Below are 62,857 nucleotides of genomic sequence, written 5' to 3'. Positions count from 1 at the left end.
CTGCCTCCAACATTCAGCTCTCACCGCCATTTGGGAGCTGTTCATTCACTTTAATGACGTCCCTTTGGCTTTCGTGTGTCGATTTTTGTGAGAATTCGCATGTGTCTTTTCGTTCACTGAATGATACAACCAGATGCTTTCCTTTCCTTCTTGTCTCGAGATCTGACAAACCAGCAGGGAGCAAATCCATGACATTTTCACCGCCCCCAGCACTGCGAGCAGACGTACATTTAAGTAGATAGTTAACATGTGTGAACACTGCAAAAAAGGGATCTGATCAAGTGCAATGATCTTAAACCTAGTCAATAAATCACTGCTGTCAGCAGGAAATCTCGTATCTCCATTTTTGTTGCCTTTCAGTTTTTCACATCATTTAAAAACGCCTAGTGCCCTTTACGTTGGGTGTACGTTTCAGGATGAAACAGGACAAAATGACTTGGAAAAACGTCTGGTTCCATTGACTTACATTAAAAGTGAAGTGGAGTTTTTCCTTCTCCTGTAAAATGAACTTTCTGGAGATGCGAGGTTTTCTTCCGACAACAGCGATATCCAGTGTGTCCCATTTTGAGATGGCTGTGCAGTTTTTAGGTCATCTATCTGATTTCAGGACATTATTTGCTTGTTTTAATTGTTTTTTTTTTTTTTCAGTTAAATGATCCCACTATGGGGTGGCACGGTGGCGTGGTGGGTAGCGCTGTCGCCTCACAGCGAGGAGGGTCTGGGTTCGATTCCCCGGCCGGGTGACCGGAGTCCTCTCTGTGTGGAGTTTGCATGTTCTCCCCATGTCTGCGTGGGTTTCCTCCGGGTTCTCCGGTTTCCTCCCACAGTCCAAAGACATGCAGTCAGGTCGATTGGACATGCTAAATTGCCCCTAGGTGTGAGGGACTGTCTCTCTCTGTCTGCCCTCCGATGGACTGGCGACCTGTCCAGGGTGTATCCTGCCTTCCGCCCGAAGACTGCTGGGATAGGCTCCAGCATCCCCCCGCGACCCTGACGGAGAAGCGGCTTGGAAAATGGATGGATGGATGATCCCACTATACTGGCAGATAATTCTGCTGGTTTCAAGCACATTTCTTAAAACAAGTCAAATTATTTGCCAATGCAAAAATTTTACTTAAAATTACTTTATATTACTTAAAACCAGTGAAAAACAATCTGGGAAAAAGGTAAACATTCTTAAATTAAGCTTACAACAGTCTTCGATCCACGGGAGAAATATTAGATTTACTTGACACCAACGTTTGCAACGTAGTTCTGCTCATAGATTGGAGCTTAAATCTCGCGGTGGCTCGTGACTCGACTTGGACTCACCATTAACTGACCCAAGACTCGCCTCAGCCTTGAGACTTATGACTTAAGCAATTTCATCTTAAGAAAATACATTTAGGAGCTCCAACCACAATGTGCTAAAGGCATAAAGCCTTTTGTTTCCAACCTCATACATGCCAGTTTGGGTTTGAGTCGCTTTATTATAGAAGAACCTTTAAAGGAAAGAGGCCGCTTGAAACGGTTGGCTAGCGGACACTTTGCATAGCCGATATGCCAGCTAGCTCAACTGCTATTTCAGGTAAAGCCGCCTGTTAATCTGGCGGACGTCTCAGTAATTACGGATCACGTTCCTTCATGAAACTGCAGCTTCGTTAGCATACATGCTCTATAAGACTAACCAACTGATTGTGTTGCCAACTACTTATAATGGAAAGAAGCTAAAGTCACTAAATATCGCTACCCTGATCGCAAGAGGACAGTGGGCCACTGTTGGCCCGCTCATGGCAAAGCTGGTGGTCCGCTGGCCTTTCGCTCACCGTTTTGTTTAAGCAGAGTAATAAACAAAATTCCACTTTTCATCACCCTTTTTTCCTCACAGTCCACTTTACGGATTTTTCTTCCTTCCTTTGATTTAGTTACACGCTGTAAATTGGTAAATAATTAGTAAAGTAGGGCGGCACGGTGGCTTGGTGGGTAGCGCTGTCGCCTCACAGCGAGGAGGGCCTGGGTTCGATTCCCCGGCCGGGTGACCAGGGTCCTCTCTGTGTGGAGTTTGCATGTTCTCCCCGTGTCTGCGTGGGTTTCCTCCCAAAGACATGCAGTCTGGCCAATTGGAAATGCTCTTTTCTAGTTTATGGTCTAAGGTGTTTTTCCACACATTCATTGAGATCTTACGCATCTCCTTCAGCTTTACAGACGTGCTGCTGCTTATTGTGAACTTTTTCAAATGTATCCCAGGCATAGTTTCAGTTATAAAGCTATGAAGAACCAACTGGTTGAACCAGTTTGCTGCAGCTCCACCCCGAGGCAGACCAGAGCTGCATCTCTACCTAGCTAAGAACACCAAAGACAGAAGCTCCCTGACTGTGGGTGAAGCAGCTAAACATTTATTTAGTTTATTTTCCCCCCAGAACTTTGAGACATTCAAGCGATCCAACAGATTAGGACCCCCTGGACACCCCCAGAACCCCATATATTTGGCACCTTGAGTGAAAGTAGCAATAAACATGAGCCTCAAGCTGACTTTTAACACCATTTAGTGGATTTAGGACATTTGGAATCGGCAAACTAACTGTTTACAAACACCTCAAAGTCAGAAGAAAGTAAGTCCTTCACCATTAAAAGATTTGAAGGAGACCCCCCCCCAGAAAAATGAGCAAATATGATGTTTTGTGGATGCTGGCATGCTGGTCATCCAGGATAACCATGCTGGGTGACCAGCTAAATCAGCATAAACCAGTTTAGACTAGCATGGAATTCATGCTGATCTGTGTTGGTGTTTCAGAAGGGAAGCTGGTGAATATGAAGCAAATCTCATCTTGGTGGTGATTGATTAAGTTTAAGATTAAGATCTTAAATCTCATCTTGGTGATGAGATATGCATTGATTAAGATTAAGATTAAGCGATTTTAAGATTAAGATCTTAAATCTCAGCTTGGTGGTAAGATATGCATTGATTAAGATTAAGATTAAGTGACTTTAAGATTAAGATTAAGATCTTAAATCTCAGCTTGGTGGTGAGATATGCATTGATTAAGATTAAGATTAAGTGACTTTAAGATTAAGATTAAGATCATAAATCTCATCTTGGTGGTGAGATATGCATTGATTAAGATTAAGATTAAGTGACTTTAATATTAAGATTAAGATCTTAAATCTCATCTTGGTGATGAGATATGCATTGATTAAGATTAAGATTAAGCGATTTTAAGATTAAGATCTTAAATCTCAGCTTGGTGGTAAGATATGCATTGATTAAGATTAAGATTAAGTGACTTTAAGATTAAGATTAAGATCTTAAATCTCAGCTTGGTGGTGAGATATGCATTGATTAAGATTAAGATTAAGTGACTTTAAGATTAAGATTAAGATCTTAAATCTCAGCTTGGTGGTGAGATATGCATTGATTAAGATTAAGATTAAGTGACTTTAAGATTAATATTAAGATCTTAAATCTCATCTTGGTGGTGAGATATGCATTGATTAAGATTAAGATTAAGTGACTTTAATATTAAGATTAAGATCTTAAATCTCATCTTGGTGATGAGATATGCATTGATTAAGATTAAGATTAAGATTAAGCGATTTTAAGATTAAGATCTTAAATCTCAGCTTGGTGGTAAGATATGCATTGATTAAGATTAAGATTAAGTGACTTTAAGATTAAGATTAAGATCTTAAATCTCAGCTTGGTGGTGAGATATGCATTGATTAAGATTAAGATTAAGTGACTTTAAGATTAAGATTAAGATCTTAAATCTCAGCTTGGTGGTGAGATATGCATTGATTAAGATTAAGATTAAGTGACTTTAAGATTAAGATTAAGATCTTAAATCTCAGCTTGGTGGTGAGATATGCATTGATTAAGATTAAGATTAAGATTAAGCGACTTTAAGATTAAGATCTTAAATCTCAGCTTGGTGGTAAGATATGCATTGATTAAGATTAAGATAAAGTGACTTTAAGATTAAGATCAAGATCTTAAATCTCAGCTTGGTGGTGAGATATGCATTGATACTGCCATGATCAACAAACCTAATGGTTTTCCTTGGAAACACTGTTTCCCTGGGGTTTGAGATGAAGGAAGGTATAGTAGAGGGTCAGAATATTAGTATTTATGCATCTGTTTCTTTTAAAGACATTAAATTGACTGCCTCTTCAGTGTAAACGTGAGCCTTACATGATCTAATATGGAGTTTTATGGGGTTTAATGTAGTACAGTACAGTAAGAATATCATTGATTTGCTAACTAGCTAGGAAAGCAACACTTGCCAAAAGGCCAGCTGCGGTAGAGTAGTCCAGCCGCTGAGAGAAACAAGGCCCTGAGTTAAATCTGTCAGGGGCTGAGCGGAATGACCAGCTGGAAACTGTACAGGGGATCTGAATGACCTGCAAAACTCTGAATTGGTGAAAAGAATAGGCACAGCTAGGAAGGCTAGATCTAGATCACTACTCCACACCATTGTTTGGGATTTTGTACAGATACATGATTTTATCACCATATAATTGGTATTTAAAATATGTTATATGTTTTATATACAATAAAACAGCGATGTCTTTAAGCTCTGACAGTGTTAGTGAGCATTTGCAGCATGTAAACAAAGGACAAACCCTGCCAATATGGCGGAACAATCCTGTAATGCAGCAAGACTTAACAAAGATTCTCTGCTAAAGACTCGGGACTCGATTCAGCCGCACACCCCAGAGATTCAACCCGAATGAGAAGACTTGCATTAACATCTCTGGTATTGTTTTTGGTATCTTAGTGATGTGCAGAGGTGGCATGTCCACTGGGGATGAGGGGAACATGAGCATGAACTTTCCACTTTTCAGACTCCAGTTTTCGTCACCCCTGCTTTCAAAGTCAGATTAGGAAATCGCTAAATTTGGCAGTTCTACTCATAATCCAGATGATGCATATATAATTAATAGAACTGCAGCATGCACTGACTCTCAAAGGGATCAGAAGTAGACTAAATCACTGATGTAGGGATATATGGATGCACCCATTCCATGGTTTTGGCGATTATGCTAGTAACAAGTTCTGAGAAGACACAGCCTTACAGGTTGAATGATACTATGGTGGAGCTCAAGGAGCAAAGAAATAAGGTTTCAAATCTTCAAAAGTGTCAAGCAGACAAATATCAAACTTCACAAAGGCCCGTCGTTTCTCGGAAAACCAAAACTCCACCCTTGGTGCAATGTGTAGAGAGGACATGTGCTTAGAGGATACACAGGGATGAGGAAGAACCTTTACAAGCTGAGCTCCATGTCCTGCTCATGAGGTCTGCCATCTGAGCTATTATGTACATTTAAAAACAGAACTGGGAACTGGACTTTTTCCCCCTCTCCAATGTGGCCACTTGGCCTCTGAATATGCTTGGAGAAGTGTAGCTATGTGGAGTCTTTGGCAGTGTTCGTGATTCAGTCAATGGGCCTGATCATCATGCGCACAGTCTTCATGGAGTAGAAGCCTCCACCGTAGTCGGCCCAGAAAATTCCATCCTGGAACTTGCTGCGATAGACTCCTCCGGAATACCACACTCCGTTCAGATTGGTCTGCCCACACGCGTTGTACCACCAGCCGCCTTTGTGGAAGTGAGCACAGTTACCTGCCAGAGTGTTGAGAGGAGATGGTTTGATGGACGGAGAGGGAGAGAGATTCAGAAGTCATATGAAAACCTTGACTTGAGAGGAGAAACACTGGGCCTCATTCTCCAACCGTTCTTAAGAAGATATTTCTTCTTAGAAACCCACTTATGCAGTTTTTCCTTATTTGGGATTTGTTCTTAGGTAAGAACAGGATCTACACACACTCAAGAGCACAAAGGTGGGAACAGTTCTGAGATTTAAGAACATGTTTTCCTTAGGAACCTTCTCAAGAACACATTGGTGAATGAGACCCATTGTTAACAGCTGTTAAAATTATTTAACATTTTTAAATTTTGGACAATTTTTATTGGGCTTAGGTTTACAGCATTTGGTAGACACACTTATCTAGAACGATGGTGATTTTTTACAGAGGTAGATGAAAGCAATGTTAGGAGTCTTGCCCAAGGACTCTTAATGGTATAGTGTAGGGTGTTTGCACAGGGAGGGGGTTGAACCTCCGTCTATAGAATAGAAGGAAGAGGTGTTACCCACTATACTACACTATACCAACCACAACAGATAGATGAAGGGATGCTTTTAAAAGGAGAATGTGTCAACCTGGATGTACACTCTAGTAAGTATCATACTGGCAGCTTAACTGATGTTCATTACCATCAGCAGGAGTACGGAGGGCTTTGGTGGCCCCCCACTGGCTTACCTTAGCTTTCTCAGTTCTGTGGTTAACCACCAAACATTACACTCGGTGTGAAAGGACCAATAAAAAAGCATTTCCACACCACGTTTTTAGGTCTTCCCTCTTTCTTGATGACATTCTTTAAAATAAATGTTCCAAAAATTGGATGCCATTGTAGAACTACGTCAGGTTCCCTAAAGAACCTTCCAGTGAATGGTTCTTTAAAGAGTCATATTTGTAAAAAGACTCTGAAGAATCTTGAAACAATCTGCAAATAATGTAAGGTTTCTAGGAACAGCCCTTAAATTAAAAAAAAAAAAAACATAATATCAAGGTTCTTGATATGATCTGGAAAGATCATATCTCCTTTTCAAATATAGTTTATTAGTGAACCAAAACTAGTTCTTCTACTGTATTAGTCAGAGAACCTTTTAAGGCTGACAAACCATGTCCATTTCTCCTGTTTAATCTGCTTTTCTCTGTTAATAACTCGATATCTCAGTGCAGTTGCCACAATTTAGAACATCTAAATTGAAAATTCTCACGTATTAATTTTGTGTCTTAAACTACTTTGTAAACACGAATAGGCAAATTTATATTCATATTCAATAGGCAAGTCATACATCAGTCACATTTTGGTCACTGCTTTGATGAAACAAACCAATAATCAGTGATTACTGGTCTGAACCGTGCTCTGAGTGCTCTGAGTGCTCTGAGTGCTCTGAGTTTGTGTGTTCAGTTAGGAAAAGTCACATTAGAACCAACAACGGAGGAAACCTCATCCATCTTTCCTAAAGTCAGAGGAACCCAGTAGTGCGTAGAAAACTCTGGTGTCGTTGTTTTTTCTTTTTTTTCCATTTTTCATGTTTCACAGTTGAAGACATCAGCTGCCATTTACACTGTGGGAATGTTTCATGGAGAACGGATCGATAGAAATGATCAAAAATGGATTTCTACTGGGAGCTTGTCTGTGCCAAACTTCAACTTGTTCAACTTGTAAAAAACACTTTCTTTTTTTTTGTATTTTTTCCAGTGTTAAATTTAAAATCCTTTTGATGTCATTTAGATTTAGAAGTATCATGAGTTTAATTTAAACTTTATAAAAGAAAATACTGTCTCAGGTTTTCATGTCGCTACTGAAACACAGGGTTTTAGTCTTATTTTAGCCACACCTCTGCATTTTTACATGGCCACCTGGTGAGCAGTTAGATCCCATTGTTTTAAGGCAACTGTGTCACAAAGTTTGAAAGTCAGCATTGTATCATTAAATATTATCACTACCGAAACACAGACTTTCTTCAAATAAGTCAACTTTTTTGTGTTTTAATTAAAGAGGATGTGTGTACAACTGTTCAGAACTATGTTTTTAAGTCATGTACTGGCTAGAATGTTTGAGTTCTGCTCAAATGATCTAAAATTGTCATTACCGAAACACACCTTTTCTGCAATTAAGTAAACTTTTTTGTGTTTTAATTCAAATAAGACGATTTTGTGTGTGTCCAACTGTTCAAAGCTCTGTTTGTGACTCTTGTACTGCCCTGTGTTTTGAGTTCTGCTCGAATGATCTAAAATTGTCATGACCTAAACACATATTTTCTGCATTTCATTCAACGTTTTTTGTGTTTTGATTAAACTATGATACTTTGCTGTGTGTACAGCTATTGAAAGCTGCATTTGATGGTCGTCTACTATTGGGTTCTGCTCAAATGACCGAAATGTGTCACTACCGAAACCGTCACTACTGAAACATTTGGTAGTACGATTGTTTTGTTAGTGACAAAATGGAATGTTCACTCATTTGTTTTAGTTAAATAAACATAATTTGGTAATTAGTCACTCAAAGCAAAAGAAGTCAGTTAAAAATCTGAAATGTGTTTTCAACTCATGAACCAGTTTGGTAGAATGGGTGGATGGTCACCTGAAAAGGTGTCCTTGTCACGGTCCAGGGTGGTGAACTGTTTGCCATTATGGCTGGTTAACGAATCCCCGGCGTTGCCCTGGTAGATGCCCAGACGCAGCCGGTACGATTCACTCTCGGGCTCCAGGTGGAAGCTGCTGTAGGCCGCGTAGACCTTCTTCTCCATCCAGTCCTGCATCTCCACCAGCAGCTTGTAGTCGCCCTGCTTGGCCAGATTGTAAATATTGTCCAGCCCCAACCAGTGCTCGCTGTCTATGTTGCCAAAGCCTTTCTGGAACAGGATGAAAAGGAGGGAGAATTTGTTTTGAGTAGTGCTGTGTTACACAGGCTCGGAAACGGGGGCTCGTTGCTGTTAGTAGGTCTTACTGACTATTTATTAGCCTCCTTTTGATGCCTGCTGAATTCGAAGAGTTCTACTGGCATGCGAACAATGAGATTGGTGAAAGCTTGAGTTACACAGAAATCGCACATATAATGAAACAGCAGGAGCTCTTTGATTAACTGCTGCAGAGCTGCTTCGAAATGTTCCGTCTTTAAAGCAAATTCCTGATTTGAAAACTGCTGAGGTCTCAGTCTACTCAACTTGTCCTCCAACCACACGTTTGGAATCGCGATGATACCGTTCACGTCCGTTTTGCGCAAGCGAGCGCAATTTGTGGCCGACATCCTTCCCAGAAAATATAGAAGTAACTTAAATCTATTGATTCAGAATGAGGTTTTCCTTTCGCGATCTGAATAATGACAAATGACTTGAGGTTTCTAGAGGCCTCTTTCGCTGCTGGGGGAGCTAGAAGAGCTAGCGGAGTGCTGAGCGTCAGGGTTTGGGAGAAAAATGGGGCGCCAGTTTTCTGGCAGAGCTGAACGGAACACTCAGTCAGGCATGTAAGCTTAGATAACGTCCATCTTTACCTCATAGTCTGATGCGCCGGGTGAAAATGAACCCGCAGTCTGGAAAATAAACACACACGGAGTGCTGTCCTCCTTTGTTGCCTACAGTTAGAGCCGTGAATCTCAGCTGCACGGCTTTATGACACAAGGATGTTGAAATGTATGGGAGTCAAAACAACAGGCCATTACATAAGCATATTTTTATGGCTGACTCATTCACGGTGCTGGGAAAACTAAAACGTCTGGTTTCAATGATTATTAGACTGTGGCAAAAAGCTGGTGAGCTCCCGAATGGAAAACTAGGACACTCCAGCAACTGACAATCAAGCCAGCCTCAAATCTCTCAGCAAACGGACCATCACGTCAGATGTATATTGTTAGTCAGAGAGGAATTCCACTCATTTCTCTAAATGTCAGCATAATTGTCCCATTAGGATGTTAATCTGAGTCATTCGGAGTGGTTTGATGTGTAATATTACACTCAAGAGAACCTTACCAAGCCAGATGTCTGAAGACTTTAATGCCTCTAAAAGCTCCTTCACTGAAAGTTATTACATGAAATGGCTGGGAACTCATTGCCTGATGCCTGAGACAATGTTTAGGATAGTCCTGAGAAACAAAAGCACATTTTAAAAACCCATTCATTTTAAATCTAAAACCTATGGAGAGGCACATGCAGGGCATCGTAAGCAGTGGTGCAGCACAAGTCATTCAGTTGCACGTGATAAGTAGGTCTCAAGTCTTGACACTCAAGTCCCGAGTCAAGATAGTCGAGTCTCGATTCAAGGCCCGGGTCAGTACAGGCGAGTCTCAAGGCGAGTCTCAAGTCAATAATCCTAAACAAGTTATTGAATGAAGGTAACAGTACTATAGCCTTTTAATGACAGCATGTAATCAGTGTATGGCTGTATATATCTTTATATAATAAATAAATATATATATATATATTATAATATGGGAATATTAGGCACGCAGGATTAAAATAAAGACAAGCTCAGCACTAAAATTAGCTCAGCCAACTGGAAGCAACAGCAAGTTTCAGTTGAATTCAGAGGACAACAGACACCAGAGTGACTGAGCTGAACACAGTTTACAGAAAAGAGCATTAAATAACGGTGAATGCTGAAACAGCTCCTTGTTAGAATTTTCCGTTCCACCTTAAATGGTGCAGCAGTTACGTTTTGGTGACTAACTGCTGCACCATTTAAGGTGGAATGACAAATTCCAATATGAAGCTGGTAAATAAAAAGGCAGCCTCAGCCTCGTGGTGAACGTTTTGCTTGTTTTACCTGCAGAAGGTGTTAAATTCAGTCAGAGAAGTTGTGCTTCTTTTGTTTTGCCGTCATGCTTTTTTTGTTTCTTGCTCACATTGGGTCTCCAGTCTTTCTGAGACAGAAGGCTGAAGTCTGAGTCAAAGTCTGAGTCGTTGGTGTCCGAGTCAGAGTCAAGTCACAAGTCTTTCTCGATTTTCTCTACAGTCATCAAATGCATGACTCAAGTCGGGCTCGAGTCCAAGTCGAACCCGACTTATTTTTTTCACCTTTAATATTATTTTAATATTTTATTATTACTTATTTCATACCTCCAAAATGACAGCTGCACCGTTGAAGGATAAAACCCTCTGAACTTTGAATGAAAATGACTCTTTTTACCACCTAATTCTGTAGCATTTCTACATCTTTTCAGAATAAAATGTGAACATGCTGTAAAGGACAGCTGGTATTTCCTTCCGCCCGAAGACTGCTGGGATAGGCTCCAGCATCCACCCGCGACCCTGACGGAGAAGCGGCTTAGAAAATGGATGGATGGATGGATGGATGGAACAAAAAACAACAAAAATGAAGATACAAAGTTGTGTTCCAACAGTGAGGACATTCAGAAGACCCGTTTAGGTTCACTGGTGGTTTTGGAGAGTAAACAAATTGGCTATATTTGTGCTGTGATCCCTGGTTCCCATCAGCACCGCTGGAAAGAAATCAGAGCTTGTTTCTCTACAATGAACCATTTAACTTCAAACCACTCTGAATGACTTTGTTTATGTTTCTGAATGACAGAATTCCTCTGAGGGATAAAAACAGTGGCTTTCCAGTCTAGCGACTGAGTATCTGTTGTTACCAGACATGCCATGGCAATCTGTCAAGCTCTCAGAGCTCCGTGTCAAAAGATGGAGTGGTAAAAAGAGTCTGGTCAAATCTCAGATCAATGCAGTATGTGGTCTGGAGAACTGAATGCAATGTAGTATAAACACCACAAACAGATTCCCATAGAAAACAAAAAAAGAAGAGAAAAATCACATGTCAAGCAGGAGGAAACCCTACTCTCATGTGGGAATCTTCAAAATCTGATAGCTTTGTTTTTAATTCCTGCTTTCTAACTGTGGCGCACCAGTTGAAACACAGTGCCTATTGGCAAGAGATTCCGGGTTCGATCACCAGTGATGCCACAGCCATACGTGGCTGAGAATCAAAGCGAGGTGGGTGGGATTTCCCCACAGAACCGCTCTGAATGGCCTTGTTTATGTCTCACTGTGCAGACACTTTGAAAAGTAGTTCCATCAGTTCTCAAGCTGTTTGGACAAGTAAGTGAAAGCTTAGCGCTGCTGTCGGAGGAAAACCTTGCATCTAAATTTCATGAAGAATGGACCAAAAGAAACGGCCCAGAAAGAATTGCCAAGATGTCTGGTTCCACTGACTTGCATTAAAAGCAAAGTCATTTTTTTCCTTCGCCTGCAAAGTTTCCATTTTGGAGATCAGAGGTTTTCTTCCGACAGCAATGTTATAGGAATAAGCCAAACGCATTGATCGATCAATGGAGCTCCATTTCACCTTATAACTCTCCCAGTTCCTGAAAAAGTTGACAGATCCATCCTTCCTCCTCTGAATGATGGTCCAGCCTCCGTTGTCCAGGTCATGCTCGCACCAGGCCTGGAACGGCCTCTCGGTCCCATCCGGTTTCAGGAGGTACATCCCGCTGGTATCGTGGCCAGCCTGTATCGCGTGGAGGCAGTCACGGAAAGGACCTCGAAAACCAAGGAGAGGAGAATAATGAGAACGGGCACAATTTAATACGCATTTAAAAGCTGAAAGGTTTTGAAAAGAGCGGGTTGTTTATAAGGAAAATGTAATTATTGTGTTTCCCGTCAGCCTTTACATCTCAGCCATTAAGTGTGTTAAAGTTAAATCTTTCATCCGGCGCAGAGGGCGAACAGCAGGCGGCTGGGCTGTAAAAACAAACAGACGCGTTGTACTTGTGGTCTGCTTGTTTGAAAAGCTGCGCTGCCTTCTTGGCGAGGTGACCTAGCACAGATATCATGTTCTTCGTGGTCAGTTGGACCGAGAAAGCCAAGATCTTGAAACATGTCTTTAAAAATGTGCAGGATCTATTTTCTTTAGGGCCGAGATGTTGAAATACATTTGGACTCCAGTTTTATGAGTAGAACTGCAGAAGGTGTAGATATTTCTGCTGATTGGTGAATATTCTCTGAAACGGGGTCTGGTTGATTTTTACAGCGGGGAACCCTCAGAGCCTTCCAGTCCTTCAGAGGAGGCTGAATGATTTCTGGGAACTGCAGGTCTATAACTGAGTTTTCTTCAATTGAATCATGCTTGAATTTACATTCAGTGTCATTGTTCGATTTCAGGGGGAAACAAAAAAGGTCAAATTCTTTAACCACCTAGTGTAAAAATGTCCAATCAGGTTTTGTTTTTGTTTTTTGTTTTTTTTTTTTTGTGGTATCTAGATAGTCAGGCCCAATCCCATTTCTTATTTTTATCCCTACCCCTTGTTTTGAGTGACACTGTGCCCCTTGGATCTGAGTTACAAGGGATAGTGGTTGAAATCTTCACCTACAAAATGGGACGCTCAAACAAAAAGGACATCACTTCAATAATTGGCAACTAGCGCTGCTCTGTAGGCGACCCTGCCTGTCTTCAGTGACAGCAGAGGAGGGTTCAGCAACCTCAGTGCTGGGCTTTAGTTACATTTAGGGCATCATATGCCTTTAAAGAGGGGGGATGGCAAGTATTTATCATTGCCCACCCCTAATTCTTCAGTGAAATGAAACTGAAGTCAGTTATTTGCCAGGTTCTTGTTAAAATGTTCAGGTTACACCTTAAATGGTGCAGCAGTTATGAGGCCTGAGGCTCCATTTAAGGTGGAACGGGAAGCTCAATGCTCTAGCTAGCTAGAGACATCAGCAAACTACTAGTGATTTTTTTCTGCTTGTTATGAAGAAAAGAGCCTTAATGCAATGAAGTGATATTCAACTAAATTAAAACTAAGATTTTCATTAATTTTTTAATGGAATTTGTGGTTTTCTTTGGTCACTCACTCAGTCATCTTGTTGGTTTTTCAACCTCTGTCTGGAGAGTCATGCAGCCCTAACGCTTCACCCTACCCCTCTATCTCAACAAAATTCGGGACGCCCTACCCTTAGACGTGAAGGTGCAAAACAGAGGTGTAAGGGCTCAGTGGTAGGGGCGAGAGGTGAAATGGGATTGGGCCTTACAGCCGTATGAGCCGTCCCATTGGTTAGGACTCAGGAACTGGATTAAAGGCCGTACGTGTTAGATTAGCTATCAGCATAATTAGGAAGTGACGGTGAAATCAACCAATCACGTTTTGATCTCCAGTGGGTGGAATAAATTATGCGAGGAAAGAACGCTAGGCCTTCTGGAAGTTCTAGATACATCCCTGGCTGTGAATAAACTCAATTTCCCCTTATACCATCCCAGGTTTGTTAGGCTTACCTATTAAGTTATCCTGTTAACATGTTACGTGGCGAGTTAAGGGCTACACAACTAGCAACAATGAAAACGAAGGGCTGTGTTCGCGCTTCAGTCAGACAAAGCACTGATTCAGAAACTAGATTCTACACTATTACAGTTTGATTTACAACGTTTGCTTAACTAACTAGTTTTCTCACTGAGGTTAGGCTAGTGTGCTAAGTGGGTTCCTACTGAAAAATCTACACCTCGTTGTTCCCTGTACGACCATAAACCCCATGACCTCAGGAAACCTTTTGTAAGTTGCCTTAATGCATCATATTTAAATATGGAATATCATATAAAGAATTGAACACAGGACCCCTGGAACATAGAACTCTTGGAATAGTGGACTCTGGGAACAATAACTCTAGAAGCATAAGGCCCTGGGAACATAGAATTCTTGGAATAGTGGACTCTGGGAACAAATAACTCTAGAAGCATAAGGCCCTGGGAACATAGAACTCTGGGAAACATAAAACTCTAGAACTGTGAGGCACTGTGAGCATAGAACTCTGAGAACATAGAACCCTAGAAACATAAGGCCCTGGGAACATAGAACTGGAAACATAAAACTCTAGAAATATGAGGCCCTGGGAAAATAGAACCCTAGAAACATAAGGCCCTGGGAACATAGAACTCTTGGAATAGTGGACTCTGGGAACAAATAACTCTAGAAGCATAAGGCCCTGGGAACATAGAACTCTTGGAATAGTGGACTCTGGGAACAATAACTCTAGAAGCATAAGGCCCTGGGAACATAGAATTCTTGGAATAGTGGACTCTGGGAACAAATAACTCTAGAAGCATAAGGCCCTGGGAACATAGAACTCTGGGAAACATAAAACTCTAGAACTGTGAGGCCCTGTGAGCATAGAACTCTGAGAATATAGAACCCTACAAACATAAGGCCCTGGGAACATAGAACTCCTGGAAACAAAGAATTCTAAAAATATAAGGCCCTGTGAGCATAGAACTCTGGGAACATAGAACTCTAGAAACATAAGGCCCGGGCACAATAGGACCCTGGAAATATAGCATGCTAGGAAAATAGGGCCCTGGGAATGTAGAACCCTGGGAACCTAGGACATTGGGAACACGGATATGCTCCAAAAATCTCATAGGAGTGCTCACAGAAATGAACCTTTTAACTAATATATATATGTTTACCTTTGTTTCAGCATTTAAGACCTGAAAACCTCACTACACATTGTGGTCATGGTTGGTCAAACCACATTATTTTCTCATAGAGAATAGCTTAACTTCTTATAAATTATTATCGGCTGGCAGATGATCTCAATACCATCAAACATCAGCAGTTTCCCCAAGTCATCCCAGCCAACACACTGAAAAGAGTAGAAGAACACCCAGCTAGGTAGGAGGAAATGCCTTCTGCTACATTAGACTGGTGAAGTGATTTTTAAGCCACACATGTTTAACTCATTGCTATTTCTGATCTACCTTCTGAGCTGAAGTTGCCATCTGGAGGTTGTTTAGCTTCCAGGGTACTCCCAGTGGGTTCTGGGCCCGCTCTGGAGCCCCTGTCCCTGGGGAAAGACCGACTGTGATCCCTCTGAATCTCATTGGAAAGACGGGGCACATGCACTGGGATGTTCTCAGGAACAACCTGGACCAGCGGTGGGGCAAGTGGCTCCTGCCTGCGACTCCCGTACACCTGCAAACACCTCTCCTCCAGAGCACCAATCAGGACGGACTGGTTATTGACAACTGAGGCAAGGGCAGAGAACCGTACCTCAAGCTCCCTGTAGCGAGCAGAGAGGCGCAGCGCCTCGGCTGTGGCGTTGAGGATGCGGCCCTCCAGCTGCGCGATCTCCAGCGAGTTGTCTCGCTTGCGGATGATCTCGTGCAGCAGCTGCATGTAGAGTTGCGTGACTCGTGAGTTCATGTTGCGCGACTCCTTCCGCAGAAGCTTCATCTCACTCACCATGTTGCCATCCACATCCACCACCATCCGCAGAGTGTCCATCTCACGCCTCTGCTTGGACAGCAGCTCACGCACATCCACTATGTCCAACCGTGTCACACGGTCCTTGTCGGGAAGTGCTGGTCCGCGGCTTGCACAGATGGGTCCTGTGATCTTCTGCTCGGGAACAAGGAAGGTGTATGAGCACTTTTTAGGAAGCCCATCGTCCTCTGAGCCCCTTCGTCTCCGAGACAGGCCCATGCTTTCACTCAATACCCAGGCGCAGAAGAGTGCACACAGTCTCCAGCCGCTGGGACCCATGGCAATTAGTCTGGCTGATGCTGGCAAAGTAAGCTGGCAGTGTCACCTTAAAAAAAATTAGGCACATGAGTCATGACAGATTGTCCCTCCTCACATTTTCATGCAGCTTTTTCCACAGGATTCAAGAGATTTCTGTACCAAGAAACATCTGTATGGAGACAAAACTGTGGTCAGTTGCAGCATACCAAGAATCTGCAATCACATCCTGGAGTTACCCCCTCCCAGATGGAGAACCCCTACCTCAGGGTATCACATCTCAGGCTAGAGCGAGGGTTATTTAGTCCACATTCTATGGTACAGCTTTCAAGTGCTATTCGCCATTCTCTCACGCAAGGTGTCAAGCTTACAGAAAGCTTATACATCTGACTTTGGAGGTGAAATGCAATTACCCAAAAATGTCGATTAGCCAGAAAGTTTTTTAAATTTACAATACAGATGCAAAAAGTACAGTACTGACAATGAACAGGAGAACAGCAGCATAAAACACATTAGAATTAGAAAAAGAAGAAAAACTGAATTGAGGGAAATATCACACAGGCTAGGACAGCAGGGCAGAACAAGCATACATATTACAGGTTTCGTGAGCTTAACAATGTTTACTGGACTTTAGAGTTTCAAGATAATACCATCTAAGCGTTGGCCCTATCATCAGGAGATCGCAGGTTTGATCCCTGGTGATGCTACAGCCATCTGTATCCACTAATCCAAGAAAGTACAACTGGCCTCGCTCTCTCAGCATGATGCTAGTCAGCGCAGGTGTCTGTTGGCTGACGTAACAGGTCTGGCGGTTGGCTCTTTCCTCCGAGCACGTTCGGCTGTCCAATGTCAATGTGTTAGTTCGAGAAGATGCAGTGGCACTTCACAAGCCTCTGCTAGCCTTCAGCCTCCTAGTGCTGGTAGCATAATGTGATTGGGGGAGTCCTAACTAGTGGGTGGAATTGATTAAATTGGGAAGAAAGTTGGGAAACTTCAAGTTTCAAGATAATGACATTCTGAAAAAACAAAGTTTGGATTTTCTTCAGAAAATTTCCTGGCGTTAAAGATGAACTGTTTAAGTATTTTTGCTAAAATTGTATGAAGTAGCACTAATCAGTCAGGCTAAAATACGGTAAAATATGAGAGTCACTCAGTAAAGCCTGAAATAGTCATTTAAAACTGGGCAGTCGTGGGCTGGAGGTTAGGGAACTGGTCCTGTGACCGGAAGGTTACCAGTTCGATCCCCAGTGCCGACAGTCCATGACTGAAGCGTCCTTGAGCAAGACACCTAACCCCCCAATCGCTCCCCGGGCGCTGTGGATAGGGATTCCCACCACTCCGGGCAAGTGTTCTCACTGCCCCTAATATGTGTGTATTCACTAGTGTCTATGTGGTGTTTCACTTCACGGATGGGTTACATGCGCAGGTGGAATTTCCCAGTTTGTGAGATTAAACAAGTATCACTCAAGTCAGAGGTGTATTAATGTCACACACACAGGCTCAGTAAGAATGACTGGCTCAATATTCAGGTCTCAAATGCAAAATCAGCATTATACTGATGACAATAGTAGATAATTCAACAATTTTTATATAAATTCTCTTTCAATGCACTCGCAATCATCAGATTCATCCACCCGGGGAAGGGGTCCAAAGCACAACCCATGTTACAAAATTTTCTTCCAAACAATGCATGCAATTACACATGTCCACCAGAGAGGTCCCCAAATCCCCAAATCTTACATAGTGCAGCTTTGAAATGGTGTTTTGTTATAAAAAAAAAGAACAGATTGTTTACATACACTGCGTTTTTTTATTGAGGTCATCTAAGACTGAAACAAGAGTGGTGCAGCTTAACTTACTCTACAAAAGATGAACGATTTAAGCACTGTTTGTGTGATGGCGACAGGTTTGGTGGTCTACCAGGCCTTGCACGGTTGTTAAAAGTGTATTTTAATGTTTTTTTTGTCCTTACGCAAGTGAAATATTTTATGTCTCCACATAAATATCTCAGGAAAAATGAGTGCATTACACTTAATCCCTGTTTTGACTTGCAACTAAATAAATGAAGTGTGGTTTCTGTATTATGCAGAGCGCTGTACATTATCAATAATAATGAAATAAAGGATTTCAGCAGTGCCGCAGCCCAGTGGTTGAGATCTTAACCTCATAACCACTTTAACGTCATAAACCTCTTAACCACTTTAACGTGGATGAGAAGTCCAAGCATTCTGACTTGATTTGCGAGTGAACTGCTTGACCTCTCTGCTTACACATTCCACCACAGCAAACAAACCTGCAGACTAAACATTAAGTGAACAATGAAAAACTGTTGTGTCTGCTGATGAATGTTCTACAGAATTTGCAAAGCTTGGATTTCTTTTTCTGTTGTAAATGGCGACATCTGTAAGCTGTATATTGTCTGAAATGGAAAGAAGCAGCAGACATATATGCATGAATAATGCATCTGCAGGCTCTGTAATCTATTTTTGTGAGCCAGGACTGTGCATTGAGGTAAATGGTCTTGAAGGCACAATGAAAGGCACCTGGATCATGTGTGAAAGAGCCTCGCCAATAGACGCTTTCTACCACTCGCTCGTCCAGGAGTAAGTCTAGCCAGTACCGTTGACAGCTCTTAGTTGAAAAAACGAATGAGGCGAGCCCAACCGGCCAAATCCCACTCCGAGGGTGTCGATGTAGCATGTTGGGAAAATTGCTGTAATTGCAAGCACTTGACAGATGTAGAAATGGGCCGACTGTGCAAAAAATTAGCACAGCAGAGGCCCCACTCCACTGACCTGGCACAGTTAAATCATCAGCAGAATTAAGCGAAAGCCATGCGCTTATACACAACCTGGCAGAAAAAAACGAGTAGCCTCTGTTTCAGTGGTTTCGTGAAAATATCCAGGCCGTTCAGCTGTCTGAAAAGATATAATGGGAAAGAATTTGGTTCATTTCCCAGTCCAAAATCACGGCTGTGGTGAAACTCCCCACTTCATCATTTGTCAAAAAGAAGACAGTGACAGAGAAAAACAGGCTGATTCTGCTACTATTAGAAGTCTCAGAAAATAAATAAGGTCTCTTGTATATCAATGTAGTCAGCACACTTCACTTGATCAAACTTCCTTACTTCACTGGCAACATTTGCATCCAAAATGGATCAACATGAAGCCTTCAAACAACTTTCATTTACTGTTTGAGACGTTTAAGTGTCCCATTTCTCAGCAACTCATTAAAATGTTTCTTTGGCGGTTTATGGACACATTTCATAACACGGCTCTCCATGATGTCTGTGAGGAAGTTCAGACCATCACATCTCCCATCTGTAGTGTTATAAACAAACTTCTTCTTAGTAATATAACCTGAAAACTAAAAAGGGGGGTTCAAAATGACTGCATAATTAAAAGGGTGAGATGTAAACAAAGTGTTTCAGGGTGGATTCATACTGGGTCAGAATTGTTTACATTGATGGTGATGGGGACCAGATGTCTGAAGACTGTACTGCCAGACGTTGTTACAATAAATGGCTACAAATACACGATATAATGTGTGAGACATTGTTGTGTGAAAGTTGTGAGATAACTTTCCGTCCACTATAAATAAGTTTTTTAATTTATTTACGGTGGAGGTGTACATGTAGAGCACGATAAGGCAAGATTTGTTTCAGGTTTACACCTATTTTACCATCATCAGCATTACATATAAAAACTTACAAGACACAAGTAGGTTTATTGGATGTTTTGGAAAGTAATTAAAATAAACTGGCTGATTTGGCCACTCTACCAAATTATTTCAAAAAAGTATTCGGACCTTAGAGATTTACAAGGATTATGTTGTGATCTATTTAAACTCAAGGCATTAATTGAGAGAGTAAGCTAAATATACACTAAATTTCCAAAAGTATTCCGTTGCCCATCCAAATCATTGAATTCAGGTGTTCCAATCACTTCCATGGCCACAGGTGTATAAAACCGAGCCCCTAGGCCTGCAGACTGCTTCTACAGACATTAGTGAAAGAATGGGTCGCTCTCAGGAGCTCAGTGAGTTCCAGCGTGGTGCCGTGATCGGACGCCACCTGAGCAGCAAGTCCAGTCATGAAATTTCCTCACTACTAAATATTCCACAGTCAACTGTCAGTGGAATTATAACAAAGTGGAAGTGATTGGGAACGACAGCAACTCAGCCACGAAGTGGTCGGCCACGTAAAATGACAGGGCAGGGTCAGCGGATGCTGAGGGGCATAGTGCGCAGAGGTCACCGACTTTCTGCAGAGTCAATCACTACAGACCTCCAAACTTCATGTGGCCTTCAGATCAGCTCAAGAACAGCGTAGAGAGCTTCATGGAATGGGTTTCCATGGCTGAGCAGCTGCATCCAAGCCTTACATCACCAAGCGCACAAAGCAGGTCCATAAAGACATGGATGAGCGAGTTTGGTGTGGAAGAACTTGACTGGCCTGCACAGAGTCCTGACCTCAACCCCATAGAACACCTTTGGGATGAATTAGAGTGGAGACTGTGAGCCAGGCCTTCTCGTCCAACATCAGTGTCTGACCTCACAAATGTGCTTCTGGAAGAACGGCCAAAAATTCCCATAAACGCAGCTGTTATAGCTGCAAAGGGTGGGCCGACATCATATTAAACACTATGGATTAAGAGTGGGACGTCACTAAAGTTCATATGCGTGTGAAGCCAGGCGACCGAATACTTATGGAAATATTGGGATGTATCTGTCCAAAACCCTAATCCCTAAATTGTCACAACTGAAACATTTAGTAACGTTTTGGTGCTGTTATGATTGCCGTTATGAGTTTAATCCAGTCAAATGCCTGAAAAGTGCTTTTAACTCTGACTTTGATCCAGTTTATTGCATTGATCCATATTTGTGCTGTAGACATTGTGACTCCTGGTTCCTATCACCACCACTTTAAAGACATCTGAGTCTATAAGTTTCTCCACAGCAAACTATTTCACTCTGAATGAGTTTGTTTCCTTTTCTTAGTGAGGCTCTTATTGACACATCCTTTCAGACCCATAGCACTGAGTGGTCTTCTCACAGTGGAAGGATGGAGAGAAACACCTGTGGATGTTTTCAGATCTGAAGCAGCTTGATCTTCTCCTCTCTCTCAGAGATGAAAGCTTTAAGTGCTGTTTATCTGATAGGGGCAGTTTTAGTGTCTACCAGGTCTTCCAGGTGGCTGTTAGGAGGCACATTTTCTGTAGACTGTCCGTGAATTTTTCGAACTCCAGTTTAGGAAACTCCTGTTTTTTCACTTATTTTCCTTTGACTTCCCTCTTCATGGTGCAAGTGAGTTATTCAGACGTCTGAAGACTTTACTGCCAGATATTCTGGCCTAAAACACATTTTTTTATCTGTTCTTGGGGGACGGATATAAGCAGGTCGTTATAAGGCGAGAAAGGCCCCAAAGAAAATACTTTTTTTTTCAGATTTATGTCTGTTTTAACTATGACATCATTACCCCTAAAAACTTAGAAGAAGTGTAGGTTTACTGGACATTTTTGACAGTGAATGAAATGGCTATATGGGCCATTTGACCAAACTATTTAAAAACCATTTTAAAAATTATTGAAAATTCAGACCTTAGATGTTTACAAGGACTTGCCTCTTTATTGTGCAAGTGGGTTATTTATCTTATATCACTTTGACTGGAAATTACATCAAAAAGATAATAAGTTCAACGTACACTCACCGGCCACTTTATTAGGCACACCTTGCTAGTGAAAGGTTGGACCCCCTTTTGCCTTCAGAGCTGCCTTAATTCTTCGTGGCACACTTTCAACAAGGTGTTGGAAACGTTCCTCAGAGATTCTGGTTGGTTATTTGAGTTCCTGTTGCCTTTCTATCATCTGGAACCAGTCTGTCCATTCTCCTCTGACCTCTCACATCAACAAGGCATTTCCGTCCACACAACTGACCGCTCACTGGATATTTCCTCTTTTTCGGACCGTTCTCTGTAAACCCTGGAGATGGTTGTGTGTGAAAATCCCAGCAGATCAGCAGTTTCTGAAATACTCAGACCAGCCCGTCTGGTACCAACAACCACGCCACGTTCAAAGTCCCTTAAATCCCCTTTCTTCCCCGTTCTGATGCTCGGTCTGCACTTCAGCAAGTTGTCTTGACCACCTCTACAGGCCTCAATGCACTGAGTTGCAGCCGTGTGATTGGCTGATTAGCTATTTGGGTTAACAAGCAACTGAACAGTGTATATAGCACCTTTCACAAACCCAAGGACGCTTTCCATAGTCTCAAGAAAAAAATCAAGGAAAGTAAAAAGAAAGAAAAAAGGAAGGTTTTTAACAGGGATTTGAAGGCAGACTATGAAGAGCAGGACATAGGATGGCCTCTGACTTTTACACCGGACTGCACATACACCAGCAGTAGTTTATAAGACTGAGCACTGCAGAACTGTAACAGAAAGCCGTCCATCATTCACAAACATGATGGAGTGTTTTCTCCTTAGCACTGTTGAAGCCGGAAGCGGGATAGTGTAATGTGCTGGGAGTTGGGAAATGAAGGAGCAGCGATTATTCCGTCCCAAGGAGCTTAATATAGGAGTCATATTGCTCTCTTAGCTTGGAAGGCGGGATGGGGGGAAGAGAGAGGTAGAAGGGGGAGGGCAGGTGATTGGGAACCAAGTGTAGATCTCTTTTTATAAACACCCTGTCGCCTGCCAGTAGCCTTCCAGCATTAATCAGACTGAGCAGGACTTTCCTCTGAGGAGCTCGGCTGTACGTGTGTGGAGGAAATGGCTTGTGTATAAAACCATCACCCAGGGCTCACAGACGTAATCCCCCCTGGAGGAACACTTACAGACTGCCTGATACCGGCCAAGACCCCCCTTCACTCACTGATCCTTCACAGATACTCCGTAAGTGTTTCAAAGCGGTCACACTTTCTAAACAGTACACTCAAAAAAAAGGGTTCTTTAGTAACGGGAATGGTTTTATCTAGAACCATTTCATGCTTAAATGGTTCTTAGCATGGTGTAAATGTTCTGATTGATGGAAAATGTGTTATATACAGTTCTATACAGAACCTTTTGGGGTTCTATAGCACCAAGAAGTTGTCTTTTCTATTGTTATGATGTCAAGCTGGTAACAATAGAAGAACCCTTGTGTTGATACTGTATATAGAACCATTTTCAAAAAGGTTCTATATAGAACCATATAAAACACACTCTCCATCAATCTGAAGAACCTGTTCACCATGCAGAGAACCATTTAAACATGCATGAGTGTTCATGGTTCTATATCAAACTTTTTGGGGTTCTATAGCATCAAAAAGCATTCTTCTATTTTTATGACGTCTAGCTGGCAATAATAGAAGAACCCTATTGGTGATATATGGAACCATTTTCTAAAAGGTTCTATACAGAACCATATAAAAGCCTTTCTCCATCAATCTGAAGAACCTTTTCACCATGCAGAGAACCATTTGAACATGCATGAGTGTTCATGGTTTTACACAGCACCTTTTTGGGTTCTATAGCACCAAAAAGCGTTCTGCTATTTTTAGAATGTTAAGCAATAAAAGAACCCTACTGGTAATATATAGAACCATTTTCAAAAAAGTTCTACATAAAACCATATAAAACACATCTCCATCAATCTGAAGAACCTGTTCAGCATGCAGAGAACCATTTAAACATGCATGAGTGCTCATGGTTCTATATCAAACTTTTTGGGGTTCTATAGCACCAAAAAGCATTCTTCTACTTTTATGACGTCTAGCTGGTAACAATAGAAGAACCCTATTGGTGATATATGGAACCATTTCAGCTCCGTCAAACTGAAGAACCCTTTAACAATGCAGAGAACGCTTTAATCATGCAAAGAGTTCTTACTGTTTTCTTTACAGAAGAACCCTTGAAGACCAATCTGTTTTAATTGTGTGCTTCTAAACAGAACCATCCCAGTTACTAAAGAACCCAAGAAGAACCTTATTTTATAGAGTGTATCTAATATTCCAAGCATATTCCTCACATTCCTTTCCAGTCTCGTCTCAGACTCGACTCCTATAGTGTCTTGGTATTGATTCGGGCTGGATGTGTCCAGGTCTCGGTCTTGAGTCTGACTCTAATCTAGTGCTCTTGTCTACAACACTAGCAGTAACTGCTCCAACGTGAGGTTCAGTTCCTGCTGTAATTGATGAACAGTCCTACAGTGTTACTGTAATATAAGACAGTATAATCCCTCTTCTCTGAACTATCTAACAGTATGAATTCAAGCATTCGCTTCCAGAGTGTAGATGATAGATTTGCCCACTTTGCATGTATCTTCACATGTTGCACTACATGGTGTAGCAGAACTGAGGACCCTCAGAGAGCTCAGAGCTCACATTCGAGCACATATGAGCTTCACACTAGAAATACAGTGAGAAAAACTGTGCAAATACAGCATCTAGCTGTATATTAAGGTATGAGTGCACTAACATTTTTACAGTGTTGCCAATTAGGACAAACACCATTTATAACGAATGCCAGGATATCTGCTTTACTCCGAACACACGGCCAGTTATGCAGATAAAAATAAGAACCAGCTGATGTTGTTTGAAAACCCAGGAACTAACCGCTAGAAACAGTTCGTGTAAAGTTTAAAGGGTTGTTCCTAAACGTAAACTGAGGTCTGTATCGGTGAGGGTGGTGTCTCTGCCTTCAGCACGGAGATCCAGCAGCATTGAGTCAAAGAAAGACTTTGAGCTTGTAAAACGACGTTCACTGATGTTTGTACTGAAGTTTGAGTTGTGTTTGAGCTAAATACACGTAAATCAGTCACAAACGCATAAAATATTTGGAATATTTAGAAAGGATTTTTGAATTTTTGTGTATAAAATATCGGCATTTGTAAACGAAATGTTGTAAATGTGATTTACACCGTGTCCGACCGGAAAATCACATGAGAATTTTGAAGTTCCCAGTGTGACAGCGGGAGTTTTTCAGCGTGACAGTACAAATCTGTGAAAGCGTCTCTATTTCTGTTTGTGCGAACCTTTCACAACTGCAAATTGTCGACCCTGTTTTGACGGCAAATTGATGGACCAATCGGAAAACTTGAACCGGTCCAATCAGAAAGCGAGTTTAACTTATCCAGTCACAACCCTGACTGGTTGCTGTCAGTCAACGCTTTGGTGAGCTGTTGGATCCCATCTCTAACGGCTTGGCCTGACTTCATGTCTTTGGACTGTGGGAGGAAACCCTTGTGGACACAGGGAGAACACAGAAAGGACCCTCATCGCCCGGCTGGGAATTAAAGCCAGGCCCTTGTTGCTTCAACATAACTTGCAAAGAAGAAGAGATTTGAAAGAAAAAGAATCAGTTTCGGTGCGTGAAATCAAGCGCAGGTGACCAGCACCTCATTTTCCTATCATTTACGTTAATAACGCACTAATTTAGGCTGATATTTCAACCAAACGCCAGCAAAATGACAGCATTCAACAGCTTTTGAACCAACTGCTGGGTTTGAAGGTGGAGTTTGAGGTCGAGCAGTTAGTGCACTGCTCCCCCTACTGACCAAACTTTATAGCGTTATAACTGCAACCACTGGAAAGACTAAAATGTGAAATGAACAAAAACGTCTTAGTTTTTAAGGCAGTAGAATGATGTGATTGTACACTGTGATTATTTTCCTAAAATGACAGATGTCAGTAGAATCTACAAAAGCATAGTTTAATGTCTTTAAATGAAACATGGAATAATTACAGCATTTGTTTATATCAGTCTGCAGGTAAAATTTGTCCATCCACTTTTGCAGTAGAAAGCCGTGTGCACAAATGATTATTAATTTTGTAATATTCTATTTTTATTCACATTGTTATTGGCCCCCTTTATCCCTTAGGCTTTCCGGGGGGGTTATTTCACCACTTTCAATGGCCGGTTCTTCATAATTCAATCATTATTGTAAGTGAGATGTGAGTGGAAATAATCTTTTTTAAAGTTGTATAATAGTCTACATAATGTTCTAAACCCTTTAATCCCCCCAAACCATCTAACCAAGCAAACCTTTGTTGTCAAGAGTGTTTGTCAGATTACACATGGATGGTGAATGGGTTCTACAGGGCGACGGCTTCTTCTGTTTTTCATTTTGAACTGACTGAAAAGTCACTTGGTAAAACAAAATATGTCACGTGCAAAGATTTTCTCAATTAAAACCATGAACAGAGGCCTGGGGCTTTTCAGCGTCTGCCTGAAACCTGAGTCACGGCTCCGTTTCTAACCAAATCCATGTCTGGCTCCATCAGCACACTACACAGCTTCGAGGCCAGTAAATGTAGTGCCTTTGACTGTTGAATGTGCTTTTCACAGCAGTTAACAAAAGACTTTCGCTACTGTCAGTGTACTCTGACACTAAACTCACAGAACCATTAATCTTACACTTTACACTAATCTCATAATCTCACAAAAGCCACAGTGTCAACTAACAACGCTGATATGGAGCGAATCAAACCATCCTGAAATAAATCAAACCGAACTGAATTGAACTCAAATAAACTGAACTGATTTGAGGCGATCTGAACTTGGCTGAGCTGAACCGAACAAAACTGAACTGAACGGAATAGAATCGAATTGAATCAAACTGAACTGAAGTGAAATGAATTGAACTGAAGTGCAGCTCTGCGCTGTGCTGAACTCATCAGAACAGAATTTAACAGAACTACAATTAACTAAACAGACCGGAACAGAACTGAATCAAACTAAAATGAAATGACCTCAACAGCTACTGAAAATTTCAGTTACTGAACTGAATAAAATGAAATGAACAGAGTTAAACTAAGCAGAACTGATCTGAATCAAATGAACTGATCTGAACTGAATCAAGATGGACTGAATTTAAAGAAACTGAACTGAAATGACTATGAATTTAAATCAATCTAATTAAAACTAAAATGTACTGAATTGACTAAATTGAGTTTAAATAAAAATAAATGATCTGAACTGAACTGACCTGAACAGATCTGAATTTAATTCAGTCTAGTCGAACTAAACTGAACTGAACTGAACTGAACTGAATTCAGTTGAAATGAAATAAACAAACTGAATTCAATCAGATCCGTGAACTGAATTGAACTGAATCAAGCTGAATTGAACCAATCTGACCTTCAGAGCCTTTCTGAACTGAACCAAACGTAACTGAATGAGATAAAATTGAACTGAAATTAAATTCATTGAACTGAATTGAACTGAATATGAAAATGAATGACTAATACACTTTAAAATGCTGACAAAGGGTAGAACATTATGAAACATTTATCATAACCCTGTACTGTGATTTACTGTGTTATACAGCAAATGAAGCAAGAAACACATCTTAAGACTTTGGTGCTGTAAATTAAACTAGAAGAAACTCTAAGAAAAGAAAACAACGCTTCCCAACATGAAACGCTCTCTGGAGTGCACAACAATTGTGTGTCCAGTTCACGGCAGCACATTTAGTTTTACTTTAAACACAACCAGTGTGTTCTCTTATTAAACAGAGGAGGCGTGTTTCATGTATCTAACACGAATATGGTCTAAATTCATATTTAGTTTATTATATCAATTCATTCAATTATCAGCCAATGTTCACTGTTAAGGCAGCATTAGAGGAATATGGCTCTTACCTCAGTGAGCTCTTATAGAGGAGGTTACCTCTGCTCTTGGGTTTGCGCTCAGCTTCATACATCCAGCAGCACTCTGAGCCCAGCTCTGTCCGTTTAATACTGCTGATGAGGAGCTCCTCCGCTTTTTATGGCTGCATGTGTGTGCGCTGCTCGTGTGTGCATTCAAACACCTCCATGATGCCAGAAGCAGCCAAGGCTGGCCTGAAGGCTTTGGGGTTTTCCAGCATGTGCGCTCACCATTTTAAAGCGGCTCTCCCCTGTTTAAAGAAGAATACGACTCCACCTAACATCTGCCATTTAATACTCTTCACCCACAGCCTGACTTCAGAGATCCCATATAGAGATGTTTGCTGGAAAACCACTCAAAGAGTCAGATTTCTTCTGTTTTTCATTGAGATCTGTCCAGTAAACACCACTGGGCTATGAGGGGATCACATCTTAGCTTATTCACTTAAAGCAGGACTGCCCAAAGTCTGGCCCCCATGAGGATGTTTGACTTAGCCCACCAGAATGGTTCCCAAAACCCACTCACGAAATTATGCCTGTGCACAACACGGCAATGGATTTGAAATGAAGCAGTCAAGATTGAATTATAAACTTTCAGCTTCAGTTTAAAGGGTTTAAAAATTTGTTGCGTTAACCGTTTAAGAATCACAGCCATTACAGCCACCTTAAGATCCAAACCACAGGCAAGATTAGAAAATATCTAAGAAAGAGTCCCAGTTCTGGAAGAACTGTTCTTTGGTTCTTTGGACAGATGAAACTAGGTTTTAGCAGAATGATGGGAAGAGAAGAGTATGGAGAAAGAAAGGAAGGACTCATGATCTGAAGCACACCACATCCTCTTTCAAACATGGTGGAGGTAGTTTCATGGCATGGGCATGTATGGCTGCCAATAGAACTGGGTCATTGGTGTTTATTAGTGATGTGGCTGCTGACAGAAGCAGCAGGATGACTTCAGAAGTGTATAGAGCTACACTTTCCGCTCAGCTTAAGTCAAGCTCTGCAAAACTGATAGTGCTTCATGATACAGATGGACAACGACCCAAAACATACTAGAAAGGAACCTTCTTAAGGTCTTCTTCAGGCAAAGAAATGGAAAGACCTTAAATAGCCAAGTCAGTTAACCCAAGCCAACTGAGCATGGTTTTCACTTTTAGAAGACAAACTGAAGGTGACAGCAACAAAGGCCTGGCAGAGCATCTCAAGTGGGAAAACTCAGTTGGTGAGGTTCGTGGGCTCCAGACTTCAGGCAGCCATTGACTGCAAAGGATTCACACCCAACCATTAAAAAATGATCCTTGTATGAATTATTATGTTAGTTAGATGCTGTGAAAACAGAGGGCTGTCATTCCAAAATGATTAGTGTGATATTTTTAAAACCCCTTACATTTTCAGTTACATTTTAACTGGGGGCAGTCGTGGGCTGGAGGTTAGGGATCCAGCCTCGTGACCGGAAGGTCACCGGTTCGATCCCCAGAGCCGACAGCACATGACTGAGGTGTCCTTGAGCAAGACACCTAACCCCCAACTGCTCCCCTGGTGCTGCGGATTGGGCTGCCCACTCTGGGCAAGTGTGCTCACTGCCCCCTAGTGTGTGTGTGTTCACTAGTGTGTATGTGGTGTTTCACTTCACAGATGGGTTAAATGCGGAGGTGAAATTTCCCCGTTGTGGGACTAATAAGGGTCATTTAATAATAATAATAATAATTGCTTCAAATCCATAGTGACTGCATCATTGCCCAAATACAAATAGACCTGACTGTATATGACTGTGCTGTATATACATATATATATATATATATATATATTTTTCCTTTTACAGTTGGCCGTTTGTATTGGTAGTGACACTCTGTAGTCGTTGTCATGCCCATATTATCAGGCCTAATATGGTTTTCTATATGGTAAAAGTGATTAAGACTTTTAAAAAACATCCCATGATACACAAAAACCACATGTGCCTATAGCAAGCTGACAATCTTGCACTTAAAATGACATTTCATGAAAGTCTATTAAATTTCAGCACTATTATATAACAACACCAGCTACTCCCGATCTCCTTTACTGCTGCCCAAGCAACTTAACTGCCACACTGGACACAGCGTACAGGTTTGTTTGGGGCATTTTTCTGTACTTGCCTGTGTTATGATATGAACTGAGCGCACAGCGGTGTTAGCTGCATCAGATTACAACAGCCGAGCTCAGTTCTGTTCGCCACTGAGAGGAAACAAAGCCCAGAGCTCCGCTCCAGTTCACTCCGGCCCAGTTTAACACATGCGTGCTGGTGACTGTTAAAGGAAAGGAAATCACTTTTTAAACAAAAGTTGAGACAAGAAAATAAATTTGGTCAGACTGAGACTGAGACAAGTCCGATTACAAACACTACTGTTAAACGTCCTGAGTCCAGACTCCCGAGTCCTGCAGCCCTAATCTCATTCATGATGCGGTTCATCCATAACAAACATTTTCAAACGGATCCTTCACAGCCTGCAACAGGATGTAGTACCGCCCTGCTACCGGCTCGCCCAGCCGTAGACGGCCTTGCGCACAGGATCCCGGATGGTGCCAGAAGGAGGGACTTTTAATGGTGTAATTAAGGTGTTGTGGTTGGTGTTGGGGTGTGTTTATGTCAGGGTGCTCAGTTCTGATCCTGGACATCAACCACCCTGGAGAACTCAGATCCTGCACACCTGGCTCTAATATTACCATGAAGGTCTTCATTACCTTGTTCAGTTGTGTTAGGGGTTTGGGTTGGAGCTGAACTCTGCAGGGCAGTAGATCTCCAGGACCAGGACTGGGTACTCTAGGTTTATGTGTTGTGTGGAATTGTGCCAGGTGGTGGGGTTAGTTGGTTAGGGTTAGGGTTGGGGGGCTTTTTATGACCTGCTCTCCTGGCCATTTGGTAGTAACGGTTCCCCCTAGCTGCCTGTTCAATAAAAGAGCATTCCCCTTTTTGAGCACAATGCCTCTTGTGTCTTATTCTATGCTGACGCCACAATGTATTCATCATTTATAACCCTGAAATCTACATATGTAGTCTAATGTGAACATTTAGAAATTTAGAGCATTTAGAAAACATTTAGAAACCCCTAAGAAAACAGCCCAGACCAGCATGCATTCCCAGCTGGTCTAAGCTGTTTCATGCTGATTTGGTGCTGGTTTAGCTGGTCACTCGACATGGCCCTCTGCTTGACCAGCATACCAGCATCCTTATTAGCCCAGGATTAGCCTAATAATTTCCATTCCTTATTCCAAGCCTTTTTCGGGCTGTTGCCCACCACTAATCAGAATCAGAATCGCTTCATTTCGCCAAGTTTCTTCCACACGCAAGGAGTTTCACCTGGTTAGTGGACACATGTATGAGGGACAGGCAAACAGACCGTTAGCAAGTATTTAACTAAGGGGAAAATAAAGTAAAACTACAATAAACAGAATAAAGAATGAAGAATGAGACTTTGCCCTGTTGCCCCCAAGACAAAAGGTTTGGGCACCCCTGACATGAAGGGGATTTCATTACTTAAAGAGAAGATTTGGTCAAAAATCACTTTTTTTTACCCCAAATGTAGTCTGTCCCCCAGATATGTCACCCCCCAAAGCCCCCCCCAAAGCCCCCACCCCCAGACATGTTGTGTCTAGCTTTTCACTGGAGCTACAAGGTTAATGTAGCTAACATTAGCTTAGCTTTGTGCTATAACTGCATGCTTAAATCATCACACACTTGCCTTAAACTGTGGTTACGTTGTTCAGTGATCTCTTACAGGCTTGCTAATGTGGTTTCTGACACTGAATAACTCACCGTTACCTACAAACACGGACAAAAGTACGGACAAAATTCAGGCTACTTGTGGCTACTGCTGTTTTTAGCATGTGTGATGTACTTCAGTCCGTGTTTTTAGGTAGCAGTGTGTCAAACAGCTTCAGAAACAACATAGGCAAGTCTATTGGTGATTACAGAGCAAATCGACAGGGATGTCGCTTTACACAAACAGCTAACACAGTGCTAAATGTTGACTAGACGCTTCCAGCACCTGTTAGCTACATTAGCCTCATAGCTCCACTGCAAAACTAAAGAAGCAAACCTCGGACACCAAACATGCCTTGACTACATTTGATGTGAAAATCTGAAATTAGCCTGCTTTAAACTTTCAAGTGAAGTTAATCAATTTTAATAAAAAAAATTTAATCTGTATGATTTTTGGTGACACTTTCTATGAATGTTACGCTTGTAAACATCTACAAACACATTTATAACACGTTATCATGCATTCACAAGGCATTTTAAACATGGATATAAATACTTGTAAAAATAATTATACTAAATTACACTTTATAGCCATGTTTATTATACATTATGAATTGTTAAAATAATGCATTATTAGTAGTGTGACTGGCCAAAGAAGCCAGTCTCAGCTCGCAGAGCGTAAACACAAATACAAAGTTTATTCACTCCCTGGGATTTCCAGTATTTAATTTATCACTGCTCTTAGTGCTGCATCTTCAGGGCTTCAGTCCTGAATATTCAGATGCTCCAAACAGCATAATATTGGATATGCAGTGTTAAGTCAATGCCAGGCTAACGGTGGTGCACATTAACAGTGGTGTACATTGACTTTCCCTCATTGGGTGAAACTCTGACGGCAGCTCTAGTTTAAACTCTGTCATTTGAAGCCTGTAATGAGCTTTATTATGTATGTTTTAGTGTTTCAGTAAATCCTTCAGATTGAAGCCTCACTCTTAACACTGGAGGAGGCTTTAGTGCAGTACACTCACTTTACTTAGAGCGGACAAATACGACTTATGAGCTCTTATCATTTGTTATGAACAACAATTATAATGCAATACGTTAACAATTCATAATGCATAATAAGCACAGCTATAACGTAATGTATTTTTATAAATATTTATAGCCATGTTTATGATGCCTTATGAATGCATTAAAACATGATATGAATGTGTTAATAGATGCTTACAAACGTGAGATTCATAGAAAGTCTTACAATTTTTTTTTCTCAGAAACATGTGACGTCGTATATTAACAATGCAGGATCAAACAGATAAACAAAACTTTTCCATAGCCTGTAATCTGCTTAATAATTCTAATAAATCTTTTTAATAATTCTTAATAAGCTCATTGAATGAACTCAGTGCTTGTTGTTCAGCCTTCAGTGTTTCTCTGATGTTTGTTCTTTGGCTCAGAGTGAATCATGCCCGAACTCTGCGTGGGAGAATACAATGTGTGTGTGTGTGTGTGTGTGTGTGTGTGTGTGTGTGTGTGTGAGTGTGTGTGTGTGTGTGTGTGTATCCTTGTGGTCTGCAGAGTTTTAAAGTGGGATTTGGACTGGAGGACAACAGTAAAGGCTGAGAAACAAACAAGCTGTGAGCCATTTCTGCCCTAAGCGGAGCTGTAACTGCCTGTCAGAGTCCATGGCTGCAGTACAGTTTCAGTTATGTATGAGGTGAATATTAGTCATGAGCGTATGAGCTCACTGCTGTGAAATGAAAGCCAAATTGTAAAACAGCTACAGTACTGTGCAGAGTCAGAGACCCTCACCCCTTTATTTTTCACTTTCTAGCTAAATGCCCACTATGTACAAGTTTTTTCAGCATCAGGAAAAAAAAAGCAGCCAATATATTTAACTGAAAATGACACAGAATCCTCAACAACACAAAATAATAACACAGATATTATTTATTCACTGTCTTCCCAGGCAGGACGCATTTATTTGGAGCAGTCAAAAACACTTAGTCATCAGAATCAGGCGTCCAGAAAACAGCAGGCAGTACATGGAAACAAGGTCGGTGTAAACTCAAAGAAACCAGCTCAGAACTCAGTGAAACAAAGGGGCTTATGTGTGAGTGTAAATGAGTCTGTACACTGCAGATGTGTGTAATGATGGAGAGGAGGGACCAGGGAGGAGCAGGTGCTGCACTGAGGTCCATACAGGTCCAAACAGGGTCTCCCAGAATGGGGAGACATTGGCTGCGTTCAGACTGCAGGCAAATAGGATTAATTCATAGATCCGAATTGTTTGTCCAGACGTCACCAGCCTGTCTGCATGGGTTGCCGTGGTAACAACGTAGGCATCAGTAACGTGGGATTGGTGGTGACCGGGAATTTGAAATGTGGATACAGGAAAGATGGAGAGGCATCATCTCGCCCTCCAAACGTGTGTCCCAAGTCAGGGGCCGGAAATGAGCCAGCGCCGCTGTTCCCGCCCTTACTGCTGCATCACGGAACATCGCTCCCGTCGAGTTCTTTTAAAGTTCTTTACAGATGGAACTTTTCTTTTTCTTCAGTTATTAGAGCTGGAGATTAACGAGCTGGTCGTTAAACCAAAGAATTTCCATTTTGGTGACTTTTCACTTTCACTCCACTACAATTCAGAGTCACATATCTTACTTACTCCACTGCATTGGTTATTTCAGAGCCACTCGGTTCTCCCTGATGGAAACTGTTTACCTTCAGTGTTTTGTGCTTCTGATCATTTTAATAGACGTCAGCGTCACTAATTAATGACGTTCTATTAAAAGACTGGTTTACCAAGAGAGACGCTGGAGGACTTTCACCTGAAATGAGTTCATGAAGCCAGTCTGGTTATAAAAATGATAACAGGACCAGATCAGAGCCAGAATTACTCTTTTAGTACTTTTACTTTATACTTAAGTACATTTGAAGGGAAATACTTTAGTACTTTTACTCAAGTGGAGGTCTAAAGGGAGGAACTTCTACTTTACTGGAGTAACATTTTACCTTGGGGGTCTCTACTTTAACTCCAGTACATGGTTTGTGTACTTCATCCACCACAGTCGAATCCTCACCAGCATGCACTGAACCTCGGGACATGTTGGCTGGCAAAGGATCCAACAAGTCCTTCGGATCCTTTTCATGGACGGTTGAAAAGTAGGACTCATTTCTCAGCCGCATATGAAATGGGACAGTTTAGTAAATCCATCCAAATTGAATCCGATTGGAATCACATTTCGAACCACCTCCAAATGTAGTAGGTGGGGTTGGAGTTGATGAACGCTTCAGTGCTGTTTGTCTGCTGGGGACAGTTCTGGTGCTGACCAGAGCCTACAAGTGGTTGTTCGAGTCCCAGTTTCTCTATATTTCTAAATTAGTTGCTGTACTCCAGTTCTGGAAACTCCTGTTTTTAGTTTATTTTCTCCTTCTTTATGTAAGAGGATCAGATGTAACCTCCTCAGAAACATCTCCTGAAAACGGAATAACTTCTGCTCAACGTTAATATGTCGGAAAGTTCTGCAGTGTGTGCATCTCCCCTTATACTGCTCTCATGATGTGCTTGGATGGAATACAAACCCAGGCTAAAGTCATGGCAGCTTTGATTGATTTTAGCCTCGGTGCCTCCCTCACTCCTCATTCTCTGGTTAAGTCCATTCATTCTGTGAGGCAAAACTAAAAGTCTGCATAACTTATTAAACCCTGAATCAGATCCTTCTACGCTAATCCTTTAAGCCCCTCTGTGTTTCTATGGTTAAATCCCAGCAGCAGGGTGTTATTTGTTAAACAAAAAGTACTCGGCCAAGAATAAATCAAGACCTTGTTGTCATATTAATCACTTTTGCAATGCAGGCTAGCATCTGCCTTTCATTTGCAGTCTTAAAGCCTTTTCTTCGCCCAGTAAAGATGGAGCGGACGGGCCGAGGAACAGAAGCTCCTGCCAGATTTCTGTGTCCTTTTCTTACTGTGCCCTGGGCTTTGAGATACTCTGAGTGTTTCTGTGTCTATTAACTTTTATAAGGCATATTTCTTGAGTACACACACCTTCTAAGCCGCTTCTCCTTCTGGGGAGGCTGGAGACCATCCCAGCTTTCACTGGGCAGGATTCTCACTTGAGTAACTCGAGAAAATGAAAAGCTAATTGTTTTCAGTGCTGAAGGACACTGGAAGCTTTAAACGGCTAATAATCTACATTTTCTCTAATATATCCCACCTTCTGTCTCCTGAGGTTCTTGCAATCCCCACCAGCACTCAAGCTCCTTACTGTTCCTCAGTTCTACGACAGCCCTACCTCACTTCCTTCACTACCACCATACGTTAAAGGCGTGGTCCGAATATGTGAATATATATTTATTATATCGTGGCTGTCGGAACAAAACCGTGTTATGTTTTCAGTTTGTGACAAAATTTGAAAATACATGTTGTCCTTTACATTGTGTGTGAATTTCAAGGTGATTGGTCCAAAAGAAACAGCTCAAAATGACCTGGAGAAAAGTTCTGGTTCCACTGACTCACATTACAAGTAATGTATGTTTTGTCCTTCTCCTGTAAAGTTACTGTTTTGGAGATACGAGGTTTTGTTCATTCAGCAGCGATATATATATATATATATATAAACCTTTTATCTCTGAAAAAAACATGCTTTACTTTTAATGTAAGTCAATGGAACCAGAACTTTTCTCCAGGTCATTTTAGGCCATTTTCATTTGGTCCTTGTGTTGTGAAATTTACATACAGTGTAAGGGCAACAGACGTTTTCAAGCTATACCAAAAACTGAAATAATAAAAATATACACCGATCTGGCCTGACATCATGACCACCTCCTCGTTTCTACGCTCACTGTCCAGTTTATCAGCTCCACTTACTGTATAGCTGCACTCTGTAGTTCTACAGTTACAGACTGTAGTCCATCTGTTTCTCTGATACTCTGTTACCCTGTTCTTCAGTGGTCAGGACCCCCATGGACCCTCACAGAGCAGGTACTGTTTGGGTGGTGGATCATTCTCAGCACTGCAGTAACACTGACGTAGTGGTGGTGTGTTAGTGTGTGTTGCGCTGGCACGAGTGGATCAGACACAGCAGTCCGTAGTGAGTAAACCTGGGCTTTCTATTATGCGGCCCTTTCATATTTTGGGTGATTTATGGAAAGAGTCTGCAAAAAGACTAAGATTGTTCCAAAACAGTACAAAGTCAACAACATCAAAGACACACACACACACAGACACACACACACACACAGAAATGTATTTAATATAGTCTTTTTGCAGTTAATCAGTGCTCATTCGTGCTCTGAACACAGCGTTAAAACTCAGTACAAACGTGTTTTAAATTTTCACAGACTCAGTCTGCCCCCTACTGGCAGAGTGGAGAAAAGCACAGTCCTCCTGTGGCAGAATGAGCTTAACTGTAGAGGTAAATGTCATTAATGACATGAATTTATGAGGGGCTTATACATCCTTATACAGCCATACTGTTGGCTAGGTCGGAGTGAATTAGTCAGTTAGGTGGCAGACAATGATAATATTGTCGACCTGATTTTGGCAAATTTAGTAATGCTGTATAGCTGTATTCAAAAACGGTATTTATAATATATATATATAATTTTTTATCTGAAAATATAAAATGTTTTGCACCGCATGTATTTGTTTTATCACACACACACACACACTTATATATATGTGTGTGTGTGTGTGTGTGATAAAACAAATACATGTGTGTGTGTGTGTGTGTGTGTGTGTGTGTGTGTGTGTGTGTGTGTGTGTGTGTGTGTGTGTGTGTGATAAAACATTTTTATTTTTAATTTACTGTAGAAAATCAAATATACTGATGATAATGATCTGGAGGTATTACACTAACATCAGCAATCAGTATATATTATATCTCTATATCTCCGGACGTGGAGAGACAGATGTTACTAGGCTTTCTGGAGGCACCGCAGAGCTGCTGCCTCAGTGCTGGAGGCGTGAAATCTCAGTCATGCTAGTGTTAAAGCGGCAGGTTCCTAAATCATACTTTTGAGACCGGGTCGTATTTTTTCGATATATTTAGTGATTATTATGAGAAAATAAGCCGCATTTCTGAGGCTTGTTTGACTTCGCATGTTCCACTCCGGCACAGCAGGGGGCAGCGTTGCCAATCGCTAAAGAATAAGAAATGCGAAAGTGTCCACACTGTTAGCGGCCCTCGGCGTGTCGGTGGGTGTCCAGCAGGTGTTGTGGGCTGTGGACGCTAAACCCTGGGGGTGGTCTTTATCTGAGGAGCAGCGGGCCTCGCAGGGCCTCTCCGAGTCCTCCCCCCCCTCCGAGCGCGGATGGTCGGGGCCGACGGCGCGATGGCGGCCCACTCCAGCGAACTGGAGCTGGCCAAGAAGAACCTGACCGACGCCATCGGGGACAACATCAAACAGTGAGCGCTTGCCGCGGTGTGGGGGGAGCGTGGCGTGGGGGGGTTCACTGGCCTTTAACAGTGAATGTTGGGTAAATAAAGTGAGATTCGAGGCTAATTAACGTTACCTGCTAATGCTAAGCTAAGCTAAACTCTCCGGTCCACCTTAAATGGGCAGCGGCTACACTCCGGCTGCAGGCGCCGTTTAAGGCGGTCACCGCTACTGGTGCTGTGAAAAAAAGCCGAGGGTTTTGATGTTTGTGAAGCTAAAACATCGCATAACTGTGAAACGCGACCGTCCAGCTCTAGCTCCAGGGTCCAGCTCTGGGTCCAGCTCTAGCTCCAGGGTCCAGCTCCAGGGTCCAGCTCTAGCTCCAGGGTCCAGCTCTAGCTCTAGCTCCAGGGTCCAGCTCTAGCTCTAGCTCCAGGGTCCAGCTCTAGCTCTAGCTCCAGGGTCCAGCTCTAGCTCTAGCTCCAGGGTCCAGCTCTAGCGCCAAGGTGTTGGAAACGTTCCTCAGAGATTCTGGTTGGTTATTTGAGTTCCTGCTGCCTTTCTATCATCTGGAACCAGTCTGCCCATTCTCCTCTGACCTCTCACATCAACAAAGCATTTTCATCCACACAACTGACCGCTCACTGGATATTTCCTCTTTTTCGGACCGTTCTCTGTAAACCCTAGAGATGGTTGTGTGTGAAAATCCCAGCAGATCAGCAGTTTCTGAAATACTCAGACCAGCCCGTCTGGCACCAACAACCACGCCACGTTCAAAGTCCCTTAAATCCCCTTTCTTCCCCGTTCTGATGCTCGGTCTGCACTTCAGCAGGTTGTCTTGACCACCTCTACATGCCTCAGTGCACCGAGTTGCAGCCGTGTGATTGGCTGATTAGCCATTTGGGTTAACAAGTAACTGAACCGGTTAGAGGCTGGTGAGTGAAAATAAGAAGTCATTATTACAGGAGAGTGAGGCACTGAGGCACGGTAAGGAGGCGTTAAGTGATAAATGAGAGAAACTTGTAATTGTGACATGCTGAGTCATGATGACGAGATGCTGAGTCATGATGACGAGATGCTGAGTCATGATGACGAGATGCTGAGTCATGATGATGAGATGCTGAGTCATGAAATAAACGGGGTCCATAAAATAGAGTAAAAACTCAAAGGGAATTAAAGCAACGGACCCAAGTGTCATTAAAATTGGCTTATTAAGGGTGAAGTGCAGTAAGTCTTCAAGCTCAATCATGAAAATAACTTTTTTTAACCTGAATTTAAACACCATTACATTTGGGGCTCGTCTAAGATCTTCTGGCAGTTGGCGTAATGTTTCTTATGGTATAATAGTGGTAAATACTGCAGTGCACCTTCACGCTCCTCTGTGCCCAGCAGTGCTTCGTCTCAGGCATTTGGCAGCGTATCTAACTAGTTTATGTCATAACTTCCTGTGAGGTTCACTATACTGCCTGACCTATTCGCTCGTCTGGCTTCACACGCGTATGAACTTGAGTGACACCCCATTCTTAATCCATAGGGTTTAATATGATGCCGGCCCACCCTTTGCAGCTATAACAGCTTGAACTCTTCTGGGAAGGCTTTCCACAAGGGTTAGGAGTGTGTTCCTGGGAATTTCTGGCCGTTCTTCCAGAAGCACATTTGTGAGGTCAGACACTGATGTTGGACGAGAAGGCCTGGCTCACAGTCTCCGCTCTAGTTCATCCCAAAGGTGTTCTATGGGGTTGAGGTCAGGACTCTGTGCAGGCCAGGCAAGTTCTTCCACACCAAACTGGCTCATCCGTGTCTTTATGGACCTGCTTTGTACACTGGTGTGCAGTTATGTTGGAACAGGAAGGGGCCGTCCCCAAACTGTTCCCACAAAGTTGGGAGCATGAAATTGTCCAAAATCTCTTGGTGCTGAAGCTTTAAGAGTTCCCTTCACTGGAACTAAGGGGCCGAGCCCAACTCCTGAAAACAACCCCACACCATGATCCCCCCTCCACCAAACTTTACACTTGGCACAATACAGTCAGACAAGTACCGTCTCCTGGCAACCGCCAAACCCAGACTCGTCCATCAGATTGCCAGATGGAGAAGCGTGAGTGGTCACTCCAGAGAACACGTCTCCACTGCTCTAGAGTCCAGTGGCGGCGCTTTACTCCACTGCATTCAACGCTTTGCATTGCGCTTGGTGATGTAAGGCTTGGATGCAGTTGCTCGGCCATAGAAACCCATTACATGAAGCTCTATACGCTGTTCTTGAGCTGATCTGAAGGCCACATGAAGTTTGGAGGTCTGTAGTGATTGACTCTGCAGAAAGTCGGTGACCTCTGCGCACTATGCCCCTCAGCATCCGCTGACCCCGCTCTGTCATTTTACGTGGCCGACCACTTCGTGGCTGAGTTGCTGTCGTTCCCAATCCCTTCCACTTTGTTATAATCCCACTGACAGTTGACTGTGGAATATTTAGTAGTGAGGAAATTTCACGACTGGACTTGCTGCACAGGTGGCGTCCGATCACGGTACCACGCTGGAACTCACTGAGCTCCTGAGAGCGACCCATTCTTTCACTAATGTCTGTAGAAGCAGTCTGCAGGCCTAGGGGCTCGGCTTTATACACCTGTGGCCATGGAAGTGATTGGAACACCTGAATTCAGTGATTTGGATGATTGCGTGAAGATTTTTGGTAATACAGTTACCTTTACAGACGTTTAGTCAGTTTGTCAGCTTTGGGAATGCCAGTTTGAGATGCAGTTTATGAACTTGCTACTGTAAACGTTACAGTTGTGTTTCTGGTTTTCAGTTACTGGGCCAACCTGAAACTGTGGTTCAAGCAGAAAATCAGCAAAGAAGAGTTCGACATTGAAGCCCGGCGCCTTTTGGGCCAAGATAATGGTGAGTTCTGTGGTCTGGATTTGTTTCCTGGCCTCCTTTGAGCTGCTATTAATTATTAATAGTTTACATCACACTGTGCTTACAGAGCCTGTCTGGTTTTGGGCTAAATCGGTGATTTAATCTTCGAAGTTGTTGGAGTAAACCCTGTTTTGAACAGTCAGTCTCTGTTGAAATAACTTCAGGGTTATAAGAAATTTTAGTTGAATGTTCAGGAATGTTTTGTTGCGTTTGAGGCTGTTTAAAGTTTTTGAATTGCTCATTTTTGCTGTTTTATAAGACCCCCAATTTTTACACAAGGACAAGCTGCCTTTGTGATAAAATGCTTATTTATCGGAGTCAAATCAGGCTGTGAAATACAGTCATGTGGAAAAGTTTACAGTGGTGGTGATGGCGTTGCAGTGCATGCTGGGAACTGTAGTGTAGCTCATGGTGAAATAGGTTGATATTAACAGAAAATGAGAGTAATTTTGCTAACGAACACGATTGTGCCACGGGCCCGACTTGGCCTTCAGGCCTTGTGTACAAGAGTACGTTCACATTATTTTCCAGATGGTTTAACGTTTTGTTTTTCCCCCCCAACAGTTCACGTTCACAATGACTTCCTGTTGGCCATCCTTACACGCTGTCAGATTATTGTGTCCACGCCAGGTGAGATTCAGGATTTACAGTAGACTAAACTCAGGATCTAAAGCCCTTTGCCTTCACTGTGCTGTAAATACTTGGCCTTCAGGTTTGGATAGTAGTGATTAAACCTATAATGTCCTTGTATTCTAAGGATTATTTTCTTTTGTTACGTATGTTAATATTCTTGATTTTGAGTTTATATTTAGAAATTTAGTGTTAATTATTCTCTTCTTAGTGTTTCTTTTTCTTGAGTGCTTTGCTGTCGTTCGCAGCTGCAGCACTGTGAATTTCCCCAGTGCTGGACTGATGAAGAATATCTTAAATCTTAATGACCACAAGTTCTAGGCTTCTTAGTGTGAAACACTAACTAACTGTTTCTCCCCCCAGAGGGTCCTGGCTCATTGCAGTGGACGGGCAGCTCTGCCTCAAAGCCTGGGAAACCAAACAAAGGCAAAAAGAAGTTTTCCTCTGTTCGTCAGAAATTTGACGTAAGTCGTTTTGCCTTTTTGCCTTTAATTTGAGAACAAGCTCCGCGTGCCGTTTCCCTGCAGCACGTCGGAATGCATGCCCGTTCCTCGAGGTGGGGGAAGTGCAGGGAAGACGAAAACCGATTGTTGTGCTAGTCTATGCCTTTATTCTCAGTTCGTCTTTCCTCTCGCCGCAGCATCGCTTCCAGCCTCAGAACCCACTGAGCGGAGCACAGCCGTTTAGTCCGCGTGAGCCTGGACCGGATGAGGAGGAGATGAGGCTCAGCGCGCACACGCTGTTACTGCCCACGCGCGGCCAGCTGGAAGCGCGCATGATGGTGACCGCCTTCGAGATGGGCCTGGACAATGTCACTGAGGAGGCAGTGAGCACTGTGGTCTGCGCTTTAGAGGCGAGTATGTGGCGCCATGCGCCTCTGATTTTGGACCTGGAAATAAAGAATAAAAATCAGAAAACTTGACAGACGTGGGGTAAACTTGGTGATTCTCGTCAGATTCTTCTTCGGTTGTGATTTCTTTTCATTTAGTTTTTCATTTTAATTGATTTTAGTTTCCTTTTGTGTATATTAATTTTTTTATGCTTGTCTGATTTCATTTTTATTATTTAATTTGTCCTCACACGTTATTAATCCCCTTTTCCTGTATCAACTTGGCGTCATTGTTGAATAGAGGTTAAATAAAGGTTTGTTGGATCATCGACGTCGGTGTGCAGTGATCGTTCCGGGGGGAAAAGCACGGCCGTTTTCAGTTAAGGTCAACCACCCATCTCTCTGCTGTGCAGGTCCACTTAAAAGACGTCATAACTGCCGTGATCTCGCGGAGAAAAGCCTACCGGTTGAGAGACGGACACTTCCAGTACGCCTTTGGCAGTGATGTCATGCCCCAGCCCTACCTCAAAAACAGCCTGGCAGCTTACCAGACTGTCACAGAATGGTGAGTTAGTTTACCGTCTGTATAAATCCGTATAGACGAGTAATCGGTGTTGTTTAAACCATTGAAACAGTTGCTATGATCTGATCTGAAGTTCTGAAACTGTCGGACAGGTATCACAAATGTTTATACATGTGGCGCAAACTGACAGCTTGGTTGAGGGTCTTAAACATGCGTTCGTTTTTTTTTTTGTCTTTTTCCAGTTTTAACCCATTTTTCTCCCCAGTTTAGTCATATGTAATTAAACCCACAGGCTCCCCCAGTCTCACAGTACTGATCGCTACGGCAACCAAAATACTACAGGATTTCCACACGCATTGTGAGTTCTATCTCCATCACGCAGGGTTGCCAGATTTACAGTTTGCCCAAAAATTCCAGTTAGTCACATTACACCGTCCCGGGCTGCATTTTATGCCTGGGCTCATTTTTAAAAGTAATCGCAGTCGAGTAAACAGCTTAAATAGCTCTGAATCGCTGGCAGCCCTTTCTGTTTTTGAAAGCTGCAAGAAGGTAAACAGGCGTACACCGTGACCGCGGTGACCGTTCGGAAACGTAGAGCTTTGAGTTTCTGTCCAGTCGGGTTGAGCGACAACATCTGCGCCCTTTGAACTTTGATTTAGATTTTTTTTTTTAAAGTATGCAGCAACACGCTTCCAGACCAAGTTTTGTGCCATCTTTTTGGCCGAGCGGTCGTCTGGACTACAAATTGGCCTTAACTGCGGATTCTGTTACGTCAGCTAACAGACACCCGTGTTGGCTAATAGCATGCAGAGTGATGGGAGGAGGAGGAAGACTCATACATCCAAAGCTGCCAGGCTAAAGACTGCATCTCAAATTGAAACCAGGGGCCATCCTTCCCACCCAGAGAGTGCCAGGCAAGAAATTTTCTGTGCGAGTCGTGATGACCCTTTAAACCCGGCGTGCGCTGTGCGGTTTTAGAAACCGTGCACTTTAGTGACGGCTCACGCTGTACGGGTGCTCACACTGCACGTGAAATGCAGCCCTTACAGACGATCTGTCTACAGTAAAGCTGTTTCAGTCAAAACATGCTGCGCCCGATCAAAACACTGCTCCCTACGTAGTGCACCACATATTCAAATAGTGGATCCTGAGCCCAGAAAGTGCATCACATGTCTTATAAATAGCCGTCTGAGATTCAGCCCTGCGTGCCCAGTCCCATACTGGACAAACGGTGCACTATATTGGTGTAGAAGCCAAATCCAGTCATTGACAAACCGCTATACCAGCTTTGCTGACTTGTGCTACACTGTGCACTGAAGCTGAAGACCAGACGGTCTACAGGCAGCAGTACAAAGACAAACACTAGTCAGTGATGTCAACTCAGCCAAGCGAAGCAAAGTCGCTATATGTGGACGCTGATGCCGCAAATGTGGGTTGTTATGCTTCTGTGCAGGAGCTGTGGTTTTAGGTGTGACGTTGAGAAATCAGTCCGTGAGGCTGCTCACACTGTGAGACAAGCGACCAGAATGCCTGACAGTTCAGAAATCCGTCCAGTCGTTAAACTGCTCAATCGGAGCTCATTTGGACTGGACAGTTAATCGGGCATTGCTCCCCCCTTACAGCGCATGGCAAATGATGGCCAATGAAGCTTGAAGTCGTCCTGATCATGAAATTCTGTCGGCTCAGACCAAATCAGGCTTAAAAACGCATGGTGTACGCCTGGCTTTAGATTACCTGTGTGCTTGTTTAGAGTCGTAAAAATAAGCAGTTCTGCTAAGCGTAGTCGGTTTCTTCATGATCTTCGCATAACGTGTAATGAGTGTTGTATCTGGAAGCGGCATGTGCAGGCAGTTTGGACTGGTGCAGAATGAATCCAGCACAGGAGATGTTTTCAGACTGGTCCTGAACCTCTGCCTCGAGTACAGGCGTCCAACAAGAATTGAAACGTTCAGGATCATCTTGCTCATTTGTATCATAACTGTGCAAATAAGTAGCCTAGTAGAGGTGTTTCGAATGAGTCAGTGTGCCATCAGCAACTCCTGCTTAATCCAGAGGGTCATTGGGGTCATGGGGGAGCACTAAAATATCACCTAGATGTGGGGAACTGCAGCCAAGGAGACTCTTCTACATCCTCACTCAATGGTGATTAGTGTCCTTACAGTTTTGTATTGCTGTGCCTCCAGCCCTCCTCCCAGTGCCTCCTTGCCTGCCGGCCCACCCACCCATGTGTCTCCAGACGATGCAGAACAGCAGGCTGCTCTCCTGTTGGCCTGTTCTGGTGACACTGTTCCTGCCCCTCTGCCTCCTATCGGCATGTATGATCTACTGGAAGCTCTTCAGGTGAGATCTGAACTTGAACAGCTGAACTGAAGGTTATTCCATTGCAGACGTTATACATGTATCTTAAATGGAGGCAGTAAATCCAGCATTCCTGTTCATGATTTAGCTTTTAGCCAACTTAAGTCAGCATCTCTCCCAAATGAGCTCTCCAATGAGATCTTCTAAATGAGCTCTGTGAGCTGCATTGTGTCCTTATTCAAAATGCACTCCTCAGAACTTGAGGAGGAGTAGGCAGAGCTTAGCTGCTGTAGGCTGAATATCTAGATGTGAGTAGACAAGTTGGGTTTCATGACTTAACAAACATGTAGTTCAAAATGGGCCATTTAAGCTGCTTGGTCTGGGGGGGGGGTTTGCCGCTTACTCGGTGGGGGGACCCTGGGGACTGTTTACGTATTACTTTAAACTACTTTATTTAAAATAAGGGGATTTTTCTATGAAACGAGATAAAAATTGAGGTTGATTTTGACAAACTGCTGCTTCGAGTCTTCAAACGTTGCTGTTTTGTTGACAGGTGCACCGCAGAGTGATGCCCTCTCACACCGTTTACGCTCTGAACATCGAGCGCATCCTCGCCAGGCTTTGGCACCCCAGTCACGAGGAGCTGGAGCAGGACCACATCCATAGACAGAGGCTGGCCACCAAGGAGGGCCTGCTCATCAGCTGAGAGGGGCTGCATTTACAGATTCAAGGGTGGTTTATAGTCCATCTTTGGATGAGTCTGACAGCCAAAAGCAACACAAACATGAACCATTGTTGGTGGACAGGTGCTGTATATCAGATCTGCATGTGTCACATTGCTGATAGAGCTGATGGTGGATATACAAGCACAGCTGGTGAGTGGCACGGTGCCGTTTGCCATTGTGACCAAGGACTGTTTACCTGCCTTTGGATACAGGGCAATGGAATTGGGAGCATAATGTGGCCCAGTATAGCCCTGGGATTATGGCAGATGTGCCAGGATTGTTGTTTTGTTATTTTTTGTTTGTTTGTTTTATTCTACACCCACACTCTTCTGGATATACAGTCGTCCTACTTTAAAATGATTTAATTGGCCTAGGTTTAAGAAAAAGGACCATTTATGTAAAGAGCATTTTTTAAAAGCATTTTGACACTTAGAACTAGTGAAAAGAGGCCACTTAAATGGTTTATTGACATTCAGATGGCATTGACTCTTCAGTCGTATCTTCAAGTTAATCAAATAGTAGCTTCTGCTTATACTGTACATGTCTACAAGCTTGTAGACACCTGTTCGTCCACCGTTTCCTCTGAAGTCAGTTAATGCTCATGTGGGTAATGCTCACTGCTATGAGGATTTGATTGCATTTATCCACAACAGCGCTAGTGAGGTCATGTTCTGGATACTCCAACTCCTCCCAAAGGTACTGGAAGGAGCTCCATCACTCCAGAGAACACAGTTCCACTGCTCCACAGCCCAATGCTGGGGTGCTTTATACCCCCCTCCAGCCCCTGCTTGGCATTGAGCGTGTTCTTCTGCACACAGTGTTACACTTTTCCACCAGAGAGGTCTCCAGATCCCCAAAGCTTACGTAGTGGAGCTTTAAAGTAGCCATATTCACTAATTAGAATGGCTGACTGTCAATGAAATTTGCTTTCTATTAAACTGATGATATTTCATTCTCCTGTTCTGATGCATGGGGCAGTTATGGTTTTATGTAGCTAGTGGCCACCCAGAGCTGCCTCCTCTTTGTGCTAACAGCCTCCTGGCAGCTTCAGTCAGCAGAAGAGGCTCCAGTCATATAATCTGATATCTGAAAAGCCAGCTGGAGCTCGGTTTCTGTAGATATTTTGTGCTTTTGTAAATATTTGTGTACCAAGTAATGTTCTTTTTCTTCTCAAAGAATAAATGCAAGCAGAAAAACAATGATCACAACCAGTGAAGGTTCCTGCACACACGTCTTTCAGTCTTGAAGGTTCTAACTGCTTTACAAATTAATGATGAGCACTGGCCACGGACATGTTCAGCGTGATCAACGTGCCAGAACTGCTTTAGTTGAACAGAAGCCCTTAGGCATTGTGTTTACATGCTGTCAATAATCCGATCATAATCAGTTATCTGATTATTCAAATGGTCATGTAAACAACTCTGATTTCTTAGATTGGGGTAAGGTCTAGAAATCTGATTAATATGGTAAAGAGGCTGGATTTTGGCTCACTAATCAGATTTCTCAGTGCATGTGAACTCTTACTCTGACTTCTTCAAGGTTTCTCAGACTGAGCATGTGCGAAAACAGACTGCAGTACCAGAAATAAGCAAACAGCGTTGCCAAGAGACGCAGCAAAACTTTTGCAGCGATGCTGAAACCAAATACATTCTCGATTAAATAAAGGATTTAAATATTCATCTTCTAGATGATGAATATGCATGTTTTCAGTTAAAGTGATGCGATTTAAAAAAAAAAAAAAAAAGCTGCGTCATGAAATTTGAGTTAAGTTTACGTCACGTCTTCTGTGGGTTTATTGGCTGGTTCCAAAGCAGAAATCTGATTACTGCCCAACTCATGTTTCCCCATTATCTGATTCCATTGCTGACAATCTGATTTTCTGCAATTATCGGATTAAGTGCATGTAAACGCACTTAAAGTCAGTAAGAGTACATGAATGAATGTACTGGAGAAAGACTGGACTGGAGTCTCTACAATGCGATGGAAAAGGCTTTTACAAAATCAGATCAAGCATGGCTGAAAATTGATTTTTTTATTATTTTGATAATAAACTGAAGTTTTTGAGAACTGGAAAAAAAGTGAAATAAATGTCTGTTCCCTGTTTCCCTGTCCTAGGTGAAATACACTTGCCAAAAGTATTCGCTCATCTGCCTTCACACACGTATGAACTTAGAATCCCATTCTTAATCCATAGGGTTTAATATGATGTTGGCCCACCCTTTGCAGCTATAACAGCTTCAACTCTTCTGGGAAGGCTTTCCACAAGGGTTAGGAGTGTGTTTATGGGAATTTTTGACCGTTCTTCTAGAAGCGCATTTGTGAGGTCAGACACTGATGTTGGACGAGAAGGCCTGGCTCACAGTCTCCGCTCTAATTCATCCCAAAGGTGTTCTATGGGGTTGAGGTCAGGACTCTGTGCAGGCCACTCAAGTTCTTCCACACCAAACTGGCTCATCCGTGTCTTTATGGACCTGCTTTGTGGTCCGCAGTCATGTTGGAACAGGAAGGGGCCGTCCCCAAACTGTTCCCACAAAGTTGGGAGCATGAAATTGTCCAAAATCTCTTGGTGCTGAAGCTTTAAGAGTTCCTTTCACTGGAACTAAGGGGCCGAGCCCAACTCCTGAAAAACAACCCCACACCATGATCCCCCCTCCACCAAACTTTACACTCAGCACAATGCAGTCAGACAAGTACCAAGTCTCCTGGCAACCACCAAACCCAGACTCATCCATCAGATTACCAGATGGAGAAGCGTGACTGGTCACTCCAGAGAACAGAGAGTCTCCACTGCTCTAGAGTCCAGTGGCGGCGATTTACTCCACTGCATTCAACGCTTTGCATTGTTCACTATGCCCCTCAGCATCCGCTGACCCCGCTCTGTCATTTTACGTGGCCGACCACTTCGTGGCTGAGTTCCTGTCGTTCCCAATCACTTCCACTTTGTTATAATCCCACTGACAGTGGACTGTGGAATATTTAGTAGTGAGGAAATTTCACGACTGGACTTGCTGCACAGGTGGTGTCCGATCACGGTACCACGCTGGAACTCACTGAGCTCCTGAGAGCGACCCATTCTTTCACTAATGTCTGTAGAAGCAGTCTGCAGGCCTAGGGGCTCGGCTTTATACACCTGTGGCCATGGAAGTGACTGGAACACCTGAAGTCAATGATTTGGATGGATGGGTGAACACTTTCAGAAATATAGTGTAGATGTTAGGTGTCCTACGCTGAAAAACGTGGTCTGTCTAAAAGAAACCTGACTGAAGGTTCGAGTAGTTTCAAAGTCAACTTTGTCGTCTCTGCTCATCACAAATGTGTTGAGAAGAATAAAATGTGGTTTAAACATAGAACAAACACTACACAGTAAACTCTTCTGTATGAAATACAGTAACTCTACAACCATTAAGCACAGAACAATAGAGATAACTGACCAGCTGTTTGTCCGTAGAAGCATTAATAGTTGTGCTTTTTGTTTGTTTGTTTGTTTTTATTCAGATTTTTCTGATTTAATAAAAGATTCAGCACGAAGAGCCAGGAGACTGGATCTTCAGACTATTTGCAAAATGAGCTGTTTTTGTAGTTGACCTCTATGGACCGTATGGAATGAGGAGTGAATGGTATATCAACACTTTAACAGGGCTTACTTACTACATCAGAAACATGTGTTTATTTAAGGGTTTTTTTCCATCATATGGGCCCTTTAAGCCTAAAGCCTTCTCTTTTTTGCGATTTCACTTTTCTGTGCTTTCCCATCCATAAATATGACGGTGGTTTTGTTTTTTGTTTAGTTTTTTTGGCAATTGTAATATACAATCAAAAAATGAAAAAGAAGAAAAACTGCAATAATAATATAAAAACACACCAAGTCCTTAATGGTACAAGCAAGGAGGTGCAGAGTTTGACCTATATAAATGCATTCCTTAATGATTGCTGAAGCTTGCTAAGATGTTGTTAGGTGGTTGCTATGGTATTCCAGATGGTAGCTAGGGTGTTGCTGTATGGTTGCTATGGTGGCCAAGGTGGTTGGTAGGATGTTGCTTCGTGGTTGCTATTGTATCCCAGATGTTTGCTAGGCAGTTGCTACGTGGTGTCCCAGATGTTTGCTAGAGTGGCGTTATGCAGTTGCTATGGTAGCTCAGGTGGTTGCTAGGGTGTTGCTATGCGGTTGTGGTGGTGGGCAAGCTGGTTGCTAGGGTGTTGCTACGTGGTGTCCCAGATGTTTGCTAGAGTGGCGTTATGCAGTTGCTATGGTAGCTCAGGTGGTTGCTAGGTGTTGCTATGTGGTTATCCCAGATGGTTGCTAGGATGTCGCTATGCGGTTGCTATGGTAGCCCAGGTTGTTGTTTAAGAACAAAAAACCCAAATATGGGTGTGGAGGTATTGAATACTTCACAATAGCTCATTTTCCAACTGCCAGAGGAAGCTTATAGCAGCTTTTACATTTGATTATGACTAAAGACTGAGGCGGTGGGGTTGATTTTCTACAGGTATGTGTAAAATATTTATAAGACGTTTATAAGACCAAAAAGCCACCTTTACTAATACCCAATCCGATCAGGCAGAGGTCCAGGGATGAAAGTGTGCTGGGGGTTGTGTTTTTCGCGTTAGTTTGGTCCTTCCGGCATGCCGTAGTGCAGAGTACACATTCCTGGCTCACTGTTTGGGCACCTGTGAGGAATTTAACTCCACGCTTTCATTCGTGGTAACTATATTTCACTGAATTACCTCCTTATTGGCGTTTAGTGCTCGCTTTCCCGGTAAAGACCTTTACAGTGTAATACGTGTTTAGCTGACTCGCCGTTCAGCGCGTTCAGTGAGAAAGAGAGACCGGCTCACTGAGCTGGGAGGGGTGGCGCTTTATCTAAGACCTTTAAACGTCCGTTTTTTTCAGCTTTATTGTAGATTTTGCACTGCAGCTGGTGCAGAAATGCACTAAAGATTAGTTAATAGGAAGCAATAAATCGTCAGTTTGGTTGGTGTTGTCCACTAGTGCTGCCAGAGAGACCCCCTCCCCCCGCAGTGCGCAGTTTGGTATCTCCCGGCTCTGGTCCTCACTCTGACTGCATGTGAAGAGTTGAATAATAAGCTGCTGACTCGGTTCGGTCCGCTGTGGTTGGACACAGGGGGTAGTGACCACCTATATTCCCTCAGTGTACGCGTGCTTAGGTACAGGTTTCTATGGTTTGTGCTTTTCCCCCGTGCAGTTGTCAAAAATTAGAGACCACCGGTTTTTAGAATCAGGGAAAAGGCAGAAAACAGACCCCCACCCTGTCTCTAGACTCTGACTTTACATCTACAAGGTGGACCGACAAGGTAGGAGTGTCTAATAGAGTGGACAGTGAGTGGACACAGTGTTTAAAACCTCCAGCAGCACTGCTGTGCTTCATGGTTGCTATTGTATCCCAGGTGGTTGCTAGGGAGTTGCTACGTGGTATCCCAGACGTTTGCTAGGGTGGCCTTATGCAGTTGCTATGGTAGCCCAGGTGGTTGCTAGGGTGTTGCTATGCGGTTGCTATGGTAGCCCAGGTTGTTGTTAGGGTGTTGCATTCATTAATGCTATTTAAGAGCAAAAAAACCCAAATATAACTCATTTTCCAACTGCCAAAAGACGCTTATAGCAGTTTGATGTAGCAATATTTGATTATATGTGCCAAACAAGTGATTACTCATATCATTCATAACAAGGACATAATAAAAAGAGGAGTATTAAAATGCTTTATTAACCTCCAGAAGCAAACTAACAGACTAAGTCTCGGTGGATTGACTATGTGAACGATTTCTTTGGTGCACAAGCTGTAAATAAAATCCCAGACCAGCCCACTCCGGCAGTGGAAATGAACGGGTGATGAATGAAGGTAGAGCGGTGATGAGAATTCATAGTATTTGTTTTATTGGATTTTCTGAAAAATAATTTCCCCCAATGCCACCTTATCAAAGTAACCTGTGACTGGGTGGAATTTTTGGGGGCATACCTGAACTTTTTCCTGCTGTTTTATGCCAAATTACTCTTCGTCTGCCCTTCATTACTTTTCTTCATCTTCCAGGAGGCGCCACTAGGTTGACTTCTCGGTGTATGTCTGATGACCAGGCAGTCAAATGCCAGGCCCTCCGTCTGTAGACTGTTGTTACGTGGGCGTGGACGTGGGCAGTTGCAGTGTGCGGGCGGCCCTGGTGACCCGCGATGGCTGCGTTAAAGCCACAGCGGAGGAGCCCATTGCAGTGTGGACGCCTCAGCCTGACCATTACGAGCAGTCCTCAGCAGACATCTGGAGGAAGTGCTGCAGCTCAGTGAAGGTAAAGCAGCTGAACACGGAGAGAACTGCGTGCTCCATGGAGCCGCCCTTACAAAAGCAGCCCTGCAGCAGTGCTATCAGACAAGATCAGATTTCTGTAGCGCTGTGGAAGACGTCTATGGCCATACATCGTCATATGCAAAAGTTTGGGCACCCCCAGATATAAGACGCAAGAGCATCCCTGGTCAGATGACGTATTTTGTTGAATTTCCGAGAGAAAATAAGTTTCTGGTGTGGTTGGTTAGTGTAGTGGATGACACCTCTGCCTTTTACGCTGTAGTCTGGGGTTCAATCCCCACCTGGGTAAGCCCCCTACACTATACCAATAAGAGTCCTTGGGCAAGACTCCTAACACCACCTTCGCCTACCTGTGTAAATAATGATCAAACTGTCAGTCGCTTTGGATAAGAGCGTCTGCCAAATGCCGTAAATGTAAACATGGCATATATTTTCAAATTTCAGATCTCCACAGTTTCCAGTTGTTTGCTGAGTTTGACATATTAGGGAACAAAAAGGAACCGTAAAATATAAAACGTAGTAAACTATGCAGAGGCGTGTCCTCTGTAGAGAATGTGTAGCTTATTTTTACTTAGAAAATCAACAAAATATGTCAATATTTCACCTGCTGTAATAATTATGTAGTGATTTCTTAGACTAATCTATAATGCCTGTGTTATATCCCATAATAATTGTCTAAATTTCCTCTAACATTTGCCTGGAATCCTGTGGAAATTCCTATAATATCTCTCTAGATCTGGTTTATTGTCCCAGGAATTATGCTTTTAAATTATTTTAATGAAGCTGAGGCGAAAAGAGGAACTTTTCCTTTTTTTCTGATCACTTTATCATTACCTGTTCTGATTGGCTGCCCTGTATTGTGCCTCATTCCTGAAGCCGTTGTGGCTGAAACCCTCCTTATACCTTCAGTCTGACTGGGCGGGGCTGAACTGCTGTAGACTCAATTCTCATGAGATCTCAAAACCAGTTGTTTGTGTAGACTTTCAACATTTAGGAATATTTATCCGTGACATCCAACTCTTTTATTGCCAGAAGTCAGAGGAAGTGTTTTTTCAACTTCTTTTCCACTGCTCATGCGTTTTCATGTCTGCTGATGGTTTTTCAGGTTCCTCTCCTGAAAGGTTGCTTGTAATGGTCTCTGTGGTTGTTTCAGAAAGTGACTGAGGGAGTTGAGAAGGATCGCGTACGAGGGATTGGTTTCGATGCTACTTGTTCACTGGTGGTTTTGGACCAGAACTTCCAGCCTGTGGCCGTTAATAAAGATGGTGAGCAGCTCAGGGCTTGTGTGTGTGTGTGTGTGTGTGTGTGTGTGTGTGTGTGTGTGTGTGTCTGCAGTTACAGATGCCTCAGTGGAGTTTTCAGTTTGAAGCATACATTTTTTTATTAGTGTCATAAAACATCTTTAACATGTTGAAATGAAGCATATTTTGAGTCAAAAGACAGACAGATAGATGGATGGATGGATAGATCAATCGATTGATCGATCAGCCGATCACTTTATTAATCCCAGAGGGACAGTCGTCTGTTACAGCAGCACAAAGCTCAGTAAAGAGCAAAACAAGAGCAAAGGTTTCAGCTGTTGTACAGATGCAGAAACAGAAGAAGTACAGATGTATAATAAAATGCGCTGCAGTATTATTTGTGTTCCACGTGCATCTAATCTTCAAATTCAACCACGATTGTATAATATAAATGTGAAATCAAACAGGGTTTAAATTCATGTTGTCATTGGTCTTATTGGTCATATATTTATAAAAATTGATTTGTGTGTGTGTGTGCGTGTGTGTGTGTGTGTGTGTTTTCCAAACGTTTTCCAAAGAGCCTATTGAGAAAAGTGGGAGAAACCTAATCAAGGAGTCCCAGAATTCACAGAATAGACAAGTTAATATCATATCATTTTCACATTCAGTGTGTTCTGCGTATACAGCTTAGAGTTACTGTACTTTGAATCCGACTATTAAAACAGTTTAATGTTCATAAGGGGCGGCACGGTGGCGTGGTGGGTAGCGCTGTTGCCTCACAGCGAGGAGGGCCTGGGTTCGATTCCCCGGCCGGGTGACCGGGGTCCTCTCTGTGTGGAGTTTGCATGTTCTCCCCGTGTCTGCGTGGGTTTCCTCCGGGTTCTCCGGTTTCCTCCCACAGTCCAAAGACATGCAGTCAGGCCAATTGAACATGCTAAATTGCCCCTGGGTGTGAGTGACTGTCTGTCTGTCTGTCTGTCTGTCTGCCCTGCGATGGACTGGCGACCTGTCCAGGGTGTATCCTGCCTTCCACCCGAAGACTGCTGGGATAGGCTCCAGCACCCCCCCGCGACCCTGACGGAGGAGCGGATTAGAAAATGGATGGATGGATGGATGGATGGATAGTCAGTATAAGATCTTTACCATGACAGCTCAGGCTCAGAGTGTCACAGTAAAGACAGATTCAATTCAGATTTTAAACAGTCATTTTAAATTGAATTCTATGCAGTTTTGTGTATAATTTGATACTTAAAATACATTTTAAAGTCCATTTTCTAAATATGTGGGCAGCCAAAAAGTGCCTGTAGTTGCAGAAACACCCATACATGCAGTCATATGCTTTTGCTGATTTTCGAAGTGTGAAAACCCTGTTTCTAAATCATCTTGCGGTTTCTTAAAATTGTCATAGTGTTCGTAATGATTTAGTGCAGGGGGGCTCAATCGTGGACCTGGAGGTCTGCCATCCTAAAGAGTTCAGAATCAACACACCTGGCTCAGATTCAGGTGCCTCTGAAGGCCTTCATTACCTGCATCAGGGGTGCTCATATAGGGTCGGGATATAGGGTAGGGATTTAGAGACTGTGATGCTTTAGTGAGTCCTGAATGAGGATGTGATCGTCTGTCTCTGCCTCTGTTCCCTCAGGTGTTAAAGAGAGGAACGTGGTGATGTGGATGGACCACAGAGCGCTGGATCAGGCCTCTCGCGTCACAGCCACCGGGCACAGCGTCCTGACCAGCGTCGGCGGAGTGATGTCTCCCGAAATGCAGCCGCCCAAACTACTGTGGCTGAAAGAGGTCAGTTCACTCAACAGGAGCCACACGCTGCATCTTTTGGATCACTTTGCTTTGTTTATCGGTGTCCACAAAGTTTTTGTTTTCGGGTTTTATTTTCTTGCATGTTACTTGATCAGAATCTGAGGGAAAGCTGCTGGAAGGAAGCTGCGCACTTCTTTGACCTCCCAGACTTTCTGTCTTGGAAAGCTACAGGCTCTCTAACCAGGTGAGCTTTCCTCTTAACCAGGCAACTCTCTCTGAAAAATCACAGCTAGGCTGACGGTGCTAACACTGGAAATAAATAGTTACCGTAACTGTTTCTGAAAGTAGAAAAGCTGGACATTATTTACACAATGAAGCTAAACTTGGAGCTACATTAATAATCATGCAGGGGCATCATTATGGAACATATACACTCACTGACCACTTTATTAGGTACTAGTACCGTTCTAGTAAAAGGTTGGACCCCCTTTTGCCTTCAGAACTGCCTTAATTCTTCATGACATACTTTCAACAAGGTGTTGGAAACGTTCCTCAGAGATTCTGGTTGGTTATTTGAGTTCCTGTTGCCTTTCTATCATCTGGAACCATTCTGCCCATTCTCCTCTGACCTCTCACATCAACAAGGTATTTTCGTCCACACAACTGACCGCTCACTGGATATTTCCTCTTTTTGGACCGTTCTCTGTGAACCCTGGAGATGGTTGTGCGTGAAAATCCCAGTAGATCAGCAGTTTCTGAAATACTCAGACCAGCCCGTCTGGCACCAACAACCACGCCACGTTCAAAGTCCCTTAAATCCCCTTTCTTCCCCGTTCTGATGCTCGGTCTGCACTTCAGCAAGTTGTCTTGACCACCTCTACATGCCTCAATGCAGTGAGTTGCAGCCGTGTGATTGGCTGATTAGCTATTTGTGTTAACAAGCAACTGAATACCTAATAAAGTGGCCGGTCAGTGTATATAATTAGCGCATGCTCGTTTAACATGAGACAGTAAGAAGCTGCATATTGAATAATGCTGAACCTGTGAGAAGTAGCTGTTGCATCCCATCCCATCCCAAAAACACAATAAAGAATTGTGGGTAATGTGGTGCAGTGCCACTCGTCTCCTACAGATACAGACACATGCAAGCTGTAGCTTTTGCCAATGAACCTAAAATCAGCAGGTAATTTCAGTGAAGTTGCCCTGCAGAATCTCTGTGTACACAGCTGTACATATGAGCCCTTAAAGAAGTGAATCTAAAGCGCTTTTTACTTTCTCTCCTCCTTTTCCTGCTCACTTACTGTACTGCCCTATGTGGTTTGGAGGTGGTCCAGGGAGTCATTGGTGGGTCCAGCATCCAACTAATGCATTTCTTCATGTGTATTTGTTGCTGTCGGAAGACGGCGTTTTTCAGTTTTTGGCATGATTTGAAAACGCCTGTTGTCTTTTACATTCTGTGTAAATTACATGAAGAATGGACCAAAAGAAACATCACAAAATGACTTACATTAAAAGTCAAGGCAGATTTTTCCTCCTCCTGTAAAGTTACCATTTTGGAAATACGAGGTTTTGATCCGACAGCAGTGACATTCAGGTTTAGACATGTGCTGTTGAGATGTGGTCCTCAAATTCATGAACAGACATTCCACTGATTTCTGAACACTCACTTTGCTCCTCTACAGTAAGGTCCGTTATGCATATTCAACACTTGGAATCAACTCCAGGCCTTGCATCTTCTTAATTTGTCATGACATAATGAGAGAACAGGACACCCGGCCATGAAACTGCTTATCAGTCAACCGTCCATTTCCATTTCCATTTATTTACATTTACGGCATTTGGCTGACGCTGTTATCCAGAGCGACTTACAATTTGACCATTTTTACACAGGTAGGCCAAGGTGGTGTTAGGAGTCTTGCCCAAGGACCCTTATTGGTATAGTGTAGGGTGCTTGCCCTGGTCGGGGATTGAACCCCAGTCTACAGCGTAGAAGGCAGAGGTGTTAACCACTACACTAGCCAACCACCCCGTCCAGTTACTTTTGAGAATGTGAAAATGGACGGATTATGTAAAAATGGCTGTAATCTCAAAACAGCTAATGCAGTACTTTTGTTAAACCCTTTGAATTTAAGTTGACAGTCTGCACGTCTGTCTCATCTTGACTGCTTCTTTTCAGATCCATTATGATGATGCACAGAGACAAAAGTACAAAAATTGTCTTAATGTCCAAATACTTATGGACCTGACTGTACTTACATTGCCATATGGTGCGTCTGTGTTCTGAATCCCCTTTAGGCAATTGCTTGAGAACAGTCTTTCCAGAATTGGTAAGAGTTTTGTTTGTGTATGTGTCGATAGACTATTAAACGTTGTGTGGTTCCTGGCTGTCAGGAAGCAAATTATCGTTGGATAGACTTCCAAAGGATCACACATCCAGAGCTAAGGACTGGAGCTTATTTCTTCTAGAGCCCATATATGCATTACATGGAATGATACCAAATTTTGTGATCCTGGTTATCCTAGACAGCTGCTCGGTCTTTCAGCTCCACAGAAAAGTTTTCTTTTGTTTTTATAGTGTCATAGCGAGTCATACTTACTTTCTGTTAATCGACCTAATTGGCCTGGATTCAGACCTGGATGCAGTTTGAGTGGGTTGATAAACATTTTGGGGATATATTTACAGAAATGATTTGGGTGACTATTGACTTCCAGTGTTTGTTAGCCACATAAGCCTCATAGCTCCAGCTCTAAACGAAAGAAGCAAAATTTGGACAGCACGTATGTCTTGGCTGGTCAACTGCCTTTGGGCTAAGTGGAAAATTATATGAATTGGACTTGTTGCAGATCTATTCCGTAGGCTTGCAGCATATATGGGGTAAGCAATATGATAGTTTAGCATTACTGTGATAAATTACACCACAATATGTTTTTCTAAGCATATTGTCACCCACAGAATATCACCCACAGAAACTCATCTGGAATGTCTGTCATTGGTCAAAGCATGCAGGAAAACATGATAATTGGTTCAAGGCTGATTTGTTTACTGCAGCCTTCTGCAATATTAGCATTGCAATTTTGTGACCATGATTAGTAAACGACTCTGCAGCTCTACTATTTGTCCCGCTTTACAACAGTTCCATCCCCAGTAAGCAGGAGAACTTGTTAGGGAAATTAGACAGCATAGCCGTGTTTACATGCAGCCTAATAATCTGTTAATGATCCAACTGTAGCTCAATCGGAATAGAATACGTCAATGTAAACACCTCAATCGGAATAGTCTAGTCCGGTTGAGGCCTTTGAATGAGGTGGGTAATCCTGTAAATAATCCGTTAAATAGAAGAATAATATCCATGTAAACACCTGCATCTGATTACATTCCCTATCGGAAAGTTTGAGTATGTTCTGCATGTGCATCGTATCATAGCATATATATAATGTTCAACACGGCGGAGGAGAAACTGGTCTGCAGAGGCGACGAAGTTCATGCTCTGATCTTTAAAAGACGGCGGTGGGACGGACGTCCAGCTTATGTGTCTCAGACCACGACGTCTTCCTCTCTGCCTTCTTTAATAAGGACATGTGAAGGACGTTTTCCTGAGTCTGACGTCATTTTAAAGCAGTTAAAAGCACAAGCACTGCTCACTGCTGCTCATCTCACTCTGAATGGACTCACGAGATGCTCGCTGTCATGGTAACGTCTGCACTAAATGGTTCTCTACGCATGAGCATCATTTTGATTGGATTACTTGTAGTGACCATGTAAACAGAGATGATCAACAGATTGTTGAGTAGAGTGAGAATATAAAACACCTCAGTCTGAATCTGTAATCAGAATGTAGTCAATCGGATTGGCAAAAATCTGCGTGGAAACACAGCCAGTGTTTGGCTGGTTTAGATGTGAAAAAGGTGACCCTAATGATGACCAAGCTGACCCAAACCAAATACCTGTCATATTCCTAACAAACATTTTTAAGGATTTTTGCTTTAGAATATCGTTGAGTCCGGCAGTTTGTTGTAGTGGACGGAGTAGATCTGAAATCTTGGCTTTGCACTGCTCTGTATTGTCCACATGGGAGCAGCGTTGGTCAAAGACTCAATTTCATAAGTGTCACCAGTTTTGGCAAATAAAACATTGACAACCAGACCTTTTGTTAGTGTACCTCTATTTTAATGCTGCTCTCCTATGTCTTAGATCTTTGTGCACCCTGATTTGTAAGTGGACCTACTCCCCCTCAGAGGGGTGGAACGACAATTTCTGGACCTCCATTGATCTTGAGGACTTGGTCGATAACAATCATTCCAAAATTGGTAAGAGTTTGTTACATATGTCTTGTTCTAGCTTTTCTTGGTGACCTGCCTTAGCTTCACAAAAAGGCCTTAACCTTTATTTACGCTACAGTAGCACTGCATAACTTGCATGACTGAAAATCCTTTGATTTTCTTTCTTTTTTTTTTTTTTAAAGAGCAGTTTGGTGGTCTGTTAACAAACCGTTTCACTGTTAGACAGTTTAACAGTTGAACATTTGAAAGCATATCATTCACTCTCCGGTCCCTACAGTCCATATATGGAACCTAAGCTGGAAAACCCGCTTGTTTTGATGTCAAAACCATGAACACTTTTACATCTGACGGCCCTTTCATTCTATGGTAGTTAAGCCATGCCCCTCCTGCTGAAGTGATGTGGAGTGTTGTTCCTGCGGACAGTCTATAGCAGAGTTATTGGAGTGGACCATGTGTGAGAAACCTATTAAACGTGTGGTTCCTGGCTGTCAGGATGCAAATGCATCTCTGGATAGACTTTCAAAGGAAGTGCACATCTAGAGCTGATGGAGCTGATTTTTTCTAGAGTTCCTGTGATGAATTCAATCTGAACTTAGCAATTTTTAACTTTAGAGGAAGAAGAAAAACTTGGGCCCAAACCCATTTCTTATTTTTTACCCCTACCCCTTGTTTTCAAGCGTCACATTGTCCCTTTGGAACTGAGTTACAGGGGGTAGTGGTTAAAATCTATGAAACGGGACCCTCAAATAAAAAGAGCATCACTTTCGAGTGTCCCCCTAACCCCTTGGAACTGATTTACAAGTCGGAGTGGATGAAATCTTCCTCCACGAAACGGGACCCTCAAATAAAAAGAGCATCACTTCATTAACAGCTACTAGCGCTGCTCTGTAGGCGGCCCTGCCCGTCTGCAGTGATGGCAGAGGAGGGGAAATTTCAGCTCCTCACTGCTGGGCTTTGGTTACACTTAAGGGATCATAAGCCTTCAAAGAGGGGCAATTATAGAATTATACATTGTTGCCCAACCTTAATTCTTCAATGACAAGAAGCTGAGGTCACCTGTTCGCCAGCTTCTTGATTGAATTGGCACCTCAGGTGTCAGAACTGCTGGACCATTTAAGGTGGAATGGCAAGGTTAAGCTGTCTTGTTTTTCTCCTATCCCTCCATCTGGACTGTGACTCTGAAAAACCGTTTGGAGGGCCATGTAGCCCTAAGACTTCGTCCCACCCCTCTACATCAACAAAAATCGGGACGCAAAATAGAGGGGTAGGGCTAAATAGTAGGGGTGAGGGGTGAAATAGGATCGGGCCTTATTGTTAGAAGCAAATTAAACACTGCTGAAGTGACTTTGTTTCTCTGCAGGAGAGCAGACTTGCTGTCCAGGCAGCCCCGTCGGAGGAGGCCTCACACGAGAAGCAGCTGCAGATTTGGGTCTGAATCCAGGAACAGCTGTGGGAGCATCTCTTATTGATGCTCACGCAGGAGGGTTGGGTGAGTTCCCCAGTTAGTGTTGGGCTACATATGAGCCACTAGAGGGCCACTGTTCCTGTTTTCAGGGGTTTTCAATGCTGCAAGACATTACAGACTTTATATTGAAGGGCAGCAGTTTCAGAGGCCATTCTAGGAGCTGTGCAACGTCAGTTGGAGCTTAGTGAGGACCTGTTTTAACCCAGTGGGGGGGATTAATGCACAATGATTATAGACATAAGAAATGTATCATAACAGCACATATAAACGTACTGATAGACATACCACCGCAGCACACCAACATCTGTATGAAGATCAGTTCCAAAGCACGGATATTGCACAACGATGATGTAAATATTAAGAATGTCTTTAAATGTGAATCTCACCCACCAGCTCTTGGCTGTCTGGACACAGGATATTCAGCAAAGCCACTGACCTCATGCTGGGCACCGATGCTCTGCAAGTCTCTTAAGGATCGAGTTATTTTGTTTTGCTATAAATTCATCTTATTATTTGTATAATGATGTAATTAATTACAACATCAGTTACATTCACAGTCCATTTACAGTACAGTGCAAATTCAGAGACCACCTTTTTATTTATTCAGTTTCCAGTCATTATACAGTGTTTACCACATTTTGCCCTCTTACAGCTTCCGTTCTTTTCAGGAGACTGGCTGTCAGCTTTCCAGTAAATCTGCCAGACTTCTTTCCCACACCTTTAACATTCAGTCGTAGATTTTGGTTGTTTTTTTTTTCTGCTTCTGACAATCCAAGTAATCCCAAGCACTTTCAGTGATGTTGGGGTCTGGACTCTGGGGTGGTCAGCCTGTTGTTCTGAGAACACCAGCTTTTCGTTTTGTTTTGTTTTTCTTTTTCGTCTTTTTCCTTTTCTCAGTGAGGTTCTTCTTGATCAGCTACACATCCTTTCAGACCCATAGCGCTGAGTGGTCTTCTCACGGTGGAAGGATGGACAGACACGCCTGTGGATGGTTTCAGATCTGAAGCAGCTCGATCTTCTCCTCTCTCTCAGAGATGAAAGCTTTCAGTGCTGTTTATCTCATGAGGACAGTTTTGTCTACCAGGTCTTCCAGGTGGTTGTTAGGAGTATATTGAAGTTGGGTGTTTTTTATGCTTCGCCCAATTCAAGAAATCCCAAACACAGATTTAGACTCATCAGTCGATAAACCCTCATTTTACATCCCAGGTGTCCAGGTTTCGTAATTTTTTTTCCTGTCTCCTTTTCTCAGCTAGGGCTTCTCGACGGCTGTACATCCTTTGTTTCTGACAGGCAAAAAAACAAAAAATGCAGTACATAATGGTTGTTTTCTTTTTTTCTTAAAAAAATGAGAGCATAAGAATAGCTTAAAATTCAAGTCTCCCCTTCCACTACCCTTGTTTCAATGAGCTATGAGTGGAAATATCTAATATAAATCATAGGACACGAACGCCAAGGGGGACCCAGGAGGGTCTAAAGACTATTTAACAATTACCATTGCTGGTGCTGACAGATAGTATTGTGTAAAAGCCAGCATTACGTAAAAAACATCACTAAGACGATTTTGGGATGCACTGTAGTTTTCGTCTCTTGCCTTTTCCTTTCCAGGTGTCATTGGAGCAGATGTGAGTGGGCACCACCTACCCTGCGAAAACCAGCCGGTCACATCTCGCGTGGCTCTAATCTGTGGGACGTCCTCTTGTCACATGGCCGTGAGCTCTTTTCACTCTCTGCGTCTCTCGTTATGTGAACGAGGGCTTTTATGATGCTAATGTCAGCTATACTAAGGTGTAGTTAATGTAGTTTAAGTAGGATGACTGTGTGTGAGGTTTCTCAGTTATCTTTATGTCTCTGTGCTGCAGGTGAGCCAGAAGCCTCTGTTTGTTCCAGGAGTGTGGGGGCCTTATCTGTCTGCCATGGTTCCAGGCCTTTGGCTCAACGAAGGCGGACAGAGCGCTACTGGAGGACTGGTCAGTCTAGCTTAGTCAGGTGGACTTGGGTTTAGATGGGGGTGAAATTCCCAAACGCTTTGAAACACAGGTGATTGAACATGGATCATAGAAGATGGTATCAAGGCTGTTTGGAAAATGCACCCA

The 62,857-nt window shown here is 42.8% G+C and overlaps 3 protein-coding genes across 6 annotated transcripts in view; 2 read left to right on the top strand and 1 right to left on the bottom strand.

Annotated features, from left to right (window-relative positions):
• Window positions 1-2,353: 2,353 nt before the first annotated feature.
• On the bottom strand, window positions 2,354-27,894 carry angptl1b (angiopoietin-like 1b). The gene is made up of 5 exons (XM_017720137.2): window positions 27,678-27,894; window positions 15,305-16,134; window positions 11,906-12,099; window positions 8,193-8,463; window positions 2,354-5,600 (listed from the first exon to the last, which is right to left on the bottom strand). Exons 2-5 carry the CDS (start codon window positions 16,086-16,088, stop codon window positions 5,413-5,415), a joined length of 1,437 nt encoding a protein of 478 aa, XP_017575626.1. The 5' UTR covers window positions 16,089-16,134; window positions 27,678-27,894; the 3' UTR covers window positions 2,354-5,412.
• Window positions 27,895-37,730: 9,836 nt separating this feature from the next.
• tada1 (transcriptional adaptor 1) lies at window positions 37,731-46,914 on the top strand. Its single transcript, XM_017720135.2, has 8 exons — window positions 37,731-37,825; window positions 40,597-40,688; window positions 41,271-41,336; window positions 41,700-41,800; window positions 41,977-42,189; window positions 42,579-42,730; window positions 44,872-45,028; window positions 45,540-46,914. The coding sequence occupies exons 1-8, from the start codon at window positions 37,731-37,733 to the stop codon at window positions 45,690-45,692; spliced, it is 1,029 nt and encodes a 342-aa protein (XP_017575624.1). The 3' UTR covers window positions 45,693-46,914.
• A 3,320-nt stretch (window positions 46,915-50,234) lies between these two features.
• Window positions 50,235-62,857, top strand: part of fggy (FGGY carbohydrate kinase domain containing) — a 24,138-nt gene continuing 11,515 nt past the window's right edge. The window contains exons 1-9 of one of the 4 annotated variants that reach the window (XM_017687749.2): window positions 50,235-50,413; window positions 51,756-52,005; window positions 53,176-53,287; window positions 54,906-55,057; window positions 55,174-55,262; window positions 59,211-59,326; window positions 60,660-60,788; window positions 62,370-62,473; window positions 62,624-62,731. In XM_017687749.2, coding sequence (XP_017543238.1) covers window positions 51,808-52,005; window positions 53,176-53,287; window positions 54,906-55,057; window positions 55,174-55,262; window positions 59,211-59,326; window positions 60,660-60,788; window positions 62,370-62,473; window positions 62,624-62,731 — 1,008 coding nt within the window. In that variant the 5' untranslated portion in view covers window positions 50,235-50,413; window positions 51,756-51,807. The other 3 variants (XM_017687751.2, XM_017687750.2, XM_037532071.1) reach the window with 3 other exon arrangements.

This window comes from Pygocentrus nattereri, chromosome 2 (genome assembly GCF_015220715.1).
Source record: "Pygocentrus nattereri isolate fPygNat1 chromosome 2, fPygNat1.pri, whole genome shotgun sequence".
Taxonomy (NCBI): domain Eukaryota; kingdom Metazoa; phylum Chordata; class Actinopteri; order Characiformes; family Serrasalmidae; genus Pygocentrus; species Pygocentrus nattereri.
Note: the sequence above shows the minus strand (reverse complement) of the source record. Positions and strands in the feature narration are given on the sequence as shown.

Coding starts and splice junctions, on each gene's coding strand:
- angptl1b (XM_017720137.2), bottom strand. CDS start 16,088: ATGGGTCCCAGCGGCTGGAGACTGTGTGCACTCTTCTGCGCCTGGGTA. Junction 12,100..15,304: donor TGGCAACTTCAGCTCAGAAG/GTAGATCAGAAA, acceptor TTGGTTTTCGAG/GTCCTTTCCGTGACTGCCTC. Junction 5,601..8,192: donor TGACAAGGACACCTTTTCAG/GTGACCATCCAC, acceptor ACACTCTGGCAG/GTAACTGTGCTCACTTCCAC.
- tada1 (XM_017720135.2), top strand. CDS start 37,731: ATGGTCGGGGCCGACGGCGCGATGGCGGCCCACTCCAGCGAACTGGAG. Junction 37,826..40,596: donor ATCGGGGACAACATCAAACA/GTGAGCGCTTGC, acceptor TCTGGTTTTCAG/TTACTGGGCCAACCTGAAAC. Junction 41,801..41,976: donor CTGTTCGTCAGAAATTTGAC/GTAAGTCGTTTT, acceptor CTCTCGCCGCAG/CATCGCTTCCAGCCTCAGAA.